Source organism: Saccostrea echinata, unplaced genomic scaffold, assembly GCF_033153115.1.
Source record: "Saccostrea echinata isolate AGI-Se365-2 ecotype Australia unplaced genomic scaffold, CSIRO_AGI_Sech_v1 ptg000054l, whole genome shotgun sequence".
NCBI lineage: Eukaryota > Metazoa > Mollusca > Bivalvia > Ostreida > Ostreidae > Saccostrea > Saccostrea echinata.
In genome coordinates this window covers 54,897,501-54,953,298 of record NW_026889803.1, presented here as the reverse complement: position 1 = coordinate 54,953,298, position 55,798 = coordinate 54,897,501, and the positions used below count along the sequence as shown (strand labels likewise).

Sequence of the window (55,798 nt, the reverse complement as noted above, 5' to 3'; positions counted from 1 at the left end):
TCTGAATGAGTTGATTTGCATTGTGGGTTACTACGGATACTACAGGAATTTAACGCTTGAAAAAAAAAAAACAAGGCGATCGGAAAGGCACATTGAACATTTTTTCCATGCATTTGCATGCATTTCCATGCTGTCCCTTTTTTTATTCTATTATTTCCATGTTCACAATTACAAACAATTCATTTGTAACATGTTAGATAAACTTGGAATTCTAGATTTCTCAAAGTCATACTGAAAGGCGATTTTCGTCTGCATTCCTTTGTTGTACTATCGGTGAATACAATTGTCAGGTGGGTTCCCCGACCAAAAAGCACAGATGATCACGGGTATTGTAATATGAAAAAAAAAACTTCGTTGTCCTTTCAAATGTTTACATGCCTAGGGGATGCTTCTCGTGTTCCTTAACCTTGAAGCCCTAGTGTTCTGAACGTGGCACAGACTACATTTTTATATTCATTTTCTAGTTAACGTAATAACAAATTACGAACGCCCGTGGCATCTTTCATAGTTTCTACTCTTTGTATTTTTTCATATAAACAGTTTTTTTTTTTTGGCAATCCATTTGATATCGATCGTAGATGAGTTGAACCACGTGTTCGAAGTAAACTGTAAACATATAGGTGTCAAGTTAACGTTGCTATTCATTCAATGATTGGTCAATTATTGGTGGTAAGATCCTCTGTGCGTATTAATAACAAAAGCCATATAAGGTAAACAAAGGTTTGTCATATACATTTTTTCTACCAGCGTATCGAGGATTTTGGAAAAATTAACACTACTAAGCACCAATTTTCGCCGTAAATTATTACAAAAGCGAAGATTAAGTAGATTGTGATTTTTTAAATCCCACCCATTTCTGTTTAAAATCGTGAAAATCTTTCAGAAAGTTTTTAAAAGAAACAGATTATAGCAATTTCCTGATTACTGCCAATTTTATTTATAAAACCGGTTCCACCCTATAACCTTTGAATGGGTCAACCTACACCACGTGCCTTGAATTTAAATCACAATAACATTAGAAGGGGTGATTCATATAGGCATCAATAAGTTCAAAATTAAAAATATTTCAATAATAATTTGCTCCATATCTTGCTTATTTAATTATCTTAAATCAGACTTCCTTTTTTTAATAGACATGACAAAACAAGAAGTTTCCATGCTGCATGAAAGAACTCTTATGCATATGTTTTCCAAAAACATAGGAAGATATGAAAATTATGTTCCCATCTCATATCTCTATCGCAGTAAACCACAGCAGTATTTTTGGAATATTTACAACAAAACCAACGGAATCATGTATAAATACATAAAGAACTTTGGTGGAGACCCGTCATCTTCACTGAATAGAAATCTCCATGGCCTATTCTTCAGCGCAAATGTGAGTTCCACTACAGGATTACCTCCAGCAGTATCTTATTATGGAGACCAAAGAATCCATATTCCTGTAAGTTTCATGATTAATTCTGACAGGAACCTGTATTTTGCCGACTTTTACTGTCATTACACCAAGCATCACGTGACACTTGTTGTAACTTTGAAAGGTACGGATGCCGACTTATTTTGCCGTGAAAGACTGCTTTCTCTCAACTCGAAATTTAATAAATTTTTATTTCGGCGACCCCATGAAACTCATGCCATGGTTAGTACAAAGGTTACAGTCGAAGTGTTTTACACAGAGAGTATCAATATTTTCGAATTGTTAAACGACCGTGTAGCTTTTGAATCATTTGTACCACAAAAAGGTAATGCTGCTTTGAAAACGTATGTCGGTCTCCCTAAAAGAAAAGATTGTAAAATTTGTAATTTGAAAACAAATGATTCATAACATTACAGCTGAATTATCAATTAAGTATTATGTAAAGGAAAATGTCTTATATTGTCAATATTGTGGAGAAAAGTCCTTTATATTATTATTATTAATTATTATTATTATCGTTATTTAGATCTTGTTTTATAAACTGAGATTACCATAATAATGAAAACGACTTTCTTGAAAATGCACAGAAAATTATATTGTTTCTTCGCTCATCTGTTTCCTGTACTGTACTGTTTTACAAAAGTTTTAAAAATCAGACAACCATCTCTTTTTGTAAGGAGCACTTTTCGATGAACACATTGATGGTATGAAAATTTCTGATACTTATTATTTTGCCCATGGGTCATAAAACATCTATAAATTTTTACTCTTGTATTTTTACTCTTGGGATTATCTTTTTAAGTATCATTGTTCATTGAATAAATGTATTTATTTTATGTATTTGTTATGTTTTTCTCAACATATTATACACTGTCTATTGCATTTGCTTTTCTTTTTTCCGTCCATTTTTTTTAAATTATAATAATTGTTCAGCTTGTTTCATAAATATTTTTTATTACTTTTTAAGAATATATATTGTACAGACAAGGGTCACTGATTGTATTGTTTCAGTTGATTTCAGTGAATACCAAGACACTGCAAGTTCTGTTGTTTATTTTGTGTTCAAATACCAACCACACAGGTTCTATAAATATCCCACAAGTTTTTCGTTTTAGTGATTATATTTTTACTACACAATTTGAAACAGAAAAGAAAATATTTTGGGGTTTAAAGCTCAACCGGAGCCATTTTTTTTTTAATTAAACAAAATGTGTTCGTCGTAATCCGTTTTTAATGTCACCTGTATTAACTCTTTATTGTTTGTTTTTCTTTTTTACTTTCTCCAGCATATATAGGACATATATAGGAACACTTCGTTATAAATGGAGCTTGGACCTATTGGTTTAAGACTTCACAAAAAGCTTGTCGATTACCGTTCTGGGGCCCGTTTCACAAAACTATCTTATGACTAAAATCTGTCTTAAGACCGAAAATTATCGTAAGATTGTACCGTAGCTGTTTCACAAAACTGTCATATCTTATGATAATCTTAAGATCTATCTTAATCTTAAGACAACCAGATACATGTCTTAAGACTAAAGTGAGCATGGCGGCCGCCTATATTTTGGCTCAAAACAGAAGGAACTTAAGAAGAGAACGAGTATTTAGAGATAGGAACAACCCATTAGACTATATGACTGATGCAGATATCATTGATAAGTTCCGCCTTCCACGCCATTTAATTTTAATCTAGCGCGTGATACTAGGAGGTCTCATGCTCTTCCTCCATCACTGCAAATCATGGTGGCACTCCGGTTTTATGCCAGTGGGAACTTTCAAACTGTCACTGGTGGTCTTCATGGCATATAAGCAAAGCTAGTGTTTCAAGAGTAGTAAATGCTGTATCATCAGCTGTAGTAACTTTGAGCTCCCATTATATAAAATTTCCACAAGACGATAGAAGTATAAATAACACAATACTTGGCTTTTCTCGCATTACAAATTTTCCTAACGTCATTGGAGCGATAGATGGAACTCATATTCCAATTAAAGCCCCGAAAAATGACGAGCATCTGTTTGTTAACAGAAAAAATTTTCATTTTATTAATGTAATGGCAGTTTGTGATTCCAGGACAAAATTTACTAACATTGTTGCCAAGTGGCCTGGTTCATCACACGATGCTTTTGTGTGGACAAATTCAACACTTAGTGATCTTTTTGAAAATGGATATATTAGAAGAGGTTGGTTGCTTGGGGACAGTGCATACCCTCTGAAAAATTATCTGATGACACCAGTCCTTAACCCAAGCAATCCCCGTGAATTAGCTTACAACGATGCGCATGCTAAGACGAGAAACCCTATTGAAAGAAGCTTCGGGGTGCTTAAAATGCGCTTTCGCTGCATTGATCATTCTGGTGGAACGCTTCTGTTTCATCCAACAAGAGCATGTAGAATTGTGACTGCCTGTGTTGTTCTGCACAACTTGTGCACTGATCACAATGTTCCGGTGCCACAAGCACAAAATCCTGGGGCATATCGACTTAATCCACCAGACAACTACGTCTATCAAGGACCCAATAATGACGGGGCCAAGATCCACCAAAGATTGATTCTCTCTAGATTTTAAGGTGGCACCACACAAAAAAAAAATTGTGCATTCATGAAATATGGTGCCGTTTTCATTTTGTGTATTTAGTAAGCATGGATTCGGAACCAAATATACGTTAATATTTATTAGAAATATTTTGTTTATTTGTATATTATCCAACTGTTTGTGAAAGGGGGAGGAATGATAGAAGGTGATTTTTTTTTTTATATAAAATATTGGTTACTTTTATAAAAGCGTTTGATGTCCAATTTTCCAATGCTCATAGTAAAATAATAAAGTGTTCAAGTTATCGAGAACAAAAGTAAAATCCATCTACAAGGTTGGTCCCTTGACCCACAACTTTCAACATTAAAATTCTATTATGCAGCAGCTGCTTACATACAATAATTGTTATTAATTATACCCTCGATCAAATAATTTTTATCACCAAATTTCAATGAAACAACTTTTGAACATCACCCATAGCGATTGTGAATTTGCTCTGTATCAAGATTGTTGTGATTGTAATGAGCACAAAATAAATAACATGTAGTAAATTGAACACATTTCTACAGGTTTTATTCATTTTCAGAGGGGGTATTGACTGTTACTGTAGCGTCACGAACTATCCCAAGCTGACAGAGGTGAAAAGTATGTTGTTCACGTTGTATTTGTAGTTGCTGCTCTGCAATTTCAAGTCGCCGTTCTTCAACTTTCAGTCTTTTTTTCTCCATTTCTAACCTTTTTCCCAAACAACCAGCCTCTCTTCCTCTGTTGCAACTAGTCTCAATGTTATGTTATCATTACAAGTATAACGTAAATTCTTTGAGCGTTTCTTTGCTGGCTCTACATCGGGAAATCTTTTTTTCTGTAAACAAAATTCATATTATACAGCCAGAAATACGAAATTCATGTAAACAAAATCGCGAAACTTTTTTTTCGTAAAATATATTAAAACAGTAATTTTGTTATTTTATCTCAATTTCAAAATTTACATGGAGTATTATAAAATGGTGAATAAACGAGATATTTGTTTTCTCTTCATGCTAAATAATTGTATGAAGAATTAATAAAACCACGAAATATCAGACAAAAAATTATCACTAAAAGTTGCATACGACTTTCCTTATAGTGTAGAGCACACCCACCTCTGTAGAAAAAAAAATCAAACACTATGTATCCTCTCGTACCTTTGTAAGACATCTCACTTCATTGCTATTTATTAATTCACTATTTACAGGATTGGTGAAATAGACTAAGTAGTTTTAGGAACAGCCCCCTTTCACCGGGAATTAAGTCTAATGAGAATCACCCTTACACCTACCATTTACAGCATCTGTGCTCTTGCTTGGTGACGTTTCCCTGGCCGACTCTGTCTCTAAAACGTCAATGCCCCCCTCAATTCCCGAAATTGACGTTTCCCCGATGATACCTTCTATTTTCTCATCTATTGGTCTTAAGGCGGCCCCTGATCAGCTGCTGATGGCAAGGATCCTCCCCCTGTCTTTTTTTGCTCCCTCCTGTTTAGTGCCAACTTCTATCTGCTTTCGCTGCTTAAGCAGGTCCAATTCTTTTTCATTTCTTCTCCGGACCTGATGTGATCTGTAGTATTTACAGCATTTACCTTGGTGGCTATTTTGTTCCAAGTTTCCCTCTTCAAAGAATTGGAAACTGTTGAATTTCGCCTGGAAAATAGAATGTCTTTTCCTCTCTCCACTTCGTCTGTTAACACAGTTATCTCAGCAGAGCTAAAAGTTGGGCATCTTTTCAGAGACATTTTCTTACTAGAATTTTTTCTGAGCGCACGGACTTAGTACCCGTTTTGTGGCCACAGATGAATGCATTTGAATACCATTCATTTCGTGTATACAAGCGCAAATGGGGTGGTGGATCAAATTTAAAGTAAATTCATATTAAATATTTAACAATTCAAATGAAACATAATTAACTTTTATTTTATCAACAAACACACCCATTTTTAAAATACTTTTTGTCACACAATTTTCTCATTCCAATTAATTCATACATAATCATGACACAATTAGCATTATTGACTCTGCTCCTACATCCCCCGCCCCACCAAAAATTTGAACATTGTACATGTATTTGTACATTGAAATTTTATTTTCGAGCGTTTAACTCCTTTACAATATTTAAGATACACTTTTTTAAAAACAAAATTAAGAAAAAAAAAAATAACATACAAGTGATTTGATTGGAAGAAAACTTAACTTCTAGCAAGAATATTTTTATTTTAATTTTTTATACAATTTCCTATAAAATTGTAGCATGGGATATATCTTAAGACTTGTCTTAAGATTTCTACTACTTAAGATAGTTTTGTGAAACAGCTGTGTCAGATCTTATGATTGTCGTAAGTCAGATCTTAAGATTGTCTTAAGATCTGTCTTATGACAAATCTTAAGATAATTTTGTGAAACGCGCCCCTGGTCAATGACTTTAGGCTACATACATGTACTAATTCGTTTTTATAATTCATTTTATTTAATTCCGTCTGTAGATATAGGAGGAACCTTTTCATAGACATTAACTAAGAAGCATGATATTGTCAACGCACTTTGTTAACATAAGGGGTTAAACGCACATTGTCAGCATATGGGGGTTATGTTTCTCAGTTGATTCGATACGCAAGAGCATGCTCTACGTATGAACAATTTCTGAAACGAAGCAAGCTACTGACGAACAAGAAGATGAAACAAGGATATCAACAGTCTCGTTTTAAGTCATCATTTCGCAAGTTTTATGGTCCATACGATGCTGAATGACGTTTTTCAAACTAATTGTTAGGCCATTATTCATACACTGTACTGTCTACGGATTTTTCCGCCCCCCCCCCCCCCCCCCGATCGATCATGACAAGGTGCACACAGCGGGTGTGACCGGTCGGCAAGGGATGCTCACTCCTCCAAGACACCTGATCCCACCACTAAATTTTGAGGTCCGTGTTTGCTCTGCTCCAAATCTGTATCGTTTAATAAGACTTTCGAGATTGAATTCTGTTCGTTATCTTCTTATTTCATTTTGAGTTTGTTATCTCGATATGTTATTCGATATTTTCTTTAATTTTCATTGTATATATAGTGGTAATGCCTATAGTCAATTCTTTTCTAGATGTGTGTTTATTTTACAACACATTTCCGTCGATGTAATAAAAACATTGCTATTAATATATATAATTTATATTAATGAAATCCATTGAAATCTGAATTTAGAACATTGACTACAAAAAAGCATATAATTGTAAATATTTTCAGCTCAGAAAATACAAGCAATACGTAAACTTTCCGGCGCAATAACCAAGATAAGTACAATTGAAGTGAATAAAAGTAAATAAAAATGTAAATATACTGAATTGATTAAGTTCTAAGGAATTTATATACAAGAAAAATCCGTTGCAGCTCATTGCAGACGAGAATACCTGTATCGAGTAACACAGAGTGAATAATTTTTGTCTTCGAAGAAAGTATGCTTGACTGTGTTTTAGGTACATTGTACCATGGAATTTACAAATTTCTTACTCTTTAGGGTCTTTTATACCAAGAACATGCATAAAAGATAGATAATCGAAGGAAAATACATAAGTCCCAATAAAAAAAATCAAATAGTCTTCGAAAAGGTGAGAATATAAAACTATAAAAGTGTGGCAACAAGTGGATTCGAACCATGTGGATTCGAACCGAGCTATTCTGGCTATGAAAATAGATGGTATAAATATGAACAAAATTTTCAAAAACAGGTTTCCTTTTTTTATGGAATTTGACCCAAGGGCAAGGATGCCCCCCATGCGCGGATCTAGAGTGGGTAGGTGGGGGAGGGGTCCGGATCCTCTTGCGCTGCAAATTGCTAATATAAACATCGCAATTTAACGATTTATAAAAAAAAATGAGTTATTATTTTAGTTCTGAACTTCACTAACTTAGTACTGTAATGAGGGTGAGAATGAAATCACAAAATTATAACAAAACTGTAATCTGAGTTTCTAAAGGAATTTAAACGGGAACGATTTGTTTAATATCCTATAACGTCATAATTTTGTCATTATGCCACTGCATCGTCATAAAGTCTTTGACTTTGGTATAGTTCAGACTCATTGTGACTAGTATTAGTTTATCATTTTAAAGTAAATATTAATGTTTTTTCTCACAGTAATCCGATTATCATTTCCTTGCAATTTTAACACTTGCTTAGTTATATAGATGCAATGGATATCACGATTGAAAGGGATTTGATCTTTTACATGCCTCACTACTGAAAGCATCAGCAAAATGCTGGCAAGCCTTGCAGGTCGATGTATCTTAAGATACGGATTACGCTTAACTGAGTGTAATAAGGTCCGATATAATATATTGCCCAGAGACGCTAATGTTAATAAAATTGCGGAGGTGCTTTACCCAGAAAATGGCCCAGTAAAAGTGTCCGGAGATGGCAACTGCTTCTATAGGACTGTCTCTAAAGCCATTTTTAGTAATGAAGAGGGACACATCGAACTTTGTGTCATGACCGTATTAGAACTTGTAAAAGATTCCAGAAAGTATGCGTCACAGGCAACTTACGACAAGATGTGTTCTCATCCCACAAATGTACAATATGTTTTGGAGACGTCAGTATCGGAGAGATCACTTGTAACGGTGAATTTCTCAAGTCGATTCAGAATGAAACTCTAAATTTAATCAAACCGGGGAAATATTGTTCTTTGATTCATATTTTCGCAGCCGCAAATGCACTGAATCTTCCAATATATAGTCTTTAACCAATAATACAAAATGTTGTCGTGAACAGAGATTTTCTTCATCAAGAAATGAAGCCATTTTCAGATGAAAAGGTACGTCCAGGTTCGACTATCTACATCATGTGGTCACACATTGAAAAAAGCAACCCAAACTATTGGACACCAAATCAATTTGTGGTTTGTTTCCAATTTCACCAACTGAATCCGATGAAATGAAGGAGCCTGCCCATAAAAAGTCAAAACTTTGTATTGATTCAGATGATGCCCCGGAAATCACCATGGACTCGTAGAATGAAAAGACAGATATTCAGTCTGGTGACATTGGAAAATCTTTTGACGATTCGGATTTTTTTTTCTGATCTTGGTAAAAGTGTAACAGGTGCAATAAAGTTGAACACAATGTCTTCAGCTGAAAAGATAAGTCATATTCAGAATCAACCCTTGCTAGAAGATGTCGCCAAGTTAAAAACAGGTCGTGCTCAAACAACGAATACGGGTGAACACAAAAAGACTATATCATTTCAATCTTCCAGGATGGATCAGTTTTCATGGTTGAGCTTCAGCAAATTGTTAATTGGTGGTTTGTGCAAGTTTTGTGTCATGTTCCTCAGATGTCCAACATCAAAATACATTTGATAAGGAACCTTTTACTGCAATAAGAAAGCCCTTTGGAAAACGTAGTCATGTATTGAATATGAGCATCGCTTGAGCCTGCAAATTACCCCTTGTGAGGAATATGATAGATGTCCTTAATTCAGTGTTTATTTTCTTTGACAGTTTCCCTAAACAACAAGGGTTTCTTGAGTCTAGATTTTTTTCAAAAAGAAGTAAGTTGGGCTCTGTAAGACTAGTTGGGTTGAACGTCATATCTGCTTTGATGTGCTCTACAGTACTCTACAGTATTTACAAGTTCGTCGTCAAATGTCTGCAGCCCATTCTCAATCAAAACCTTGATGAAAGTACCAGTGAAGTCTGGTCTTGGGATAGACAAACTAAAGTGACAGCACAGGGGCATTTGGCTTCGATGACGTCCTTCTCTGTGTTGATATTTTTGTTTATAAGGTATGTTCTAGACACAATAACGTTTTTGACTGTCAAACTTCAGAAAAGAGATATTGACATTTTCTCCGCAAGTAAGTTAATTGAGGAACACGTAAATAGGATCAAAGAAATTCGTAGAGAGGTGGCTACCGAATTCGAGTCATGCTTTGAATATGGAAAACAAATTGCAGACGACCTTGATATAGTGATTAAAACCGGCCAAGGGTTTGCTCCAAGAAGCAAACCAGAGAAAATGTCTCCTCTAATAATCCAGGAGATTATTATCGATCTGTCATGGTTTTCCATTTCTGAACTTTTTCCTCAGTGAATTAAATACGAGGTCTCAGAAAGAGGATCTGGCGGCATATTCGATATATTCTTTGTTGCCTGTCACTGTGAAAAATCTTTCACATAAAGAGTTGTCCGAACCTGCCTCAGAACTAATATTTTGGGGGAGCGACCTGCCTTTTCTTTCTGTAAAGGACTCAGAGATTGGAGACATTATTCTGTCAACATGAACCGTTCACGGTAGCTCAGTCTGTAGAGCACTTGCTCCGTGATCGGGAGGTCGTGAGTTCGCACCGCGACTGACCTAAGTCGATAAAAAATAGGTAGCAACTGTTCCTTCGCCATGCGCTCGGCACTTTGAAGTGAAAGTTGCGGGTCCTTCGGATGAGACCTTAAAAACCGAGGCCCCGTGTCACGGCAGGCATTGGCACGATAAAGATCCCTCACTGCTCAATGGCCCTGAGTGCCGAGTAAAGGTCAAAATTTGAAGCCCTTCACCGGTATATGGTGGCGTCTCTATATGAGTGAAAATTCTCGAATGGGACGTAAAACAACATACAATCAATCAATCTGTCAACATGAGCATAGAAACTTCAGACAAGCTATGCAATCTGCTCAATCTTTTCAACTTTAAAGGTTGGGACTTTTACGCAAACGTAAAAATTCTTCTTCATATTGGATATGTTTTACCGATCACAACATGTGAGGCAGAGAGATCCTTTTCTGGACTAAGACGCATCAAGAGTTACATGCGCAGTAAGATGACAGATTGACTGGGCTTGTACTGAAGCATCTTTACCATTCATTAGAAATTAACCAGAAGGAAATTGTACTGTAACAATCATTCGTCGGGCACGGAAAATGAAGATTATTTCAGTCAAGTCTTTTTAGCTAAATATCTTTAGCTAAATAAACCTCATACCAGAAAACATCAAAACAGGACAAAATGGTCGCCCACGTGGCGCAGTGGTTAGAGCGTTTCGTTCGAATGTTGCGAACGAAAGGGTTGACAATTTCATAGCGGGTTCGATTTTTGTGACCCCCCCTCCCCGAAAAATTTTCTGGATTCGCACCTACCCCTGAAAAAATCCTATCTCAAATTATTCCTTAGATCACAACCTGTCAAAATATCATAATTTTATTTAGGGGCAGGCCTGCCCTGCAGGACTTCTAGGCCAAAATTCATGCAAAAACCAGTGTTTTAACGGTGAAAAATGCTCTTAAGCAAACTTTAGAGGTTAAATTTGCAAATAATAAATATTAAGGTTCAAATTGCAAATTTGAAAAAATTAGATCAATATACGGTAGAAAATAACTAATGAAAATTGATTTTTTAATGCGCCTTTTTCCGGGAAATTGTTCTCTCCTATAGGTAAATTCTTTTGAAATTCTAAATAAGTCTTTTATTTTTTCAATTAGTTATAGGGAAGCTAAAGCCTCTTCCAAATGAAGACTATTTTCATTTCTTGTCTTTGTTCGTCGTCATTGATATACAGTGTATCTAGTATGCAAGGACTCTCATTCACCGTGATGCTCAGGCAGTTTATTAAATTGTTAAGTTTCTTTGATAAGTAAAAACATGAAGTAATGCTTCAAGATAAGACGTGGTTCAAAGATTTAATTGGTATGAATAATATCTAGTCAATCGCTTTGGTGGCGAAGTTAATTAATCAAATGACGTATTTTTATCGATGCCAAGTGAAACGACATGACTTGTATAAATACTTCTCTCTTACTCTTCAGTAATTGAGTAATATAAACAATTTCTTGATATAAAAAAATGCATTGAAAAAGTAAGTATGAGAGCTGAAACTTTAATGTTGTATACAAGAGTCTCTCTCTCTCTCTATATATATATATGCATTCAGACTTCTGATATCTAATAATGTAACATGAATAGGTGGGGAGTGGGGGTTAAATGTTTAGATCATATGTGTACCTTGTGTAATGCAATAAATTAACACCAAAAATTCTTTATCAGCTATATTCTAAAATATTTTTTTACCATTTAAGGAAGATTTGAATCGTCTTTTATTTATGTCATATCTAAATTATTGTTGGAACGTTAAGCTTAAATTCCGAGAAGAACTAAGTAATCTTTTTACCAATTTAGTCGGCAAATTTAGTTTAGATAATAAAAATTTACTTTCAAAGATGCGATGTTATTTTTTGTCGCAAAAATTAAATGTTTAACATAGGAAAATCGTTATGTAGTTTTACATGCACTTCTCAAAAGATCAATACGTAGATTCTAGAATATGTATTGTATCAAATTGTCACTTTATGAATGCAAACACAGATATAAATAAGAAACACCCTCCCCACCCCCCTCAAAAGTGAAGGCTTGCAGAAGTGGTTAACTCACTTGCAAGGGACTATATCTTACATGTAGTTGTACACTGTATTCCATACAGTGCACTTTACTTTAATCTCAATGGGTCTACTTTCTGTTTGGTATCATGCATGATTTCTGATAAAAGAGAGTGTAAGTAATGAGGTTAATGTAACACTTCGTTCATTTTCAAGAAATGAACTACCCCCCTACAGAAGTAAATTCTCTCCCTGCTGAGGTAATACTTATTAATAGGAGACGTGGAATTTCCATTTCAAGATCTTCCTGAATCAGTTTAGGATTTGCATTCTATAATGTCGGTGAATGTTTCTAGAAGAGATCCTTTTTATTTAAAGACCCGTCAAGTCTTTGTCAAATAAAATAGATATCGCAAAGACTTTCAATCTTGGTGAAATTTACTGTCGATATTTCCTAAATTTTACTTAATTTACAATCGGTATGAAATGATACCATGCGTTGTATTGGTTGTATTGTCTTCATATATATATATATATATATATATATATATATATATATATATATATATATATATATATATATATATATATATATACATACACACACACACACACCCACCCTCACACACACACACACATATATATATAAATATATATATATATATATATATATATATATATATATATATATATATATATATATATATATATATATATATATATACACTAGTATTTGTCAGAAGATGGGGCAGTTGGGGGATTAAAGTGTGTGAATAAAATAGTAGGATTTTTGTGAGAAATATGCTAAGCGTTAATTCCAGTTCAAATTGCCCTTTGTAACATTACTTGCTGTTCAACTGTGTTGCAGAAAATTATAAATGTATAGTTTGTTTATTTTGTATTTTTTTAACATGCCCTTAGGCCTTTAAGGACCCAATTTTTGGCAGTAAATCATTTATATCGCATTGTATAAGCATGTACCTTGGACTAAGTATGGAACCTATTTTCAAGAATGTAAACAAATTTAACTGAAATTTGAATGTCTTTCTATTCCTCGATCATATATATCCTAAAGAATTTATACATAAATGCAAATTTTCACGTGTGCTTATGCACACTTTACAATGTGATGTAAGTATGAAAAAGGTAGTTCAGGTTCATTCATTACTTAATTCCTGAAAAAGAAATAAATTCTTCATGATCCTTGCAAATCAATTGTACCTATCTTTAAATCAATTGTACCTATCTTCAAATGAATTAAGATCGGTATAATTCAATTGAACCTATCTTTAAATGAGTTGAAGATAGGTGTAATTCCATTAAAGATAGGTGTAATTCATTTGAACCTAGGTTTAATTATTTAGAGATAGGTAAAATTATTTACACCTATCTTTAATTCATTTAGACCTATCTTCAATTCAATTGTACCTATCTTCAATTGATTTGGAGATTGGTTCAATTATTTGAAGATAGGTACAGTTACTGTATTTGAAGATAGTTCAAATATTTGAATATATGTTAATTTGGCGTTCCATATGCAAGTACACAAAAGATTCTAAGAATATTATCGTAGGATGTTTTGCGTCCATAAAGGAGGAAATCCTCGCATGAAATAAAAGCCCAAGTCTAAATCCCAACTAAGACACACAAAATGAGATTGCCAAACATGCATTTCGATTAACTTAGTTTCCCTCCTTCCCATAATATCTGACTGAGGTTTAATTTTTTTTTCAATTTTTATTATTAACATTGTTTTGATAAAAGAGGTATACATAACCCAAAGCATGCGGACCGTATTGCTTTAACAGAAAGGTATTTATCTTGGTAGAATTTCATTACTTTTCATTTTGAACATCAATCATACTTTCAGTCAGAAATACATGGAGTTATAATACAAGATGGATTCGGGGAAAAGAAAACCCTGAATATAAAAAACAGCGATCCGAAAACGATTAGAGACTGGGACACCACTGTAATACTTATCTCCGACAGGTCAGCTAAAACAATGATATCAATCATTAAGGAGACAAGACGAAATCACGACGTATTTGTGGAGATCCCTGGATCATTCACCCGAGAAGGAAAAAATTATACGGTCCATGTATTTGGTATTTGTAACAATGACTCCAAGGTCGTTGCTGAATCCGAAGTATTTCTTGGTAAGGATTCTTGCCATATATACATATTACAATGTAGTTTGCACTTAGCTCGAAAACAGGTAAAGTCTAAAAGAAATTTATTGTACGAGATTTTGACCCACCAAAATAACTTCTATACAAAATTATTTCATGGTTCCGTTATAATATTTCTAAAAGAAATAAACAAGAGACCCAGAGCCCTAACGGTCACTAGAGCATAATACAACACTCTAAAGAATCCACAGAAGTATAAAATTAAACAGAATAAATTGATAGTTGAAGATATGTTGCCCAAAAGCAAGAGAAATATAATGATCAGGGACTAACAAAATAAAAAAAAATAGATCAATTTATTTGCCTGCACTTGCCAGTGCTAAATTACACTCCTAAATGTCACTAATCACCATGCATATTAAATAATACCACTGTGCTTGTGCACTTAAAGAAACCCATAACATTCTCTAATATTGGCCTCTCTTAGTCTTTGAAGAATATCTAATATACGAAGATAAGATATTTTGACTCATTTTTATTAATTTATTATTTACAAGTCTACCTGACCATTAATAACTATGAAAGTAACTTTTCTATAATGAAAAAAAAAAAAAAAAAAAATCTTGTGTATTAAATTCTTTTATTCATTCGACCTTTCAGTTACATTATTTACAGTAATAAATATCTACAGGTGAATAGCAAAGGGGAATAACTTCTCTGAATGGAGTACAAATTTCCCTACAAAATCAATAGAGCATGTCCAGCAACAAAAAAATTAACCCAGTGATACAGAATTTCACAAACTGGATAAACACACTCTTGCTCACTACAACTTTGTACTCTGTTTGCTTACCAAGTTTCAAGGAGCAGAGAAGATTTTCAAAGAATTAATGCATTTTCAGTGACGTTACTTTTTTGACCTACATTTTCTATGAAAGAAAAAATATAAAACCTAGTATGTTGTCAAATATACAATGCAGTTCATTGAAAATAATTAAATCAATAGAGTCCCATCCTAACACAAGAAGCCCCGACAGGCACCCTTGCTCATCATAACCATGCACTTAGTTTATCGACTAATAACCCAGAAACAGAGAAAAAAACTTTCATTGAATTAATGCATTTCATTAAATAATTAATAGAACCCACCCTTATAATAAAACTTCTGAACCAGGGACCTGAAATTCACAATATTAGAAGAAAAACCCTTGCTCATTATAACCATTCACTTAGTTGTTTGCCAAATACCCAGGAGCAGAGAGGAATATTTTCTAAGAAATCATGCATTTTTTACTATATGTGGTAATCAATAGAGTTCCATCCTAATACCTCAACCCCTGACCCAGGGGACGTAACATTCACAATTTTGGAAGAGGCACCTTTGCTCTTCATAACCATGCACTTATTTTGTTTGCTTAATACCCAGGAGCAGAGAAGAGAAGATTTTCAAAGAATTAATGCATTTTCACCATATGATCAATAGAGTCCCGCTCTAACTCAAGAGCCCCTGTCCATGGGGGCATGAGTTTCACAATTTGAGTAGAAGGCTCAATGCTTATATAATTATACCAACAGTTTGACTGCTTATTTTCCAGGAGTAACGGAGAAGATTTTTAAAAATTGCACTAATTTTGATGTTTTTTGTCCCATCCTCCAGGCCCCTGGGGGTGGGAACATGAATTTCCTTTTTTGTTTCCCTTAACCCATATATGCTATATACCAAATTGGTTGAAATTGGTTCATCAGTTCTAGAAGAGAAGCTGAAAATGTTTAAATGTTGACGGAAGACGAATGACGACGGACGAAAACTGAAAGCAATAGGTCACCTGAGTGACTCAGGTGACTTAAAAATAGAATAAATGTTTACCTTTGCCTACTGTAGAACTTTCAGAACATTCCTTTACATGTAAAAGAAGCATCGTTAGTTAACAATTTACATTTATTCAAAAGACGAATCAAAGACAAAATAATTAAAGGATAAAAATTTATGGAATTCATTTGCTAATATTCCTTCTTAGAATTTAAAAAAAAAACCAAATGTTGTAAAAGCTGGTGGCATCTAAAATTAATTGAGGATTATATTGTTCACTGTTCTATTTAATACAGATCCTGGACATACTGAGAATGAGTTTGGATCGTCTTTCGTGAGTGACCGTAGTTTTTAATGAAAATTAAATTAATGAAATTTTTCGAGATACATTATTTCAACAATTATCATGTTTCATTACAGAATACTTTTGAAATTACCTTACTACACACTCCGCCGTCAAATTACAAAATTCAATTCTCAGATTCAAACATGGCATATTTTGTCTTCCTATCGGATCTCGATGCGAATGAGAAATTTTTCTTTGACTGTGCCGGGAGTACTTATGAATTTCCTATGCATTTGGAACCAATGAAAGACTACCAGTTAAGTGTTTACAGAGGAAATGATTTACATGGTGGAAAACACCTTTTTTCTTCCATTGCAAGATTAGATTTCCGAGCTTGTAAGTATTCTGAGATCAATTTATAAATTGTGCGTTGATACAGAATTTAAAAACAAATGCCTGCAAAATTCAGAAAGTAGATCACTGTGACCTTCTTTATGATAAATATGTTTTAAGGTTCCAAGATGCATCAACTTACAAGGATGGATGATTCTAAACCTCACAGTATCTGAAATAATGACCTTAAGGACAAACGCAACGTAGTTTGAACTTTATTGTCTTTTTCCCTGGAGTTGAAGACTTCCAGTACTTAAAGAAACTGTGTGCTACATTTTAATGTCTATATATGCTCTTGCATACTTCTTCTAAAATACATTTGGATAAACAAAACATCTAAAATATATGTTTAGTAATTTTTGCATATTTTTCTTTGAATTATACAAGAATTTTCATCAATTGATATATTTTCAAAACCCCTGGTAATGCATGCTGATTTTTTGTCTACGAACATCTGATGGCACTATATTCTTAAATTAAGAATATCTTGAAAAATTATCAGCAGGTAAGGTACGTTGCATATGTCCTTAAATTTTTTGGAAAAGTTTAGCCATAAAATTCATTCAAAAAGTGAGTCAAGGTGACCTACTTTTCAGTTGCATACTCCGAGGACACAAGATGCATCAACTGACAAAGTTTGATGATCATAAGGCTTTAAAGTGTTCAAAACATGCCTCTTAATCAATTTGAAAATGAATGCCTGCAAAATTCAAAAAGTAGGTCACCATGACCTACTTTCGAGTCAACATGATACGAGGTCCTAAGATGCATCAACTGACAAGATTTGATTACCCTAGTCTTATAGTAAGCAAAATATCAAAGTTTTAACAAAACATAATTTCGGGTCAACTTTGAAGTCAGCTTGAGACCACGACCTTTTCCCTGGGCCTTGAAGAATTTTTAATTTACAACATATCCTCATCCTTATATGTAAGCTTAGTGATAATCTGCCCTGTGGTTCTTGAGAAGAAGACTTTTTAGCAACCAGTACTTTTGTTTTTATTTTCCTGATTATCTCCCCTTGTTTAAGGATCACATCCCTTGTTTTAGAAAAAATGAGAGCCCTTGGGCAGGGCCAAGGATACTCTGTGACAAATTTGACAAAAATTGGGCTAGGGGTTCTTGAGATATGGCCCATATTCTAGAATGTTTACGCACAATGCACAAATGGCCATAGCATTAGCTCTTTGACTCAGAAGAGCTAAAAATGAAACTTTCTGCATCTAACCTTATTAATTTTGCTTATATAAATATAATTTTAATTGATCTTTTCATGATTTTTGAAGAAAAAAAAGTTTGATGGATCATCATCCATCCTCAAATCTATAATTCACTTTTGGTATTATTTTCCTTTTAGTTATGACTAAGAGAGAGATAAAATTGCTCTGTGAAAGAGGGGCCAGATTCCGTGAAGCACTCTTTGTACCCATCTCCCATCTCTATAGAAACAAACCACAGGTTTACTATGACAACATATTTCAAAGGAATCATGGAATTATGGGTAAATACCTGAAAAATGATGGCGGAGATCAGGCATCTGTATTAAACAGAGCGATACAGGGTCTTTTTTTCAGTGCCTACTTACAGCGTCAACCCAATGGCTTCTTCCTTCCACCTATGGCCTCACCTTTTGGAGATACAAGACTGAACATCCCAATTACCTTTTTCCTTAATCCGAGCAATAATTTGTATTTTGCTGATTTTTTCTGCCATGATTATAACCATCATGTAACTCTTGTTATAACAGTAAAAGGTAGTTATTCTGATAATTTTTGTAGAGAAAGATTGATTATATTAGATCCCACTGATAATCCCTTTCTATATTTTGATGTCTATTCAAAAATGTGTTTTGTAAACATGGCAGTAAACACTGAAATATTATATACAGAGAATATTAATGTAGGAAGTTTATTAAGAGCAAGAAAAGCATTCTTTACAAGGTGTCAGGCAATTGGTGCTTCTAAAAGTAAGTCTTTTATAGGTAGACCTAAAAATGAAAATTGTAAAATTTGCAATTTAAAAATTAGCTAAAATGAAAATATTGAGGTCTTTTATGAGGTAATTTAATTTCTTTTAATTCAAATTTCACTCAGTTGAATATCATGTTTTGAAACACATTAAAAAACTTCTGTATTTTCTATATTTCAGCAACGAATAAATATTTTTTGACATGCATTTGTGTGTAACACGAATGACTGTTCCGACAAAATGAATTACACCTGTTAGATGTGCATGTACAAAATTTAAATTTTTTTTTTTTTTCAAATTAAATCTATGTTCACATATTTTTTTTATGGTTCAGGTTTTAATTTCTGCTTGTTTTAAATCTAAAAAGGAAGAGAGTTTTTATTTTTGTCATTTACAATTTAATTACATGTATTTATATTTTACTTTACATGTACATGTATATTGAAAAAACATTTTAATGTCTTAAATCAATGCACAATTCAGGTCATCTCAATGTTAAAAGTTTTTTCTAAAGCTTATTAGTTTTTTTTTTGTTTTTTGTTTTGGAAAATATGTCAATTAATTGTAAAAAATAAATAACTAAACAATCGACGAATGCTTATTGAATATTTATTTATTCAACACAGCAGTCATTTGGCATTATATATTTACTTAAAATATAATTCCTATCTAATAAATCACGTAATTTATTAGGGATAGGGTTATATTTTTCCCGATTAAATAGACTAAATATTATGTCAAAGTATCTGTGGACACACATTCAAAAATCCCACTGCATTGGTGAAATACGTAATCTTTTGTAAGAACTGTAGGTTTTTAAACCTATTAAAGAACATTGAGTCCTGTAGGATTTTCTAACCTATTTCTAGAGAAAATAACGAGGAGGATTTAGTCCAGAAGGATTTTTATGCCGATTTCATCTGGCACATTTAGCATTGAATGTTTTTTTTAAATCAATTTCTACAGAAAATCACACGAGGAACATTTAGTCTTGTAGGATTTTAAAAGCTATTTCTACAAATAAAAAAAAAATCAAGTGTAGCATTGGTTAGCCCTGTAGGATTTGAAAACCGATTTCCGCAGAAAATCACACGAGGAACTTAGGATATTTCTTTTACCGATTTCTACAAAGAATCATGTATTTGTGGCACTTTTAGCTTTGTTTCATCCCCTATAATTCACACCTACATGTAGGTTAAATTAGCCCTGTAGGATTATGAAACTGGTTTCTACAAATTTCACAATGAGACACATTTAGCCCTATAGGAATTTTAAAATGATTTCTACAAAAAATTCACAATGAGACACATTTAGCCCTATAGGATTTTTAAAACGATTTCTGCAAAAAAAAAAAAAAAAAAAAAAAACACAATGAGACACATTGGTCATACATGTATGTAAGGTTTTTAAACCGATTTCTGCTGAAAAATCACTGGAGGAATATTTAACCCTGTAAGATTTTTCTTTTACAGATTTCTACAAAAAATTATATGAGACACATTTAGCTATGTATGATCTACTAAAATACAGACAAGACCAAATTATCCCTGTAGGATCTCTGAAATCCACAAGAGGCACTTTTAACCCTCTAGAATCTTCAAAAATTCATATGTGGCACATTTTGCCCTGTAGGATTACAAAACTGATTGTTCCAAAACCTTTCAAAACATAACAATGACAAAAGTACTTTGACACATTTAATGCATACATAAGAATATAAAGCAGTAACAACATACTGTAAATAAATAAAAACAAAATTTGTTCATTGTATATTGCACCTAAAACCCTGCTTCTGCATCTTATAATGCCAATCTTACAGATAATCTTAGAAAGACAGATATATTTACTGCTGTCTTGAATTTTTGATATGAACATAACTCTGTTTCTTACACCATAAGAATGGCACAGTTTCACATTACATTGTAATGATAAATGGTATTCCAATTTTTATGCAAAGCAATCATGGAGCGCAAGAGGTAGAAATATTTCACTGGCTCAGAAGTTTATAGATTGTACTTGAAGTTATTCAAACAGTCTTTACATCACTGGGTTCTTTTTTTCTTACAAGCTTTAATTTATTACTAATAACGTGGGTTCTGAATTTAAAAAGGAATATTTCACGAAATCTTCTTTTTAATAAGTAAGACCGTTCAATTCATAAAACATACCTTCCTGGTTCTCTTTTGAATAAACAAATGAAAATAATTGTTTAGTATTGGTTAATCTATATTTCAGAATAAAAAAGAGGTATAATGCTTTTATCTAGTACTAAGTAGGCAAGTATTATGACAATTAAAGATATGCATTCTTGTTCACCATTGATACTCATAGTTTGTTTAAAATTCACATTATACCTATTCTGTTAAATGTAGTAAATACTGTACTTGCAATTCTAATATACATAAATCTTTAAATAAAATGCATTGAAATTCTTGTGAATAATACCCACAGAAGTCATTCAATCTTTGTTGACCATCTATTTTAAATTATCAATTATTTTTGTCAAAGGGAGATAACCGTTTGCCTACTTTTCTTGCATTCAAACAATTTTCAGGAGATTTAGACACAAATGATATTCGGAAAAAAAAAATCACTGTACTATTACAGGTAAATCTTGAGAAAAATCCTGAGTTAAAAATTGTTAATGATGAGAATTTCATATAAACATAAGCGATTACTAATTTAGAGTCATCTCTCATAGCAGTGACATTTTGTTTAATAAGCAGTGGCTGATGAAAGAACTTCAAAGTGATATATATTCTTCATAGCGTGAAAAAAAAAAATGTAAATATTTCTTCTATTTGATAAAGAACCTGTTTTGACTAAATGCCTCCATATACAATGCAATTAACAATCTAAAGAAAGTGTATAATTTTAAAAGAGCAAGGAGTTGTTTGTAAATCTATGCAATAACACTGCTCAAAAAGCAACATTACAACACCTACATGTATCTATCACTGACTGTAATAATTGGTTAATTAGAAATGCTAATTAGACTGGTCACTAGAACGTTCCTCCAAGGCTGAGGACATCAAAGCATATTTCACATACGCGTACAGGCTTAGGTAGGTTGTACTTAACAATAGGCATGTCTTTAGAAGAACACTTTGAACACAGTAGTCGTCCACAGTGACGGCTGAAAAGTTACAAGAACAATAATGTTTAACTACTTAATTGTTTGTCAGAATTTTTTGTTGATTTTTCGAAATTATTTGTCAATGTAGATTACTTACCAATGATGTTTTCTAGTTTTGATCCCAAATTTGACCCCACATTCCAAACAGATATCCCCCTCTGACCACGCAGGCTCAGAAGACAACATATCTATAGACAGAGGAAAGAAAATCATAGTTCTTAATTTTTTCTACTTTCAAAACATTTTCCAAACACACCTTCAATTAAAACTGAAATCCTAGTTCTTAATATATTTTCCAGAATATTTCCCAAAACATCTTCAATTGAAACTGCTGAGACTTTTTCTGTCCTCTAAAACATTAAAATAAATTTTAAGCATGAAGCCATTACCTAGTAATTTAAATAAGAGTTGTTTAGTAGCTACAGGTGCATTGAAGATGCTGATTCCCTGTTTGTTCATCGTTCCCAGTCTGGCGCCAGCTCTCACCAGGCTCCGACAGAGGTTTCCATTACCATTCATGTAAGCCAAAAGCAAAACTGAAAAATAAATAGGAAAAACAGCATAGTAACATTTATATTTGAAGAACACAATGAGGAGCTCATTTCAATGATGTGAAAGTTGCTTTTTCTGTCAAAGCTTCTTTGATACTGTAATAGAGCAGTAAAATGGACTAATACATGAACTAGCTGTAGAATAATTCATAGCACTAGAATAATCAAGTCTGAGTCTAATGAAATGAAGAGTACAAGTTTTTTTTTTGTTTTTTGTTTTTTTTTTACCAGTATTGCCTTCAGCATCAGGAATGTCCAGCGGATAATCTGGCATGGTCTCTCTAAATAGTTCAAACATGGCTGCTGCATTTTCCTTTCCATACTGACCGAGGGTATGGAGTGGTGTCTGTCCCCTTAATCAAAATATGGAAATTGTTTTTAAAAAAATACAAACTGAGAAAAATCTGAGTAGTAATACTTTTGAATTGTTTGACATGCATGTAAAAATTTGTCAAAAATTATTTTCAGTAATTTGGCATGCAAGAAATTATAAAAGATCTCTTACTTTGCATTCACAGCCTCTGCATTGATTCGAGATTCTGTCAGCAAAACTCTCACCGTGTTAATATTCCCATACATAGTGGCCACATGAAGAGCTAAAGATAAAGTATAAAGAACTCAACTACGCATACCAAACATCAAATTATTCAAGTTCAACCTACCTCTAGCATACAAGACTTAATTATGATGAAAATTTTAAAAATCTGACCATTTCTATGATTTTCATCCACAGCATCATAATCTATTTTATTGCTAAGCAGAATCGAACAGATTGCAGCGTGATCCTTCTCTGCTGCTAAATGTAGCGATGTTTCATCCTGCCTGGTTCTAGCATTTATATCTGCTCCAGCTAGCAACTAAAATTAAGTATTACACAAACTTAACAAAGAACATCTCAAAGTGACCACATGTACCTATCTGTCTAACAGGTGATTGAAAGCTTTAGAATAAATCTTTGCAGATATCTTTTTACATATTCCATTGAATACTGTGCATGAAATGTACATTCAATTCTTTTGAAAGCTTCTCAAGGTAAGGAAATGTACCTTGATACAATTACAGAAAGTAATGTTACAAAATTACCAGATTCCTGACAATCATCTCAGAGCCTGCCATGACAGCTAGGTGGAGAGGCATTAGTTTCTTTGAGTCTTGAGTGGGAGAGTTTACATTGGCCTGGACACTCATCAGGAACAAGACACTCTCAATATCACTTTTCTGTATCGCTGTATGTAGGAAGTTGTAACCTTTATTATCCACCTACAAAATACATGTTCTTGTAAATTAAATTAATTAAAGAAAATTTATAAGTCTACATAGGACAAAAAAAATAATGGAAGGATACCCAACTCTCCTTTACAAAAATATACAAGCATAACAGGAAGGGAGAAAACATATGGCTGGACCAGGAATCAAACCCAGGACACAACCACCACATCACTAGTCAGGTGCTCTACCAACTGAGCTACCCAGGCCAATGTCTAAGGTCCAAACCATTACACAAGCTTTACTGACTGCTGGTGATTTTAAAGTAATGATACTTCAGAGGAACAAGTACATTCAGTTCTCAAGTTTAACCTGTTCTGCTGCATTGGGCTCTCTATTCAGGATAGCCTGAGCTGCCTTGTTGTTTTTGGTTGTCATGGCAGCTGCGAAGGGAGTTAATCCTGATCTGTCTCTGACTGTCAGATCCAATCCTGGATGTGCCAGTAAAAGGGAGATAATCACAGTATGCTGGTTCTCTATTGCTATGTGGATTGGCGTCTTTCCCTCTGCATCCTACAAAGTTTTCAAAGAGCAAAATTATACTTTAACTTTATTTAAAATATACATGTAGTACAGTGGAATCATTCTTTTTTGTGAAGGTCAGCGTTCAAAGGAAACTAAAATTTTAATGGTTTGTGGGGACATAATTTTGTGGGTAATACATACATACAGAAGATATATGAATAATGAGCCAATACATTGTAACAGTTATTGTTCATGGGAATGTAAATTAGTGGATAAGGGTGACCTACAAAATCCATAAAACATTGGTACTCCATGAACACTGATGATTCCACAATAAACTTTTAAATGATTGTCAAACACATTAAGATTGTACATAAATGTTTATTCTTGTACAGGTAAACATCATTATCTCAACATCGGCGGGACTTTTGGAATAAGTCGAGATATTCGGGGTGTCTCGATATCAGAGTTGAGACTTGGCATCCAAGATTTCACTGCATAGCAAAACAATGACAAGTTTATTACTTACATGACTTCAATAGACAGTAGTTTGTCTTATTTTAGCAATCCCTCTATACTTATTACAAAATCTAAGAAGTTATTAAGAAATATATATATTATTGATAAAATGTATTCCTTCTCCACATCGAAATCTTTCTAAATTGACCAAGTTTTCCATCCAGCATTCCACGTGTAACTTTTGTTTATGTCAGAACAGAATATGAAATGCGCTGTGTAAACTTCAAACCATATAAAGTCGGCATCCGACAATCCAACAAAAAATGCATACTTTTTTCTTATTTTGTTTCGGGAGAAAACTCATAAAAAAATAAAATTTTAAAAAATTTGTGTATTTTAACTAATGCAGTTATGTTACATATGCATGAATCACGACTGATTCAGTTAAACGTGTCGTTGATTGGATTGTAACCTATTGAACGCATTTTTACCACAAAATATCATTTAAAAAATCGCTTAATTCCTTAGTTTGAATTAAATTCAATGTGTTTGTAATTCATTTATCCAGTTTATTTTTCAAATTAAAATTATGTTAAATTACGATATAAATAAATGTCTGTACATTATGCAGAATTATGTATATTTATCAATGATAATATCCAAGCTGTTAGGCAATTAATGTCTCCTAAAATGGCAGTGGGTGCTTGGGCTTCTTCTACAAACACAATCTATAGAAATAATTAAGCAGTCTGTAGTCAAAATATGGGTGTGAATTTCCTACGATGTTGAGATACATGGAGTTGACCATGCATAAAGAGTGACCACCTGACAAACAGTTATGTCTGATAGAGCAGAAAATTGCCCGACGTCGACATATATCAGGTAAATTTTCCTCTTGGGAATGTGAACATACGTCGAGATAAGCCAGGTAGTTGACATTACCGACATATCCGAGTTTTTGCAAATCATTCATATAGTAAATACTGCCGGGACCACTGACAGACGTTAACATATCTCAGGTGGTCGACATATCCCAGGTTGTCGACATATCCGATCCGATATCAAGATACAAAAGTTTACCTGTATATGTGTTTTTTTTTTTGGGGGGGGGGGGTTATTTCAGTTTATAGTTATGCCAAGATGATATAATACATACTAGGGATGCGCGACTTTATCGGTATACAGGTATATCGCGATTTTTTATTGCGTGATACGTATCGGGATACGGAGACTAAAATACCGGTATTTGGTACATAACTATAAATTCCGGAAATTATTCATTTATTTGTTTAAACTATTGAATGGCAATTACAGGAAGTGTAAAAAATGTTGAAAACAGTTAAACAATGGTATAAAAACATGCTTTATATTAAATAAATAAAAATTTAAAAAGTAAAGTTATGTTTTTATAGCCATATTTTCAAGAAATATTACGGAAATTCATTTGAAATTGTAGTAAAAATTGCGTGTAAAAATATCACAATTTATCATGATATTTTTGGAAAAAAATCGTGATATATCATGATACGAAATTTTTGCCAATACCCATCCCTAATACATACCTTGGTATTGACATTAGCATTATGTTCCATCAGGCACTGGACCACTAGTTCAAGTCCCCAGGTACAGGCCAGATGCAGTGGGGAGCATCCATCCCTGTCAATGACAACAAAACTTATGATACCTTTGAAAAAGAATTCTCAGTGTTGTCTTATATCTGAAACAATAGTACTTTTTCAGTCAAGATATACTAGTTTCAACTAATATTAGGTACGAATAATTACATTCATATGTTTGATTAAAAATGTCTTTCATTTTTGAAATGTTCATTAAGGTTTGAACTTAGACCCTTCACATGAAATTACATTAAAACTTATACAAATGAATCCTAAAAGCAAAAGCATTAATAATGTAAAGTTTACTTTTTGAACAAATTATAAATGCAAAACATATCCCTATTTGTCATCCAGACAAGTGGATTAAAAGTGTGTTGACAGTCAACATTGATGCTCATCCACAAACCTTGCTTCATCCTCTCCTTCTCCATTTAACCCTGGCCGTCGAGGACTATTTTTGTCACAGCCACTGGGAAAAGAAAAAAATCATTAAATACTAGTATAATTAATGCAAAATTCAGCATAAAAATGAAAATACATGTACCATGAAGTATGATTTATGATAACTAAGATGCAAAAAACAAATCTAGACACAAAATCTAAACATAAAAGTAAATTTATGTACAGGATGTAGAAAGAAATTGAAATTTCTCATACTTCTTAATGAGAAAGCAGGCAATGGATTCATTGTTCTCATCAATAGCCCTATGTAGTAGAGTCTGTTGGCACTTCCCTGGACCCTCAGACCAAAGATCAACATCACAGCCATGCTTAACCTACAAAAAATTACAACAGAAATATAAGGTGAATCAAACATATATATGAAGATTTTTTTTATGTGTAGAGAAGCCATCTGACATTCTTAACGAGCATATTGTAAATAAAGTGTATTGATAGAATTACAGCATAAAGTTTAAAGAATACCTGAAGCAAGAATTCTTTTGTTCTTACCAGAACTTGAGCCACATCCTCCTGGCCTGAGTCTAGAGCCTGCCACAGAGGGCAATCCCCTTCTTTGTTCTTGATATTTAAGTTAGCTCCCTTTTTACTGAGAACATCAACAACTACAGGCAGGTGGCGCCTTATAGCATGCTGCAGTGGTGTCTCAAATTCATTAGTTCTGTATATGAAACAATATTCAATTACTATTTTAAATATATGTTTTTAAATACAGCATGAATCTACCAATAAAATTTTCTTTCAAAAATAACAATCAATGAAATTTTCATCCATATTCACAGCTTACTAGTTGATAGTATAATTATTGAATACAGTGCATTTAAAAGTTGCCATATACTTTATTGTAAGGTCAGCTTGGTGTTCTATCAAAAACAATGCACTTTTGGTGTCCTGTTTTTCTATAGCCTGGTGGAGGAGAGTCATGCCATCTGCATTTTTCTCATTTATATTGGCCCCTGCTCCCAGCAGACGATCAGCCTCATTATGGAGTCCTGACCACAAAGCAAGACCCAGAACAGTTTGTCCCTCGGAATCCTTGATGTTAAAGTTTGGTAATATCTTAAAGGAGTCCTCACTATGAGCTGCTTTGACTGTAAAATTATAAAAATTAAATTACTTTATTGTTTCTGAAGTTCAAACCAGAGTAATTAAATTTTAAATTTTAAAATTTTCCTAAAATTATTTTTGGTATTTGTTCCATAAAACAAAAATCAATATTTCATCATACTTTTATGTTGAAGAAAGAGTTCTACGATGCTGGAATGAGAGTTGACTAGTGCTAAGTGAAGTGGTGTTTGTTGTGACACAGGAGTTGTCTCCTCTTCTAGACCGAGATGATCAACAGAGGGGGCATGAGTCTGTGAGTTTGGATTAGCTCCCTTGTCTAGTAATACCTCTACAAGTTGAGTCAGCCCATTTAGGCAGGCTAAATGTAAAGGAGTTTCTCCCTAAAATAAACAAATATGTAAACATCTCACTTTTATTATTATCAGACATTCTAATATCTAAAGTTAGTGTAATTGAAGAGTGCTTGAATATTCTAATTATATTTTTCAAAGCACTTTGTTGTAAGTCAAAGTTATTTTTTTATTCATTTTTTTTATTGCCAAATTAGGATTAAACACATATGAATTCCAATTTTAAATATACATTATGTATATGTTCACCACTGAAAATGATAATAGTGTATATTTATAAACAGAAGACTTGCTCTACCTTGCTATTTGTGAGATTCACTTTTGCTGCATGTTTTGCTAAAAATATCCCTGCTCTTGAGTTACCACATCGAGCACATAAATGTAAAAGGCAGTCACCTACAAATAAATTGCATTAAATAATCCATGTGTTCCAATCTCAGGTAATACTAGACAGGTTCAGGTACATAGGACAGTAAAATGTTATACCTGTCTCAGGCTCCACTGCATCAGGGGAGGCCCCTTTAGCAATCAGCTGTGCTGCAAAACTAGAGGGACCATACACTTGCTCTGCTGATCCACCTAGCTCCTCCCCCTACAAACATATATCTCTTTATATACAAACTCATAAAAAGATACAGATATATCTAAGTATTAAAAATTTCTTAATGGTTTATTACATGTATCAATTATTACACCTCAGATTTTGTGTACCTGTTGTAGAGCAAGCCATAGAGGAGTGTGGCCATCAGAATTCTTCAATTCAAACCTCACCCTCCCACAGTTCAGGAGGATCTTCAGAACTGGCTCATTCTTATTATACACTGCACAATGTAGAGGGGTACTGAAATGGACAATACTCAGTTCTTTACATGAAAAAGGAATAAAAGATCAAACAATCTGACATACTGGTACCCATGGATACATCTGCTCATGAATATAATAAGCCTCTAGTTTAAAATCTGTAATTTCAAAATGCACATTTGAAAACAAATCACACACACCTTCCAGAAGCATCTTGCAAGTTTGGATCAGCATCATGGTCGATCATTTTCTGAGCCAGTCGAGCCATCCCCGCCATGACCTCTGACTCAGTGACCTCGGGGTTAAAACTGGCCACCATGTGTAGAGGACTCTCCTTGTCTAGGAAGGTGGTGAGGTTTACATCTGCATGGTGCTCAATCAAGAAGGTGGCAGAAAATTCATCCGCTGAATTGAAAACAAAATTCATATTTTAAATGACATTTTAACAGAATTTCAATTTTACATACACTTACTTAAGATACTGTGATGTCTGCAGTATTAATCTTGCTGCACATATGATGTCATACTGCATTGAAAAGAAAGTTCATTGCAGACAGTCTGATAAAAACCCAGAATAATTCCTACTGACCTCTTTTAATGGCCTTGTGGAGAAGACATTTCCCTGCATTGTCACGGCGATTAACATCTACTTTATGATTGACAAGTGTCATGGCAATACTCTCCTGTCGACTACTCAGGGCCAGATCTAAGGGGAGGTCACCCCTGTTATCTACTTCATTCAACTTGTCTACCAACTGCGAAAAATGTTGTACAATTTCAGTCATCTGCCTTCAAAATGTGATCTAGCAACCTTTCTACTTAGCACATAAAGCTCTCATTAACAAGCCCTGAAGTCCTCATTTCCTAGGTCAATATAATCTCTGATAAAAGTTCCTGAGAAATTGTTATCTCTGGTGAAAGTTATAATTCTTAGGCTCATGGATAAGCTCAAAACTTGTAGGCTATTAAAATATCACTCAAAATAATTATTTTCTTGAAGGAAACAAAATGGTAATATAGTAAGTAAAATGTACTAGAAGTGATTGAAACAAATGTAGGAGAACTAAAAAGTGACTTAATTAAGAGAGATAATCAGCTACTTTGATGAAAAGAAATAACCAAACTGGAATCAAGAGGCCACCTATGAGTCACATTTGTTCACCTGATTTACTACGGCCCTGCTGTTCTCCATCAGCAGATTGCCCCCTCCCTTATATTCCTATGTAAAACTTTAATCACATAATGTATCCCCACCTTACCCAGCAGTCATGAATTAACCAAATTTGAATTTACACTACCTGAAGATGCTTTCATATAAATTTAAAATTATGGCTTTGCTGTTCTTATGCAGATAGTTTTTGAAGATTTTTCCTATAAATTCCTATTTTAATCTTTGATCGCCCATCCCCCCCCCCCATTGGCCATTGTGGCCCCATCCTTCCCCCACGGTATGATTTGAATAAATCTGAATCTATATTACCTGAGGATGTTCCCATATAAATGTGAATAATCATAGCTTTGCCGTTCTTGAGAAAATGGTTTTTAAAGATTCTTCCTATATATATTCCTTTGTAAAACTTTTATCTCCCATTGTGGTCCCACCCTTCCCCCAGGAGTTATTATTTAAACAAATTTGAATCTACACACCTGAGGATGCTTCCATATAGATACGTCTAATCATGGCTTTACTGTTCTTGAGAAGAAGATTTTTAAAGATTTTTCCTCTGTATACCTATGTAAAACTTTGATCACCTAATGTGGCAACACCCTAGCCCCAGGGGTCATGATTTGAACAAAATTAAATGTACACTATGTCAGGAAGCTTTCACATAAGTTTCATCTTTTCTGGCCCAGTGGTTATTAAGAAGAAGATTTTTAAAAGATCAAAATCCCCTTCACCCAGGGATGCTTTGTGGCAAGTTTGGTTGAAATTGGCTCAGTGGTTCTTAACAAGAAGTCAAAAATGTGACAAGTTTACAGATGACACACAATAGACAACAGATGGACGCCAGACACTCTATGATCAGAAAAGCTCACTTGAGCCTTCAGTTCAGGTGAGCTAAAAAAACCCATAAAAGTAATAAAACTTGTGAACAGAAAAGTTGTATCAACAGAAAAAAATATTTCCTAGTAGTTAATTCATTCATTTAATATTTGCAAAAACTGATTCATATTTACTTGCCTATTAAAAAAAATGGGTAAAAATTTCCTCGTGAAAAGTACCCCATATATGGATATAAAATATGAATGTTGATTAACACAGACAGCAGTTATTTTAGTGTTATCTGGGGTTAGGGTGAGTAGTTAACATTTTACATCCAAGCCTGTTAAGTCCATACAATGAGAGTGTCAATTAGTAAGTAAAGTTGTAATGTATATGTACAATGAAAATGAAATTTTAAATACAAAAAATATGCCTGATAGACATTATATAGTGTAAACATATATAAAGTTCCATGCAACTCTGCATGCATCTTTCTTGAATTGTTAATAAATAGTCTGTGATGATTAAAGAAAATGGTCCAGTAACCATGGGATTCTATAAATAGAAGGGCATTCCTTACCTTGCCACGGAGCTGAGAGAGGACAATTGTTAAAAGTATTAATCAAGAATCTGTTCACTCATATCTTCACAATATTTTACAATCATGCCGTAAAAACACATACAACATAAAACATAGGCAAAGAATATCTGAGAGATTAGATTAATTTCTTTGATTTTTAAACTTTGACAATATAATTGTTTTTTACCCCTACATGATTAATTGAAAAATTAAAGCACTGATTTTAGTCACACACAGACACACAACATATTAACTGTACAGACAACAAAACATAATCATGCACAACTCAAAAAAGAAACAAAATTGTTTCCCAGTTTAAAAAAGGAATTTGACAAAGCATAAACAGGAAAATACATCAACTCTCTATGTAACTGTTATCATAAGGAGGTAATCTGTCTCACCTGGGCGTCGAACTCAATCAGGTACAGGAACACTACATCCTCCCGCTTGGCTCTGATGGCTGTATGGAGAGGGTGCTCAGACTTGGTCTTAAACATCTGGTAAAGGAGGGGGGCAGGCATGTGCTCAAAGTCTTCACTGGTGAAATCATTCTGTAGAGACATCATTACAAACTGAGTGTAATCTACTATGACAAGTGCTAGTCAGTCTTTACCAATAAATATAAATATTGATTTAATGACTGTAATGCTTCATGCTAATGTATTCAATATTAATGCAGTAATTAATTCAATAACTATCATGGAAACATTTTGTCACATGTGGAGATGGTGAATCCACAATATTTATATTGTTAATCACTGAACCATGCTACTTTAGTGATTATCATGATGTACAGAATGCAATATCCCAGTAAACCAAGGAATTTGACAACAGGAAAGTGACACCTACATGTATCGGTATATTAACTTATGTAACTGAACAAACAGGAAGGGAATATATCAACTAATTTATAATTCAAAATTAGCAATTATGGCATCATTTTATCATTCATCTAGATGATTTCACTGAATTGATTTTGTAAACAAAGTGAACCACATTCCCTTCACAACTTTAAAACTATCACTTTGCAATAACAACTTGATCTACACATATACATGTATTCATATTTTCATCATATTACAGGGAAATCAATAACTTATCACAGACATATTATATCCTGTTCACTCACCCAGTGATTTGATATCAGCTCTGAGCAATGATTCTTTAAAAGTTCAGCCTGAATTTCCTCAGCTGTTTGGTAAAACCTAATGCAGTTCTTCATGTTAACAAAGGACATCAGACCATTTTCACATCTGTTCAAATTGAAATAAAAAAATTTACTTATGAACTGTCCATTTTAACTAACCAATATGGAAGTAAATTATCACTACTGATTTGTTTCAGTAATGAAGCAATTTACTTTCCATGTTTCTGATACAAATAAAAGTAATTTAATGTTTACTAAAAATACAACATTATTTTTTTTTTTAATGAATATTGACAAAGAATGTTCTTTTTAAAAGGTAAATGTTAACAAACTTTCCTTGGCCAAGCATTGATGACCTGAGGCACAGATAATGTGAAAATAAAATAAAAATATAGGTGCAAAGGAAAGTTTGTTTACTACATGTACAAGTGTATATGGACTTTTTCAGTACAGGTTTTCACTTTCAGTGTTCAAGGGCCAACATGTTTTGGAAAAAAATGTAAAATCAAACCTTGCATGGTAACTAGAATTTATTTTTATGTTATCTGTTCATCATCGATGTTCATATGCTTGTCTTCCCACTAATTATCTTCTTTCAATAAAAGCATTGTGATAAGCTCAACCAAAGAATGACTGACACAATCTTCAGGTAGTAGCCCCCCCCCCCCCCCCCCCCCCAAAAAAAAAAATTTTGACAGTGGTATTAGCAGAGACAGCTACAACCTGAATTATTGTGGATAATATTTAGAAAATCTGTGATAAATATAAAACATGTACCTCTCCTGTAAAACTTTTAACTTGAAACGAGTGGCTGTGCGCAGTAATTCTAATAAGAAGAGCTCATCAGTCTTTATGTCTATGCTGTCTGTATATACCCATTTCATCAATGCATAAGAAACTTCATACTTTATATCTGTTAGAAAAATGACAGGAAAATGACTGTTTTTTCCTTAATTCTTTTATTAAAAGCAATAATATGTCATGAAATTTACCCAATTCAAAAAGGATTATTTTCAAAATATTGAATCATTCAGGATCATTATCAAATATCGTAAGTTTACTGATTCATAAATTAATTTTTGGAATGATGGATGTTAATAATTTATTATCTGCAAAGCATGTTGATCACATGCTTAAAAAAACAAAACACTTGAATTAAATGCTTACCTGAGAGATCAAGAGTTGTGACTTGTGAAAGGTCATCCACACCCCAGTAATCGCTTCTAGCTGCCAAAACAAAACGATGGCCCCTCAAATTCCTGGATCCTTCTAGACTTACAGTCAAATCACTGACAAAGAAGGGATCATGATAAAATACATCACAGAAGTTTTAAAAGACAAATGATTATTTCATATATGTCTTTTGACCTATGTCACAATTCCTGTGTATATATCAACTATTATGTTGTATGGATATTTTAAACTACCAGCAATCCTCTATAAATCATTAAAGAGGTTACTGTCCAAAACATCCAAAATTATAAAGTTTACAATTTATTTTAACAGTAGACATTTTTTTAAGGTATTGAAGTATCACCTGTTGAATAGGATTCATCATTTATGTCAAATATATATAATTTATACCAAATGAATGGTTGATTACAACCATTTGTTAAAATGATGTTTATTTCTGGTGCAGGCAAATTAAGGGTGCAACGATAAACCGTTTGACGGTATATCGCGGTATATTTCTCCACAGTTCAATTCATGATACGCTAAACTGATATCGCGGTTCGGTTCAATCGGTCCAGAATTATCCGAATCGTCCGTTTTGTTTCCTTTTTTACAATTTCAAAATGGCTTCCGCGCAAAACGTGAGGTCGCCGATAACGCCTTAACGGAAGTTAAACTCATCTCCAGCATCTTACAGACCTCAGATTTAACACGGAGAAGGACTTAATGTGATTATAAGTTATAGATGTTAAGACAAATGTTAAACCCTTTAGATCTAAACGTATTCTTTGGTAATACACGATATTTCATCACCTGTGTATTTCGATGAAAATTCACTGTCTTGTTGACTAAAACGTGTTAACATGAGAAATATGACAACTGGTTTTCTACGTAAACAAAATGAATACAAGAATGAATGTCTTCCTTTTTCATTCCAATTTAAAAGGAAGATTATTAGGAAAGGTCCCCGTAGTTCCCTCTAAATGTTCATCATTGGTTTAGAAAATTGTCAAAACTCAAAGATATATACCTAACAATCCAATTCAAGTTAACAAAATTTTATTTTAATTATTATTAAAAAATATGAACATTTTATATAACCCTGTCAAGGTTTAAAAAAGAATATGATACAAACTTGAAAGACTTTTTAACCTTGTCATGTATCGTGATACGTATCGTATCGTGAACTGAATACCGTGATACGTATCGTATCGTGAGGTTAGTGTATCATTGCACCCCTAAGGCAAATGAAACTAATATATTCTTAAATGCAATGACAACAGACTATTTAAAGCATTTTCAAATGACCAATTACTATAAAAGACATGTCAGCTCCTTGCTAGGAACTTAATGGTGCAGTTCTTGACTAGGGACTGTAAAATGACTTTTGTCATCAGACCTATTCAATAAGTGTATACTTTGAATTTTTGATAAATATTATGCCTTAGATAATCAAATGCAAACAATCTATATTACTTAATAAGACCACTGCTGTTAAATAAACGAATATACCAATTCAAAATGAATGAGAAATTCATTATAAACATAGATACAACAAGAAATACAACCAAAACAAGTACCTATAGAGCTCTTTATCAAAAAGGTCTGACACAGTTTTCAGTAGCCTTGCTACAAAGTTGTCATCCCCTTCCTGTCCTAAAGCAGCTACAGCTATCTGATATTTCTTCTCGACCTCTGACAAGCGGTTCTGGAGCTTGACATATTCCTCTCTCAGCAGACTCAAGTGGTTCTGTAGCTTTGCTACCTCCCCTACAAAATATCCTTATAAACTTGAGCTTTGATTCATGCAACAAAATGAAACATCAATGAAATAAAAGTCAACGTATAAACATAATGAGCACATTATTTAATTGATATTCTCTCTTTTCGCGTCGTTGGTGTTTTATGAAATCCATGAAGGAAATTCGAACTGACTAAAGCTACAGTATTTCATGATTATCATTCAATAGCACCAATGTCCACGTAGAACATTAAACCAGATCCAAAATTACTTTGCATTAATTAGAAAATTAAGATGCATGTATTATCAGAGGGCAAAATTTATCTATACTTGAACTCCCAACCCATCGGGGAACAAACCTTCCGCCATTTTGTCTCATGGAATGATCATGTGACTTTGACTTTTACGGATTACAGTTATAGCTCTGGAAAAAATACAGCTTAATCACTATTGCAATTTTCATTCAGTAAAATGATATATGAAGGGATATTGTAACGATGATTGCGCATTATTTAATATCAAGCATGAATTTTAAAGGACAGCAAACATTTTCGTCTTTGTTCTTTTGTTCTGTGTAGGTTTTATTTTTAGGACCAATGTCTTATTTCTGGTGTTGATTTGGAAGCCAGAAGAGTAACTCATGTACCTAAATCGGTGTTTTATTCAAAAGCTTACAATAATTCTGTAACTGGAGTGCATTTTTAGGGTAATCAATGTATATTCCGAAGACAATTTAAAGAGAATGTCATTGTCACCCCATCTTATTCCTGCTCGACGGGTTGTCGTGACCGGTGTTGGGCTACTCACGTGTCTAGGAGTAGGCAAGGACAAGGTGTGGAATAATTTAATAAACGGACTATGTGGAATCCGTAATATTGATCAGAAAGGTTTGTATATATGATCTTTTCGGTATGCAAGTTACAAAGATTGCTTTATCAGTGTTTATGTTTTAAGGCCATAACAGTGTAACGTACGTAAGATATGCAAGGGTTCAACTGTTTACACTCGCAATCTAATTAATTTCCGAAAGTAGTATCCTCAGTGGGGTTTACAAATAATTAAAGTAAACATAGCCATAGGAACCGGGGGGGGGCATCCCCCCCCCCCCCCACTAATATTGCCGATATAAAGAATACTATAGAAAACATTGCTACTATATACTTGTGCCCCCTCAATAATAACGTCTGATGACCTTTTTTTTTTTTTTTTTTTTTTTTTTTTTTGCTTGTCAAGAAATTTTGGTAGTTGATAGTGCCCCCCCCCCCCCCAACTGAAAATGTATGGTTGTGCCCCCTCAAAGTGAAATTGCTTCCTACGGACCTGAGTAAAAAAAAAAAAGAGAAAAATAGAAAAGATGATTGTGCTAGCAAGTTTTATTTACCAATGAGTTTTTAACAGGAATATAATGTCCTATGTTACAAATCGGAAAGTTTTACATTTAGTTGAAAGCTCTGCAACAGTATAAAGCTTCCAATGTTTTTTCAGGGTGCAAGTAATTATACCTGAATCATTATGGTTTTCATCAATAACAATTAGATTTTAATTTACAAATTTGAAAAAGAAACATACTGGTATTTTTTCTAGAATTTCCATCAAATATTCCCTGTAAAATAGCAGGGTTTATTCCTGAGGATGTGAAAACACATTTCAGTTCAACAGAACAGAGGCAGTTGTCTGAGGGGATAATGTATTCCCTGATTGCTGCAGAGGAGGCTCTCTCAGATGCAAACTGGAAACCTGAAACTCAAGAGCAGCAAGAGAGAACAGGTATAAACACCTTTTATCATTATGAATGTCACTACATCAATATGCAGACCAATAATATAACAATGATAAATTGTTACACATACAGTTTGTTTACACAATTTATTGTAATAGCAATACACATATATGTATATACACAGATTTGAGTCCCCACAAAGTGCCCTCATATCCTCCTTTTAAAGATTAAACTGACATAAGTTCTATCAAAGATCACTTCTGGTTGAAAAATGGTTTGGTATATTTAATTTCAAATTTAGAAAACATAAGCTTTGTTCATTGACAAATTATTCAAAATGACTTGAGGGTGTAATTGTAAAAATCCATCTTTTTGGCAGTTTGTCATATATCTTATTTAAGTCATCAGTTTGTATTTATTTGGGAAATTTCTGACCATGCATCAAGTATATCAGTTTTCATGTTCATGCATCAAGTATATCAATTTTCATGTTAAACAGGATATACTTTTTTTATTGAAGTTTTTAATTTTTGTGTACATAGGTGTAACCATAGGAATGGGTATGAATGGTATGAAGGAAATTTACACCACAGCTGATCGCTTGTTTCATAAAGGTTACAGAGAGGTCAACCCATTCTTCATGCCCAGGATTCTTATCAATATGGCAGCTGGACATGTTAGTCTGAAATATGGATTTCAGGTGAATAATAGAAAAGTTTGTAGTAAATTGTCTGTTTCTGATCTAGTGAAAAACTACGGTACACATTTAAGTTTTTCAAGTAAAAAGCAGTTTCTTTACCAAAGCCAAATTTGTTATAAGCCAATTTTACAGTATGACGTACCACACAGTTAATTCACATAAATATGATTCCTTTGTTTTGTATGGGTGTTATATAAAAGTTTATCATTGTAATCATCATTTATATGTGAAATAAAAATGAGTATATTGAAGAAAATTTGGCAAACAAAATGTTAATCAATATTTCTTGTTTTTAATTATTACAGGGTCCAAACCATTCTGTATCCACAGCCTGCACCACTGGTCTCCATGCTGTAGGGGATGCATTCAGATTCATACAGAGGGGGGAAGCTGATGTGATGGTGGCAGGGGGTGCAGAAGAAAGTCCCAACCCTCTCTCAGTGGCAGGATTCTCAAGGTTAAACCTCAAATAGATAATTCTCATTTTAGATATTCAGAAGAAGTTAAATGAATACTGGTATACAGAAAGACAAATAGAGTTCTTTGAGTAAGGACTTGACAATTTTTTTTTGTGTGAAGCAATTTAAGGTATGTGGAATCTTAATAAGAATTTACTCTTGAAGAGAGAAAATTGTAAAATATTTTATATGCATTTGCTGTGTGACATGTTTCCCTGCATAGAGAACAAGTGATTTTCTCTACATGAAATTTTGTAGGATGAGAGCTTTATGTACCAAGTTCAATGACCACCCAACAGAGGCCTCTCGACCATTTGACAAAGACAGGGATGGATTTGTGATGTCTGAGGGGGCAGGTGTTCTGATTCTTGAGGAGATGTCTCATGCTGTTGACAGGGGTGCTAAAATCTATGCTGAAATATTAGGCTATGGTTTGTCAGGGGATGCATTCCATATGACTGCTCCAAGGACAGATGGTAGAGGTGCTTACAGATGTATGCTGGCAGCTTTAAAGGATGCCGGTATCGGCCCAGCATACATTGGGTATGTTAATGCTCACGCCACATCTACTCCTCTAGGAGACAAGGCAGAGAGTCAGGCAATATGGAGGATATTTGAACAGTGTGACAAAAAACCTTTAGTCTCATCAACAAAGGGAGCTCTAGGACATTTGTTAGGGGCTGCAGGAAGTGTGGAGGCAGCCATCACAGTTTTGGCCTGTCAATCAGGAATCATCCCACCCACTATTAATCTCCACCAACCAGAAACGGGGGTAGATCTGGATTATGTTCCAATTGTGTCACGTGACTGGAAACATGACATTAGGATAGCTTTAACAAATTCATTTGGATTTGGTGGTACAAACGGAACTCTCTGCATTAGATCTTATCATGGAGAGTGATATTTATTTTGCCTGTTAGTGAAAAAAATATGCATGAATATAAGTTGAATCTTTAACTTATTAAATGTTTTTCTGTTGCAGCAAATTTTTGTGTGTTTTTCTAGATAGATGTATTTTATATAAAACATGAGCTGGAAATTCGAATGGAACTGTAAACTACCTCAAGATACACTCAAAAGAATGCTTATAACATATATACCCTCTTACCCTGACCTGCCTTAATAACCTTGAATCACCCTTTGCTCATGATCAAACTTTATACAAGTTATTGGGGAATATACAATCCTTTCAGTGTATCAGCAATAAAAAGATTGCTTATACAATCCCAATAGTCATGTCATGAATTAGAATTTTAGTAATGTCAATCCCTGTATATGACATTTACCCTCTACAAATATTACCGAACAAAGGGCATTGCTTGAAAAAAAGAAAAATTCATAGGCAAATTTCGTTCCAATGTCATTTTTTTTTTTATCGTATCCATGTTATCTTAATTCATTTCGATACTTTGACCATTGGAAACTTTGAAAGGTTTGAATATTTAGTGTGTTTATTACAAAAATACTAGTATGCTTCAGACAGGAATTAAAGCAAACAGCAAGAAACAAATACACATTTTTATTCTTTTAAACTATCTTCCAAAGGGGGGGGGGGGATGGGGGGGGTTGTTATAATAACAATATCTGGCAACATAAAACACTGATCAAGTAATCATTTAATATTTATTAGATTGATGAGAAATCGGCGTTTCTGATAAGTTGAAAAATTTGTTTGACACCTGTTTTCTATAAATCTATAAAAAAATTCACAAATTAGCAGGAACTAGATATTTTGATATGCATAATGGTCGACGTTACATTCATGTATTTCCTTTTCCAGAGTACTTTTAGAAAAGAAAAATGAATTATTTTTTACGCTGTTTTCCTGAATTTCAAAACTTGTTCAATGCGTTTCATGGCCGTAGGAACCGGGGGGGGGGGGGGGGGGGGCGTGCATAGATAATATGTGCTTGTGCCCCCTCAATAAAAACGTCTGATGACCTTTTTTTTTTTTTGCTTGTTAAGGAATTTTGGTAGTTGATGAGGTGGGTTTTTTTTTTTTTTTTTTTTTTTTTTTTTTTTGCTTGTCAGGAAATTTTTGGTAGTGCCCCTCAACTGTCAACTGAAAAATGTATGGCTGTGCCCCCCAAACTTAAATTGCTTCCCACAGGCCTGCGTTTCTGAGTGGAAGGGAGGGGCAACGGCCTTCCAATGAAAAATTTCATATTTCCATACTTAACTATCAGAAATAGACTACTCTTGGAAAAAAGTTCCCACCCCACCCCATCCCCGATACTACTTACCTGGGTATTTCATTCAAGATTTATTAATTTAACCTGAAGAAAACAAATTTGATAACTTTTACAAACAACAGACAGAATAAATTATGTGTATATATATATATATATATATATATATATATATATATATATATATATATATATATATATATATATATAAGATGTTTGTTTTACGATTTTCAAATTGTAGTATATGTGGTCATCTCAGTTAAAATTCCTTAACCGGAAAACACCTACTAGTAATTATGTAACTCTTCGAGGCTGTGGATTGTTCATAATGTAGCAACGGTTTCAAAGGGGGGGGGGGGGGGGAACGTCCCAAAAAATATGACAAGCAAAAAAAAAATTAAACTGACCAAAAGTGAGGGGGAGGGGGAACTTACCAAATTCAAAATTATCTGACAAGCAAAAAATAAAATAAAATAAAAAAGAAATGAAATAGAATTTAAAAAAAAACACCTAAACTGACCAAAAGTGGGGGCGGGGGGGGGGGGAACTTCCCAAAATTATCTGACAAGCTAAAAATAAAATAAAAATTAAAGAAAAAAATAGAAAAATAAAAAAAAGGTTTTTTTAATTGTCTGAATCCTGAAATTTGCCAGTGCTCCCCTTGCCCCCTTCCCCCGCGTTCTACTGCCCTGGCATGTGTATTTTCAATGATTGCTAGCATTTTCAGAGACAATGAATGAATATTTGTCAAGTAAATATTTTTTTAAGAAAGGTAAACCAGATATCCTGTTTGGTCTAGAAGAGCTAATGTGTTACAAAATCTTTGTTAGTTGAAATCTCGACAAGCAGCGATACGTCTGCATGTATATAGACAGAACTGCACCACAGGTCACTCGAGGACAAAATGTTATGTCCAGAATTCGTTTCTCGGTTTCAGATTTGAATTTGCATAGTCTGCATAGCAGACATCTTTGTCAGAAACTCTCTTTAAGAACTGAAACTTCGATGCACGTTTTCGAGCGCTATAGGAAAGACGAAAAATCACCTTTGATAAAAAAAAAAAAATGCAATAGAAAGCAGTATTTAATTAGTTTAATTGTCGTCACCAAACTGATACTGATAGTTTCCCATTGCTTGTATTTGCAGTCAATCATTTATTTTGATAAAAGAGGTCGTTCAAGTTGTTGAAATTCAACATCTCTATTACAAGGCTTCTATACATGTACTTTATATTTGATCTATCAAAAGGTAATAATTCTTTGATAGACACACACACGGCCTTGTAATCAATATCCCTCGTGTCATTAGTAATGTAGTAGTACTATCTTTATTGGCGTCTAAATTGTATTAATTGCCACAAAAGTATAGCAGTCATTTGTAAACATTGATCAACAGGTGCTTTATAACAAAATTGAAAAAAAATGATAAAAAATGAACTCATACAGAAGTATGTATTGACTAATTACATTTTAATCAACAATTTCGAAATATTGGCTTGATTTGACTGCCCGATTACCTTCACCTTTGCTATGACCTTGTGTCAAGATGACTGATAATACTCTTTACTGAGCCTAGTGTTGCTCAATACTTTTAAAATTATAATTCATCCCATAGCCATTTCATTCATGCATCGACCAGTAACGAATAAAGAACTTTGGTGGATAAAAAATCGGAAATGCTTATAGCTTCGAGATAAAAAAAAAAAAAAAAAAACAGTGAATAAAGATATATTAGCCCAAAATGTTAGAAAAAGTTTAACTTCTAATACCACAGAGATCCGTTACCAAATGAGAAATTCCGAGAATATTCTATAGTTCTACAAATCCGTTTATTGAAAGTTTTCATCAAATCTACATTACTGACGGTGACTCTTGTCTTTCAAATAAAGCTGTTTTTAAATCCGTAATCTATTTCTCATACCAAGAATTAATAGTTTATAAAAATTGTTTCTGGGTGATTTTACTGTGTGCAATGCATTATAAAATATCACATGGATATAACCACACTAAAGAGTTCTAATTTCAATAGATTTGTATGCGAATATCTCTAGGTAGTGATTTGCCCTTAGATCTCAAATATGAAAAAAAAAAAAAAAATGAAATCTACATTGTTTTACTGAATTAATCAATTCAAACCAGTCTTAACATTTTATAAGGCCAAGATAAAATAGCTGCACTTTATTTCATGTATTCTCCCCATTTATGTCAGCAACAGTTATCTTTGTCCATCAATACTCTGTTAGTCTATGAACAATTTTCTTAGAAATAAATGGCTGTTACCCTACGTTGAAAATGGCAAAAAATCACGGTCCATCCACTTTTTGGCACCAAGCCATAGTTTAACAGACCTTGGTTGATAAATAAATGATGTCAAAATTTTCAGATTCAAGAATACATGTATTAGCTCTGTCACACCTCTCGTTACATGTAACATTCCGGGTTTTTAATTTTTTTTTATATCGTCGTCCCATTTTTATGTCTCCAAAACTTGAGTTCTCATCAGAAGACTTTGATGGACGTTAATTTATTATTCAATACAAAAATTCCACAAATAGTCTGTAATTTGACTATCATTTGTTTCCATGTCATTGATCGTAACATTAAAATTTTCAAAGTCAATGAATAGAACCTTGCAAATCTATCTATACTACTATATTAAAATAATAGACTCGAATTTTTGGCCTTTAACGAGGTTCGTTCCTGAGCTTTTGAGCAGATTTTTGTCTTGACCTCTTTTTAAAAAATTCTGCATAATGTTTTAGTTCTTACATCAAATTTGGATTCTACAATGCTAATTAAACTATATTCATTTAAAACCCCATGATTAAATTCCATACCGAAATCATTAAGTGAAGAACTATATTTTGTGGCGGAAGGTTTTTGAGAAGAAAATGTTCAATTTTTCTCTTTCGAAATATTTACAGTATTGTTAAGTTTGGAATCCTATTTTTACATGCAGTCTGCACAAAGAGTTATTTTGTGCACTGAAATGTTTTGTGCTGGTCCTAAATAATATATTAAGTTAACCGTCATGAATTCTATCATCATATTGGACAAATATAGCAAATATATTGTGAAAGTCCTGGGGAAAAAATAGCCCACTTTAGGCTAAAAATTAACACTATTTAAGATATATGTATGTACTTTAGTATATGTTTTAGTAATCTGAAAACACACTGTATTTTTCATTTTTGTTTGTAACATGGTTGTATGCCAACATGTTTGGTGAATCAATAAATTGAATTGAATTGAATTGATATATCTAATAATTAACATCACAGACCCCACTTTTAATTTTCTTTTCTGAATATACAAGACAATTTTAACCATTTTGCTTAAATTCAGAAAAATGTCATTACTTTTAAATGATTTTATTGCTTGTTAAATTTTTATCACAGGTACTTGTGGACAGGAACCCCCCCCCCCCCCCCGCAATTCAACCTCGAGGTTTGTTGGATATTTTTTTCACAAATTATATTTATTACACTTATTCATCATGTGTACCATAGGAAAAAATCGTGAAAACCCCAAAATAATCGTTCCACACAAAAATACCCCCACTATACATTATAAGAGAGAAAGGTATGCCACTCCGGTTTGTTTACGTTGTACCCCCACTAGTCTTTCTGGGTTTAAAAACATGAATTTATTTTATTTTAACCTAAAATGTCGGTTCACACTGTCTCTACATATATTTCTGTCATAGTTCATGTCATCGGATTGACTCTGCATCTCGTAAGAATCCCACAATTAATCCTTAAACAGCATTGTAGTCAGCGCGTTGAAAATTCCTTAGGTAAACGCAACGGAAGTGCATAGAGAATATATTAACTATTATGATAACACCCGAGAGAGATTATTACGTCAGGCCAAAGCTCTCTCGGACGTTATCGTAATAAGTGATACATTCTTGGTGTACTTCCGTTACGTTTACCTAAGGAATTTTCAACGCGCTGACTACAATGCTGTTTAAGGATTAATTGTGGGATTCTTACGAGATGCAGAGTCAATCCGATGACATGAACTATGACAGAAATATATGTAGAGACAGTGTGAACCGACATTTTAGGTTAAAATAAAATAAATTCATGTTTTTAAACCCAGAAAGACTAGTGGGGGTACAACGTAAACAAACCGGAGTGGCATACCTTTCTCTCTTATAATGTATAGTGGGGGTATTTTTGTGTGGAACGATTATTTTGGGGTTTTCACGATTTTTTCTTATGGTACACATGATGAATAAGTGTAATAAATATAATTTGTGAAAAAAATATCCAACAAACCTCGAGGTTGAAGTACTGTCGTTTGTTTTATATATTTTAAACATCATTGGTACTTGAAGATTACCAATTTGTTTTTATTTTTTCTCTATTAAGCTTCGCTAATTAATAATCAACGAAAATTCCTCAAAAAATTCCGGAAATCATCTGGATTTTTTGGATTTTACAATCTTGCGCGTGCGTATGCAGGTGTCGTAACAGTATTTCACTTGAGGTTCACGTCAAATCATGGCTGACGCAAAATAATTCCTGAATCTTCCCTTCCGATTCGGGCATTTGAACACGAGACTGGAGCTGAATTTTTTTATGAGATGAAAAACAATATGTAAACTTCCTATATTGACTAGATTCATTAAAATTTAGGGCGTGCTGAATTTTCTATATACTGTATTTGAGTGGGGAGTGATTAGGTCCTGGACTTGATTTTCAAGCACCTGCTCGACTTCGAGCGAGACAAACTTGCGTGCCTTGCTGGATGGCTATGTATTTTTTGGTACTAAAATCTTTATAAAGAATTGTTTTACAAGATCTGAAAAGGAAACTTCTCAGAAGTTTGTTTTCAATTAATACCACCTACTCAAAGTTGCGCATTTTTGGTAAGAATATATAGCAAAATTTAATACTGTTGTGCAACCTGCAGTAAAAGCAGATTTTATACTTCGAAATATTGTAGTCTATAATTTAAGGTTTAATTTCGTGAGTTTAGACGGAAAATGAGAAATAATGGCATTTTTTGGCCGTCATTGCTGTTCGTTCGCGTTTAATGGAGCATAGAAAATTAGTCCAGATTTCCTCTAAAATAATTTATCTTGACCACACAAGGGCCTGATTTCGATGTATCGGGTTGAAAGAAATGCATGAAAATTAGAGGACACTTTAACAAATACCTTGCCATCACACTCGTTAACATTATTTACTCATAAACAATTTCAAAATCTATAAATTTAAAGAATTTAGACTAAACCCGGAGCAAAATAAAAAATCTGAATATGTGTAAATATCCGTTGATTTGGAACACAGTGGTAACAGATAAAGAAATCTGGTTCGTAAAAAGAATTATTTAGGCAAAGCAATCGTAATTAAGCAGAAAATGCCATGATATTTCAATAATATGTATTATTTCAATGCTCTTTTTAACCCCACCCCCCTTCCTTATGACAAAGACTACTTCTTTCGCCCTGTTATAAACAGCAAACATATTTTAAATAATTTTTAATCCTTATGTGAATCAGTATGCATTAATTAAAAATTTGAGACGAAAAAACAACAAAAGTTCAATGCGCAAGATCATTACATACAGTTCAACTTTTGCCATATTTTTAGAAATCCGTGTTCACCGCGAACACCCCTGTCACCGAGTGTCGCCAATATTTTTCCTACCTTGAGACGGATTTTTATGAAACTTGCTTTATTACATTGAATATTCATTACAGATCGGGAAAATAGCATTATACTGGCAAGCAAAATTTTTTACTCTTATTGCAGGTGTCGTAACAGTATTTCACTTGAGGTTCACGTCAAATCATGGCTGACGCAAAATAATTCCTGAATCTTCCCTTCCGATTCGGGCATTTGAACACGAGACTGGAGCTGAATTTTTTTATGAGATGAAAAACAATATGTAAACTTCCTATATTGACTAGATTCATTAAAATTTAGGGCGTGCTGAATTTTCTATATACTGTATTTGAGTGGGGAGTGATTAGGTCCTGGACTTGATTTTCAAGCACCTGCTCGACTTCGAGCGAGACAAACTTGCGTGCCTTGCTGGATGGCTATGTATTTTTTGGTACTAAAATCTTTATAAAGAATTGTTTTACAAGATCTGAAAAGGAAACTTCTCAGAAGTTTGTTTTCAATTAATACCACCTACTCAAAGTTGCGCATTTTTGGTAAGAATATATAGCAAAATTTAATACTGTTGTGCAACCTATTACATTCACGCTAAATTACGGTGTTCAAATCAGAGAAGACAAAGTAATTTGTACTAAGTAGATATATATATTTGTTATTTTATAATTTTCTCTAATAAGAAATCATAAATGTATATAAACAAAATATATAGCAAATTTCCAATGAAAATTTACACGTATTTGTATTACATTCATTCTACGATAAATGGACCAATTCAGAGTAAAAAGCATGAAAAAAATAATTGTTTCAAATAGCAAAATGAACATCATAATTCTCTAAAGGACCTATCAGTGAACTTGAAAACAAAGAATTGTCCACAAATGTGGTATCGTTAACTTTTTACAAGGATTTCAAGATACCATTGATTTTAAGGTAATGTTACGGAAGTTAATGCTTGATCAAGCCTTATTATTTTTTAAATAAAGCTGAATTTGACCTATTTTTCGTTTCTGATGTTCAGTAAAGAACGCTAAAGTATGATTCATGAAGTCTCGCATGAATCCGAACTTAAATTAAATTTTCGGGAAAAATATCGTTACGGAAGTTAATCGTTACGGAAGTTAATTCCCAGCAATAAAAGTTCAAAATTTCTTCAATAGTTAAAATCAAAGTTTGTTTTAGGATATTAAACAAAAGTATGAAGCATTTCGCTCCCAAAATAATCAAAAATTTTAAACCTTAAATGCAAAAACTTTCCTGAATTACCGTTACGGAAGTTAAATTTTTAAGAGAGACAACTGTTTTTGTCTAATTCATTTTATTATGTCGAAAATGTAATCGTGTAAAATAGCTGACTCGCAACTACAATCGATGATACAATGTTCCGTGGTCACTTTCAGATAAGTTTCAGTTCTTTTTGAAATCTGCATTCTATGCGTGAAATTTAAAACAAAATCGTTATGGAAGTTAATCGATTTTAAGCGACATGCTTATAAATTCGCATGAAAGGAGAACTATGCATTTCTTTGCAAGAAGTGGTTTGATTTCTTTTTATATAGGATAAAAGACATTTTTTAACATTCATTGCACTCTATTCGGAACGATTTTACGGCTGAAAATTTCATCTTGAAATTTGTATATAAAAGAAGCGACATTAAGATTTGCAGTGGAATACGTTTTTCAACATTACATTATGTTCATGTCAAAACTTTAACTGCATACATATCGGTGAATATTTACAAAACCATGTGTGTATTTCAAGACTTAGAGTTGAAATCGATCTTTAAATTTATAATTAAGATATAACAACGGTTAATTTGCAAGCGACATAAAAAATTCTTAATTGGTCATGTTTTTGTAGAATGACTGATTAATGTTTCTGAGTTTATCCATGCAAGTGTGATATTGTGGCCACGTGGGTAATCATTCGCCATCTCGGAGACACATTTATTATATGTTATTTATGTCTCTGGTCATCTCAAGGGAGGCAAAAAGCTCATGATCGTAGGAGCAATATTAATGTAAGTACCCGATTTTATTTTATCCTTCCTTTCTTTTATGCTTTTTTAGGGTAAATGGGGGGGGGGGGGTTACAACTCCAGCTAGAATCACATCTTAGTGAAGTAGACATTCTTTTTATGCCAAAAATTACAATAACATTTTCATTTCTTAACTTTGAAATAAATCGAAATAATTAAATAACATCAATACAACCGATATTTTCAATTTGAAATGTGTCTAAATGATTGCAACTTGAATTTGTTCGCCATGTTTACTATTACCTTCACTGCTGAGATTTATAACTTCACCTCCAAAAATTTCTTTAAAAAAAAAGTGGGTGAAATATGTTAATTATTGTTATTGAACTTCGGTACGTTATATAGAAGGGACAGCCTGTTCTTCTAAATATGTAAAGGTTGTCGTGGTAACTACGCTTGATTGGTAGTCTGAAGTCAGCCCTTGCGGCCCGTACAGTTCATTCTATCAATGCTGCTAAAATATCGATTGTTTGTAAAATTTAATCCATGCATAGTAAATCTCAAAACTATGAGGTGGGACAAAATTAAGATCGTAAAAATATTTATTCAATGATAAAATGAATTATATTTAATCGTAGCAAACAAACTTATGTTTTATTAAATCGCCACAAGAAAAAATACACCAGCGTGAAAACAAGTTGTCTTCTTCAGCAGCCATGACAGTTTTCATGTGATGTAATGACTTTTGATTGAAAACGTTTAATACTGCAGTAGATTAATTTATTTATTGTTATCACTAAACAGATATATAAATGTTTATGAGGTATATTTATTTTATTTTTGCTGCATTATTTACGTATGAAGTAAGAAAAATACCCATATTCAGTTCAAGATCCGCTCCCAAATTCTCATTGGCTGTCCGAAAATAAAATCGGTAAAGGTCAGTAAACTTTAAAGTTTGTGGTAAACTCAGACTTTACTAAATATTTTGGGAAAATTTATGCTCTGAATAATAACATTAGAAACATTTATTTTAAAATGTTCCTGATAACATTGTATGATTTCAATTAAAAAATGAAAATGATATTGTATGATCCAAAAAGGGTTGTACCCCACCCCCAGGAAAAGGCTTCATTATTGCAGCAAGATGTACCTTCCAATTCCTACTTTCCTACTTAGGATACCCTTGCTTGGCTTATCTAAGATAATGATAATTCATGTTTCCCATATATTTTATACTTAGTATAAACAAGAGGCCCATGGGCCACACCGCTCACCTCAGCAACTATGGTCAATTACTCCAACCCAAACAGCTTTAACAAATCAGAAATATCTGTACAAATTTAGTTTTTTATATTAAGTTTTTGATACATATTTAACTTTGAGATTTTTCTCCAAAGATTTTCATATGTAAAATTTACAGTAAATATTCTGTTCCCCCTCTCCCATTGTGGCTGTACCCTATCATGACCCCCTGTGATCGTCATCATCAAATTTGAATGTACATTTATATGAATTTACATTTCAGAAAACCTCTCTGGTCAAGTAGTTTTGGAAAAGAAAATTCATAAAAAAATTTCCTATAAATACTCCCATGGATACCCCTCCCCCATTGTGGCCCCCACCGTACCCCCAGGGGTCATGAAAGGTCATGATAAGATTTAAAGGAAATTGAGAATGCTTCCACATAAGTTTCAACATTCCTGGCCAAAAGGTTCTTGAGAAGAAGATTTTTAAAGATTTTCCCTATATATTACTATGTAAAATTTCAACCCCCCATTGAGGCCCCACCCTATCCCTGGGGGTCATAATTTTAACAATATAGAATCTACACTTCCTGAGGATGCTTCCACATAAGTTTCAACTTCCCTGGTCAAATGGTTCTTGAGAGTAATATTTTTAAAGATTTACCAAAAAATTTCAATATTTCTTAATTATCTCCCCTTGGTAAAGGGCGTGGTCACTCATTTTAACAATTTTTAATCCTCTTCACATAAGGAATTGCTTTGTGCCAAGTTTGGTTGAAATTGGCTTAGTGGTTTTGGAGAAGAAGTCGAAAATGTGAAAAGTTTACAGACAGCTAGACAGACTGACGACAGACAAAATGTGATCAGAAAAGCTCACTTGACCTTTCAGCTCAGGTGAGCTAAAAAGTAAAACATATTGCATTTGTTGAATCATAAAAGATGAAAAAAACTTTCAAATTGGTTGATATTTATTTCGAATTTTCAATAACTATAACAGGTTTAAACAGAACTGAAGCAAACATTTTGTTTCCAAAAATCGAATCAAAAGTATTCAAAAACCGAGATTTTTGTTTTAATCGAATCGATTCAAAATATTACTAATTCAAGGATATTACATTAATTTTTATCAAAACAGCGGTCATGAGTGCATTTTCTTATATCATATGTAAAGTACATTTGATATTCTTAATTCTTATTATGATCTCTTGAACAACCAGTATGTTTTTTTTTCGGGGGGGGGGGGGGGGGGGTATTTGCAAATAATCTGTTCTGCTTCACATCTGCTAAATTGTGTAGAAATACCAGTATAGCACATTTGTCCATTTTCATTTCTGCTTTTACAGATTATATACATGTCTATTACCTGTGTATATATAAAGTATATGTATTAGCAGTGCTTAATAACTCTTTTATTGTTGAGGTCATATTTTGAACAAGTTGAGACCTGCAGTGTTAAAATTGTTACAAAAATTTTTACACCTTTAGTTTAATAACTAATCGTGTAAAAATACCAGCTAAACACATTTCTTCATTTTCATTACTTTGCTTGATATGTATCAGCAGTGCTCAACTCTTTGTTGTTGTCATATTTTCAATAAATATCCATAATTTCTTTTATTAAAGTTTGGAAAGGTGAAATTTATGTAAGCTCCGGCGTGATTCGAACTCATGACTTGATTTATAGCTAACTGGGGGTCAAACCCATTCTGCGCTACACTGTTATGCAACAATTTTGCAAAAACAAACAAACAAACAAACAAACAAACAAACAAACAAAAAACAGAATTATATTCACATTCATTGTTTATTTCAAAAGTACCTTACAATATATGAATGTGTCGATGTATCTATTTTGTAATGTCCGATATGCACATACAATGTCAACCCGTGCACGCACGGGTCAAAGTCTAGTATTAACAAAAATAAGATATTTTTACTTTGTTATGCTGTATCTGTCACTTGAATTAATAACTCCGACCGATGACGTCATTACTGTTCAACAAGTAACTTGAGAATATTGATCATGTTGTGTAACGAGAATTTGACCAAGACGGCATATAAAAAGATACGTAAAAGGGGCTTTAGAAGCAAATACCGTGATCAATGTATGTGATTCATGTGAAGTTAAAGTTTGTTAAACAGGTATGCTAATTCATTTTCATCCATTATATCTTCTATTGAAGGCAGTCAGCTATTATTTTACGTATCTCGGTCGGCTTTTCCTCTGTCATTCGTGACAACAATAATGCAAAAGAACAACACTAAGCTGGATACTTCAAAACATATTATTTGTACATATCGAAAGCTTGCGTTTTATAATACTTGGAAGTGCTGCTAGAATCGTGAGGTAAACTTGGCTTGAAGAAATATCTCGGGTTAACACGTTATATGTATAAAATGCAAAACAGTGGGTAAGGTTTCGTGCGAATATGTGGAATAATTATTTTCTCGACCGGACAGTGGGATTCTAGCAGCACTTTTTAGGCATAAGAGATGTTTTTCAACTATATTATTTACTCAAAGAAATTATCAAACCCCGGGGTATTTTTGTTCTGTTAACTTTTTTTAAGGAATATTTTGCTATTAATAGCAGTCACGTGATGACGTTGTGGTGGTGCACTTCTTGGCCTCAGACACTCTGTTGTCTTTATGTAGCTGCAATAATGTAGCCCTCTCCGATTTTTTTTTATCTGATTTTTTCTGGAGAGGGCTACAATTCCACAGCATCTCTGTAATGGTGCAAATATATTTTTTAAATACGGGCGACTGCAGGCAAAATAAATTGTTTTTACATTCAACTTACTTCTAAAAAGGCGAAATTTTTATTCACTGTCAACAACATAGCCCGTTAAACGCGAAAACCAGATAAAATAAATCTGCTTGTTTACCAGTCGCTCTCATCAGAAGCCATGACAGTTCTCGCGTGATGCACTGAGACTTGCGCTTGAAAATTATAAATTACTTTGTAAAGTAGATTTTCGGGGTTACTAAATGATTATGCTGTATGGCATCATTAAATATTTATAATTAAAACTATTCCATGTGACATTTTCTCGTAAACAGCGATATTTATGCCTAAAATAAGGTAATTCATACAGAGATCCGCTCCCTAGAGATCCCTAGTCTCATTGGCTGTCCCAAAATAAAATCGATCAAGGTCAGTAAACATGGCGGATAAATTCAAGTTGTGATGTTGACATACACGAAAAATAACCGATATATGGATTGTTCTGTGTATGTTTGGATTGATTTATGTTTTGCATAACTACATTTTTGGAGTTCAGGTAAGAAATGTCAATTAAATAGCCATTTACTGATAATTTAAGCCGAAATTCGTGCGGGAGTGAATCACTCCCGCACTTGCACCATTACGGAGATCCTTAGGAGTTGTAGCCCTCTCCCAAAAAAAAAAAAAAAAAAAAAAAAGGGAGAGGGCTACATTATTGCAGCTAGTCTTTATGCAATAGTTAATAATAGTTTATGTTTATAGGCGACTTTGATAAATTATCAAACTTAATTTTCTTAAAAAGTACAAATTTCCCGAGAAACGATTTGTATGCTTCCTTAACATACCCGCGATATATAAACATAAAAAATAAAACTGTTGGGGATCAGTATATTTCAGCCATAATATCTTGAACCCTTCTTCCTAACTACAGAAGCCTAATAGGGGTTCAATATTTTGCTGCAGCCATAATATCTTGAACCCCCCTCACCACCATCCCCTCCCCCATTGCAACCATAAGAAAAATTTGGGGGTTGATATCTTGTAACAATTACATCTTGAACCCAACTATATATAATTCTAATGGTGGGTCAATATTTTGCAGCCATAATATTTCGAACTTCTTTTCATAACTATAGAATTGTAATGAGGGTTCAATATGTTGCAACCATAATATCTTCAAACCCCTCCTCCTAACCCCTGGGAGTGTATAGTACGCATTTCTTTAAGATGTTTCTTTTCACATTATGCAGGATTCTGAGCTATCCTTCGTTTTTTTTCTATCATTTTCATTCATTGGCTGTCTTCCTGGATGCTGATTAGTTGAAAATAAACAACATGTACATAACATCGGGTAACTAGGTATTACGCAGATTTAACAAACCGCGGTGCAATCAAATTGCAATAGACGATGCTATCACTTCTTCATCTCTACAGCTAGACAAGACACGCTCCTACCAAATAAAATGTACATTTGGTCGTTGATTAACCTGTAATTTCAGCAGGGACATACATACTTATAGTACAGTGGTGCCGCGGTAATCCGGACGCCTCACCTTCCGGACGATATTTTTTGGGAACCGATTTTTTCCACGTTATTCTGTCTCATTAATCCGGAAATTCGCGTTCCGGATCCGGACGGTCAATTTCTACTACAAAACGTAATCTTTCGTTGAAAAATGACTCGTTTATCCGGACGGTAATTTTTCGAGGAACGACTTTTCACACCTTTCTTGCAGTAGTGATAATTATTGTAAAAACATTGTCCGTGGAGTTAGTGTGACCTCTAAACAATAGCGTCTATAATTAGCGTGTGTTTACCTCAGATAAAACACACGTCTTTTATATTATGAAGCCCGAAGAATTTAGCTTATATTGTGCATTAATTAAATTGCTAACGGTATATAAATATATGAGAATTTTGGAGAGCTGTAAATAAAATATTTTACTGAATAATAAATCACGAGATTTTGTTGTGATATCGTGTTGCATAAGTTTATCAAAATACGATCGTACATTATTTGAAACGTTTTTTTTTCTTTTCATAAGACAATTTAATATTATGATACATAATTCAAAAAATATATATCTCTATTAATGCACTAAGAAATACGTAACTGGCGTTAGTTATAAATGCCGATCACGTCTTTTCAAGATATATAACTTAAGAGTTTATAGAAAAAGTATTGATTATCCTGAATATGGCTTGTGTTTACGCTGAATGTTTGCAATACGTACACTGATTGCAGTATTTAGTTACTTACTTCCCTATGTAGTGAATATACGCGGTTAGTCATTTGAACATTCTCAATGGTGATAATGAACAGTTCTACTTAATATGAGCTTGAATAAATTAAAAAAAATGTGCCGAAATAAAACAGTAGCAGATCAAAATTTGGTCAGCCCATGTAACTACACGTCAAATAGAAGGCGAGTAAAGTTTCCTGTGTTAGAAAAGGAAATCTCAACATAAAACTGCCTATCCATTTTTCATCGTGTAAATTACGTTTTAATTTTTTTCTTTTTTAAATATTTATTATTTCTTTTAAAACTATAAAAATGAAATCAATAAGTCAAGGTAAAATAAAGGTGTTTTCTTTGCCTTCACATTTGATACCACTATGTTCATATGTACATGCTTTAAGAGGATACGTCTTTTAAGAAGTGATTCACTTAACCGGACGATTCATTTATCCGGACGATTTCGTTGGGGACGGAGGCGTCCGGATTAACGAGGCGCCACTGTATATAGGTTAGGGACTGTAGATGTGAAGTTTTTTTTTTTTATAAATAGTACACAAATTTAAGTCTATTTATAACTACATGTATTTCGTGTTTCTATGCTTCTTTGATTTAATTCCACCCATCAACCAATCAGCTTTGAAAAGGTTGGCCAATAAGCGAGGGCATTGCTTAACGCCGATTGGAATGAAGAGCGAAAAGAATCAGAACTTCACTGAAATGAGTACTATTTTGCAGCCATATCTTGAGCCCCCACCCACCCCACCCCAATCATTTGAAATAAAGCTGTTGAAGTCTGTATTTTGCAGCCATAATATCTTGAACGCCTCTTCTTAAGTCGAATAGGGGGTTCAATATTTGCAATCATATATCATATCTTGAGCCCCACCCCCACCCCACCCCATTGACTCCACCCACACACCCACAAAAAAGAAATTCTTATTATTATGGGGATTTGATTTATTCTGCGAAAATTTGAACCCAGGGTCGATATATTATAGCCATACTATTATGAACCCCGGGTTCAATATTTTATAGGGGTTCATTATTTTGCAGCGAAAAAATGAACCCAAGTTAAAAATATTACGCGATATATTGAACCCGGGCTCGATATTTCGCGGCATCAAAATATTCACTCTTTACCATCGGCTCATACTTTCACGAGATTGCAGAAATATTATGCTACAC

At 33.5% G+C, this 55,798-nt stretch overlaps 4 protein-coding genes and 1 pseudogene across 5 annotated transcripts; 3 read left to right on the top strand and 2 right to left on the bottom strand.

Moving 5' to 3' along the window:
• Nucleotides 1-1,095: 1,095 nt before the first annotated feature.
• Nucleotides 1,096-1,887, top strand: LOC133205840 (phytanoyl-CoA hydroxylase-interacting protein-like). The gene has a single exon (XM_061341725.1). It carries the CDS (start codon nt 1,136-1,138, stop codon nt 1,823-1,825), a length of 690 nt encoding a protein of 229 aa, XP_061197709.1. The 5' UTR covers nt 1,096-1,135; the 3' UTR covers nt 1,826-1,887.
• A 2,636-nt stretch (nt 1,888-4,523) lies between these two features.
• On the bottom strand, nt 4,524-5,722 carry LOC133172046 (myb/SANT-like DNA-binding domain-containing protein 4; annotated as a pseudogene).
• Nucleotides 5,723-16,765: 11,043 nt separating this feature from the next.
• Nucleotides 16,766-19,007, top strand: LOC133172040 (phytanoyl-CoA hydroxylase-interacting protein-like). The gene is made up of 2 exons (XM_061306843.1): nt 16,766-16,958; nt 18,313-19,007. Exons 1-2 carry the CDS (start codon nt 16,766-16,768, stop codon nt 18,984-18,986), a joined length of 867 nt encoding a protein of 288 aa, XP_061162827.1. The 3' UTR covers nt 18,987-19,007.
• Nucleotides 19,008-20,607: 1,600 nt separating this feature from the next.
• Nucleotides 20,608-36,123, bottom strand: LOC133172299 (rabankyrin-5-like). 2 transcript variants are annotated; one of them, XM_061307161.1, is made up of 26 exons: nt 36,079-36,123; nt 35,559-35,748; nt 33,973-34,094; nt 33,583-33,718; nt 32,788-32,911; nt 32,060-32,209; nt 31,659-31,670; nt 29,684-29,849; nt 29,295-29,499; nt 29,005-29,134; nt 28,780-28,885; nt 28,592-28,689; nt 28,104-28,323; nt 27,714-27,966; nt 27,368-27,536; nt 27,074-27,192; nt 26,823-26,885; nt 26,363-26,456; nt 24,189-24,389; nt 23,694-23,870; nt 23,320-23,467; nt 23,116-23,206; nt 22,839-22,963; nt 22,449-22,595; nt 22,157-22,247; nt 20,608-22,059 (listed from the first exon to the last, which is right to left on the bottom strand). In XM_061307161.1, the coding sequence occupies exons 1-26, from the start codon at nt 36,086-36,088 to the stop codon at nt 21,927-21,929; spliced, it is 3,480 nt and encodes a 1,159-aa protein (XP_061163145.1). In that variant the 5' UTR covers nt 36,089-36,123; the 3' UTR covers nt 20,608-21,926. The 2 variants fall into 2 exon arrangements, with proteins under 2 accessions (XP_061163145.1, XP_061163146.1); XM_061307162.1 differs by lacking the exon at nt 31,659-31,670.
• Nucleotides 36,124-36,357: 234 nt separating this feature from the next.
• LOC133205307 (3-oxoacyl-[acyl-carrier-protein] synthase, mitochondrial-like) lies at nt 36,358-39,531 on the top strand. Its single transcript, XM_061341089.1, has 5 exons — nt 36,358-36,606; nt 37,304-37,486; nt 37,982-38,139; nt 38,445-38,596; nt 38,856-39,531. Exons 1-5 carry the CDS (start codon nt 36,462-36,464, stop codon nt 39,496-39,498), a joined length of 1,281 nt encoding a protein of 426 aa, XP_061197073.1. The 5' UTR covers nt 36,358-36,461; the 3' UTR covers nt 39,499-39,531.
• The last annotated feature ends 16,267 nt before the right edge of the window (nt 39,532-55,798 follow it).

Excerpts from the sequence above, each read along its gene's own strand:
- LOC133172299 (XM_061307161.1), bottom strand. Across the intron at positions 32,912-33,582 it reads TTAAAAGTTTTACAGGAGAG|ATGTGAAAATGGTCTGATGT; the intron begins GTACATGTTTTA and ends CAATTTGAACAG. Across the intron at positions 26,457-26,822 it reads GAAGGAGAGGATGAAGCAAG|GGATGGATGCTCCCCACTGC; the intron begins GTTTGTGGATGA and ends TGTCATTGACAG.
- LOC133172040 (XM_061306843.1), top strand. The coding sequence starts at position 16,766 with ATGGCATATTTTGTCTTCCTATCGGATCTCGATGCGAATGAGAAATTT. Across the intron at positions 16,959-18,312 it reads AAGATTAGATTTCCGAGCTT|TTATGACTAAGAGAGAGATA; the intron begins GTAAGTATTCTG and ends TTTTCCTTTTAG.
- LOC133205840 (XM_061341725.1), top strand. The coding sequence starts at position 1,136 with ATGACAAAACAAGAAGTTTCCATGCTGCATGAAAGAACTCTTATGCAT.
- LOC133205307 (XM_061341089.1), top strand. The coding sequence starts at position 36,462 with ATGTCATTGTCACCCCATCTTATTCCTGCTCGACGGGTTGTCGTGACC. Across the intron at positions 36,607-37,303 it reads CCGTAATATTGATCAGAAAG|AATTTCCATCAAATATTCCC; the intron begins GTTTGTATATAT and ends TATTTTTTCTAG. Across the intron at positions 37,487-37,981 it reads AGAGCAGCAAGAGAGAACAG|GTGTAACCATAGGAATGGGT; the intron begins GTATAAACACCT and ends TTGTGTACATAG.